This window comes from Melanostigma gelatinosum, assembly GCF_949748355.1.
Source record: "Melanostigma gelatinosum genome assembly, chromosome: 10".
NCBI classification, from domain to species: Eukaryota; Metazoa; Chordata; class Actinopteri; order Perciformes; family Zoarcidae; genus Melanostigma; species Melanostigma gelatinosum.
Window position 1 is genome coordinate 2,270,782 of NC_136643.1, and position 72,089 is coordinate 2,342,870.

The window sequence follows — 72,089 nt, forward strand, 5'->3', positions numbered from 1 at the left end:
AACTTCCTGATGTTAAACTCAGACAAAACTGAAGTTATTCTACTAGGCCCAGAACACCTCCGAAATCAGTTCTCTAATGACATAGTTTCTCTAGATGGCATTGCGCTGGCATCCAGCAGCACCGTCAATAATCTTGGAGTTACCTTTGATCAGGATTTGTCTTTCAACTCTCAGATAAAACTTATTTCTAGGACTGCCTTTTTTCACCTACGTAATATTTCAAAAAATCAGGCACATCCTATCTCAAAGCGATGCAGAGAAATTAGTTCATGCATTTGTTACCTCTAGACTAGATTATTGCAGTTCCTTATTTTCAGGCTGCTCTAATAAGTCTCTTAAATCTCTCCAGCTGATCCAGAATGCTGCAGCTCATGTACTAACAAGAACTAAGAGGAGAGATCATATTACTCCTGTATTAGCTTCTCTGCACTGGCTCCCTGTAAAATCTAGAATAGAATTTAAAATCCTTTTACTTACCTACAAAGCCCGAATTGGTCAGGCTCCATCATATCTTAAAGAGCTTACAGTACCATACTGCCCTACTAGAGAGCTGCGATCCAGTGAGTCAGGGTTACTTGTGCTTCCTAGAGTCTTAAAAAGTAGGACGGGAGCCAGAGCCTTCAGTTATCAAGCTCCTCTTCTGTGGAACCAGCTTCCCGTTTCAGTCCGGGGGGCAGACACACTCACCACATTTAAGAGTAGGCTTAAGACTTTCCTCTTTGATAGTGCTTATAGTTAGGGCTGGCTCTGGCTTGCCTTGGACCGGCCCATGGACAAACTGGTATCGGCAAAAACTACAGGGGGACTTCCTACACTGAGCACCTCTCTCCTCCTCTTCTTCACCTCCGTCTGTATGCATTGATGTCCCATTAATGCTCATTACTAACTTCACTTCTTCCCCGGAGTATTTGTGCTTTCTCGCCTCACAGGATGACCGCAGTTTTATCTGGACACTGGTTCTTCAACCAGCCATGGCCCTGCTGACACCTACTACGATCTTCATGATTAACATTATTAATCCTATTACCGATACCATTAATGCACAGTACTGATTTTGTCTCTTCCCCGGAGTCCTTGTGCTTCCTCTCCTCACAGGTTTCCATGGAGCATGGTTTCATCTGGACCCTGGTCCTTCCTCCTACCATGGCCCTGCTGACTCCAACTGCTAATATCACTTTTATTATTACTCACATTACTATTTCATACTACCGATACCATTAATGCACATTATTGACCTGCTTCTTCACCAGAGTCTGTGCTTTCTCGCCTCACAGGTTCCGGTGTATCCGGGTTAAACCTGGACCAGGTCTTGCCTCCTGTCGTGGTTGTGTCATACATTGAATGTGCTGTAATTACATTGAATGTGTTGTAATTCACTATCCTATTCTACACATGAGATCATTGCACTTCTGTCCATCCGGGGAGAGGGATCCCTCCTCTATTGCTCTCCCACAGGTTTCTTCCTCTTTCCTCCCCGTTAAAGGGGTTTTTTGGGGAGTTTTTCCTGTTCTGATGTGAGGGTCCCGGGACAAGAGGATGTCAAATGTGTACATATTGTAAAGCCCTGTGAGGCAAATTTGTGATTTTGGGCTGTACAAAAATTAATTGAATATCAAGATGTCTGAACCGCAATTTTGTTTCCACATAATTATTCTTTGTGAGATTGTGGATAACACTCGGTAGTGACTGATCTCTGTATCAATCCTGTGAACATCATGTTCAGTTGGCAGAGAGGCTATTGAGTGCTGCAGGAATGAGTCCTAAAACCAGAGTCAGCATCTTTTCACTTCCTTGTCTCAAAGTCTACGTTTTTTATTCATGTGTTTATGGTTTGATGCCTGAAACAAGATCTGTGGTTAACATAAGCTTAAGATATTTCTTCTTTTTTTAATTAACGCCTGCAGCCCTCTGTAGTAGTTGACATTTTTAATGTTAATTGAGTTCATGGAATACTAGTAGTTATTTTCACAATAGGTTATTGTTTTTATGGCTTTGTTAATTTATAGTGATATGTTATGCTCTTTATCTATAACCGTACCTTCAAAGCTTGATTGGCTGCCATCATTTCGTGAGAGACTGTAATGTGCATGCACTATGGCCCCAAGAAGGCAGAAGTATGTGGTACATAATGTTAACCTTAACCCATAATGATATTACTTGCATTCCCAACAGCTTTGTTTTTCTGTTGGCCACGGCCTGGTTGAGATGAGAAGACACACCAACATCTTCTCCTCTGGTGCTGATTTGGCTCCTTTTCTTTCTTCCATTGGGACACACTATTATGACTTTTTCACGTCTAGATAAGTCCGAAACATGTTGATTTTGAACAAAAGAGTGTTTGAGGGCCAGACTCCCTTTAGAAAACCTCTTATTTTACTGCAGCAGGGTCTGGCAGTCTGCACTGCACAGTCCCAGCAATACAACCCGGTCCTCCAGCAGCGTGGCGTCCATGTTGGCTCCCAGCATGGACCGGCGGAGCAGCAAGAAGAAGCTCTGCTCCTGACCGGAGCAGCTGCTGCTGGTCAGTGCAAAGCCAGTCCTGCTTCCTGTGGTGACTGGTCTGTGCTTTATTACAAAAGAAGGCTGACAGACAATGAGTCCAATGGTAGGTAGTTAACAGATAAACAAACACAAAAACAGCACTGACGACGAACCAAACAAGAACAAAGCAACTGAGGTTAACAGTGACTGACTAACAAAGAGATGCAAACAGGTGAGCAGGCGGTGAAGTGAGAAGACTAACGAGGGACAGCTGAACTGATCAGGGCAGACTATCCACATGTCAGGAAAACTCACAGGAAGTTAAACTCAACAAGACATATGAGTTAACATCAAAATATGCATCGCACTATATTTAAAGGACTTGAGTCGACTTAAACTTAAACTACTTTTTTAGTATTATGAAAGGAACACAATCTGTATGCATTATGTAGGGAAACTTATGTGAGCGTGTTCAGGTCTCACATGGGTTCTAGGTTCTATGCAATACCTGCCGTCTTAGCTGAGACTCACTAATATGATGATCTTCACACTTCAGCGTCTTGAAGTCTAATGGATGAACCCATTCTCACCTGGGCCCGATGTTTACTCGGTTAAAATCAGAAGAGAAGTGTTGCTTATGCATACAGTATTCATGCGATGCAGCGTGACTCCGAGGCTTTCAGAGGTGGCATTTTCTCACCTCGGTCGCTAATTAATTCATTGGTTTATTTTAACGGGACAGTGCACATTAATAAAAACATTTCTGCAAATGTGCCAGAGTTAGCCAAAAGGCTATTTTTCATCTGTAGTCCCAAATGCTAATGCACAAGTTGCTGCGGCTCCGATCGGCGCGGCCGCCGTTCGGGGACCAGCGGCGTTTTCTCACAGCCTGTGACTGAGTGTGATTTTAAGGCTTAGTGTCTAGACCCATGACTCCGTCATCCAAGAGAGCTTTTGACAACTGGATGTAAGAGGCTCTGAGAGTCACAGAAGATAGGCTTAACATTCCATTATTTATTGAAACAGGATTTAAATAAGAGATGTTTTAATCAGCACAGACATCCTGATGCCACAGCTTCTTGGGTCCGGAGCATTGTATACAACATAACTGATAGCATCATATCAATGTAAGCTTACTGAAACTGTATACCAAGTAAAGGGTTGCAGTCAGCATCTATATATGTGTGGGGCTGTTATATTTCATAGAGCTCCAGTGTATTAGATAAATCAGCTGATTAATACACTGTACATATTGCTTCCTGGTCTGTAATGAAAAAGTGCCTTTTTAGACAGTTATACACCAAAACGGTTTAACCTTCAAAAACGCCATGTTTAATTGATGAGGTTGAATAGGAGCGGCTCCAAAACGCAATGGAATTAATGGCCAACTTTTTTCCTCAGGTTTCAAAGGCTTCTGCTTTGAAAGATGAACCTGTTGTGCTGAGATCTTGGCAGGGCATGACGATTATTAAATTCATTTAATCTATTAAAGCTGTTCTGCATTACCTAAATTAATCTTTTAATGGGGAGCAGGCTGGCGGGGGTAAAGACACACCAGCGAACATGTACAGCACTAAAGCAAGCGGACATAAACAGAACCAGACAAGGGTATCTGACGGGTTCCTCCCCCCAGGGTATCTGACGGGTTCCTCCCCCGAAGCGGCCCTTCCAATATGTGGTTTTCATATCCTAAAGCTCAGCGCTATGGCAGTACTGCCTCTTATGATACAGCCTGTTCAATAAAGCCGGACACGGTCTTGACGTAAAATGCTGCCAGACTCTGCTGGAAGCAAGACAGGGGTTAGTGGGATGTGAAGAGTAGCGGTAGCAACCTGCTAAACATTGACTGTAGTTTATTTTGTGAATTGGTTCCATAGTTTAAGCTTGTCCTTGAATGCATATATGGTTTTCTTTAAAAACTAAATTGAATCATAATGAGTGTATTGTTTACAATAAGTGATGTTTTTTGCAAGCCCCCAGTTTGGAGAAACAGACAAGAGAACCAGCTCAGGAGCAAAGCGATGTACTGCATCAATATCAGTTCACGTGTACGTTATATTTAGAAGTTCACCTCTTTATCTTGCTGTCAGACAGTCCGTTCTGACAAGTTATCTTTGCTCTTTTGCAAGACACAAAACATTATAGTCAAGTGTCTCTTTCAGTTCTCAGTTGCAAAATGTTCTACAAAATGTTCTTTTCTAAGTTTACCAGCTTTCCTTCCGTGCTTCTCCAAACAGGGAGCGTGCCCACAGCCATCTACCGTAGACTCACTGACTATGCATAATTACCTCATAAAACACTGGACCTGTCCCTTTAAAGCGGCCTTGGGTCCCCTGAAAGGCGCTATATAAATTAAAGTTATTATTATTATTATTAAGTGGAGGTACCTCATGAATTGTACTCGTGTGCAGATCTTGTACTTGATAAATAGAGTGTTACTTTCCACCTCGAGAGCTCACATCGAAGGTGTAAGCACATATTATACCCTTACTGAACAAGTCTAGTTCATGTAACTTGTGTTGTGGTCTGCATCCAACCTGGTTGCAAAATTTCTCCTTTACACTTTTTTTTCCAGATTGTATTTTGCTACACACACACAAACACACACACACACACACACACAATCAAATATGACTTCATGTGGAACCGCAACGGGTTGCACCAGCTGTTCACATGTTTTGACTGAGCCAGGTTCAGTCATAACATAAATAGATATGTTTCCACATATGCATATGGTATCTGCATATTTCATAAAACTATGTAAATAGTTCTCTCATAGCTCATAGCTCGTCCTTCTTGGATGAAGTGTTTTCTTTCCTCTGAGGCGACGGGACCGCTGGAGGAAGGTTGACTCTGAAAGGCCCGGTGAAGGTTGCTCGTTGCTCCAAATGTAAGCTTTACAGAGCTCCTCGCATGAACCTCGCTGATTCCCAGACGAGGACTTCATGTAGAGAGAAGTGCAGCTTGGACGTTAACATTGTGATTATAGATGGAGCTGTTTGCTGAGCTTGCTAGCTAGCTAACATGATGCAATGGACTCACTGCCTCAGATCGTTCTTATCAGTGACGAACAAAACACTTATCTCAACATTTGCTGGTGTAAACCTTGAAACTCCATTTGAGCTTGATTTTGGTAAAATATTATTAATACAATGACACATGTAAGTATATGACCATAAATAATGACACAATGGCAAATTTAACGACTTTTTATGATTTCAAAGCTTTTTTCCTTTTAATGAATAGTAACTTTCTTGGAAAGAGGTCTTCTACCTCACAGCGACGATATGGAAATAACACAAATGAGGATCAGACGTTACAGGGGAACTCCACCACTTGTCCACATCAAAGTCAGTTCCGGGGTGTTGGGAAAGTACTACTGCATATGAACCCAAGTTCCAAAAAGCCTTTCGTGTCTCCAGACATGTGAAAGTGAGTCATTTGAGTCTGCATTAGCTGGATCTCCAACCAAACATGGTGGACTACTGTGTGAAGTGAAAGCTGCTTTTCTACAGTTTACCTCACGACAACCAACAAAAGGTCAAATATTGTCGTTATTGGGACATTGGGCCGTGATGTTTCAGGCCTATTGAGACATAAAATACAATCTAGGAAGTCCACTGGTTACCTTTGGACAGAGCCAGTCCAGATGTTGCCAACGGTCTCCAGTCTTTACACCAGGGGTGTCAAACATACGGCCCGCGGGCCGCATCCGGCCCGCCACGTCATTTTATGTGGCCCGCGAATCCGCCAGGAAAAAAATAAAAAAATATATTTTTATTATTATTATTTTTTTTACAAAAATTAAAAGTTAGATGTGAAAATAAAAATATCCCCATGGTCGAAATTATGAGATAGAAAGTCGAAGTGATGAGATAGCATGTTGTCTGTGTGCCGACATTAAAACTATCACAACAGGTGGACAGGAGATGCAACAACCCATAAAGAGGATTTCCAACAAGTGATCGTGCCTTTCTCAACATGCGTACTTCTCTGCACTTGTAAACGCGTGGACTTGTGAAACGTCATCAGTCTCAGCCCAAGTACTGTTCCAATTCAAAGTTCACATCGAGCGGAGATGTTTGAGTATAAAAAAACTTTGAGTTGAGCCATTCGCGCCGCCGGTCTCACCGAGGGCTATTTGTGTTCATTCGCACTGGACGCGTCGGAGAGGGGGCGGGGCTTATCGCCCTGAAAGCCGTTCAACTGTCCGCCATTAACCATGGAAAAAATAACCTCTATTTCTGCTTAGTACGTGTTGTGGAAGTCACAGATATCCCGGGAAACTAAACTAAATATGTTAGGAGTGGTTACATTTACAACCGGCCCTTTGAGGGCGACCGTGATGCTGATGTGGCCCCAGAGTGAAAATGAGTTTGACACCCCTGCTTTACACTAAGTCAAGCCAACAGTACACTTCACCATACAGACGAGACGGTGGTCTCTGTTGATGAACAGTGTCCGTTCTGATGGAACCTCATCATCATCATCTACTTCTTGTGCATTGCAGTTGCTGTGGCATTGGTTACCTGTTAATATTACGTTGTTATATTGGTTACATTGTTTTTGGTCAAAACATTTTGGGACACGTGTTTCAAGGATGCTCCTCCCTCGATACTGTGCTCATGTACTCATAGTAGTAAAACTACTCCAATCCACTCCTACTTCAGTTGAATGTTAAGCTGTCAGTGACAACATCATGTTGTTTATTTCATTTTTTACAGTCAGTTACATCTGATGAAAATAACACATTGTTAGCACTGTAATGGTATTATTAAGGGAATTTATTGGTCATTGATATTGGCAAATACTCAAGAGTAAGTACTTGGTCTGACAATAAGTTGTATCAGTGGTCCCCTACAGGGGGCCAACGCACGGACCATGAAATAACTGGCCAGTTTCACTGCTTAAACACCACATGTTCTTGGCTTCTGTGGATTTCATTCTTCAACCCAGAGCATAAAATCACAGTATCTGCTTTGTCGTGGCTTGGTACGCACAGCCCTGCAGAGATAATCCATGAAAAGCAACACTCATATGATAGGAAATGTTTCATGGATCTCAGTTACTAATGTTGTCATTTGAGACCGTTTGTCCCCAATGAGATTACCACGCCTGGGAGTGGATGGGAGAAACATTGTAAGGCATCATCAGCCGTTGCTAAGAAAAGGCCTTGAATCCGGTGGTTGATGTGGTGGATAATGCACACGACCTGTGACACAATAATAGCTGGAACTCTAAGACAAAGCCGGCTCAATGCTGACCAGAGTTTTACAACAGTAACAGGAAAGAACATCACGAAGTATATTCGCTTTTCAAATGTCCATTTTAACCTACTTTTCAAGCTCAATGGTCTTTTTTTCAGACACGCTCCTGAGTCCTGTCACATGAATCCATTGTTGATTCCTCTATGTATGCATGTGCTGGCAAGCTTGAATGAATTGATGCATGTAAAATGTGGCTCCCGATGACTCAAGCTGTTGAAAACAGCAGTTCCAGTTATGACACGAACGTCAGTGCAACTGTAGCTGTGAAGAGACTACAATCCCTTCTTCTCTCCGCGTGTCAGTGGTGTGTGATAGAGAAAGTGACTCTTCGAGTTCAGCCGGTGAAGCTGCTCAGCTTCCTCCTGCTGCTGCTGTTTGACCTTACAGTTTGATTAAACACAAGGAGGGAGGAAACACCCACAGACATGACCCGCACATACTGGGACACACACACACGCACACTTTTCTTCCAGCTCACTATAATGACTGTGATCAATAATTGACTTGTGCTCCATTGAGGAGAACAATGGCGCCTCTCTCCTGGACTACATACACAGCACTTCGGAATTTTTTAAGCAGAATGCCAGCCTCTCGTACTGTGGATCACGTTCTCTAAAACAAATGGCTCTAAAAACCACCAAAACCTTTTTATACAGTACAGCACCATTTTCTCATGAAGGACAATTAAAAAAAGAACCAGAGATTTTATCCCACTTATTCTCTTTCTTCGTCAAAATCTGGCGCCTCCATAATCCACGACCCTTCTTAATGACTTTTTATTATTTCAAAGCTTTTTTCCTTTTAGAAAGCTGCAGCTCGAGTACTCACTAAGACCAGGAGGGTGGATCATATCACCCCAGTTCTGATGTCTTTGCACTGGCTTCCTGTCCAACAAAGAATTGACTTTAAAATCCTGCTGTTGGTTTATAAAGCACTGAATGGTTTAGGGCCAAAATACATCTCTGATCTGCTGCTACCTTATGAACCATCCCGACCCCTCAGGTCGTCTGGGACCGGTCTACTTTCTGTTCCCAGGTCTGCTGAGACCCTCAGCTCATTTAAATCACGATTGAAGACTTTTCTGTTTGCTGCTGCCTTTAATTGAACCACATTCAATTCATATGTTAATCAATTTCCTGCATTTCTGCATTTTACTACTGTATTTTATTTCTTACACTGTTCTTAATTGCTGTTAAATCTCCTTTTCTTTTGCCTTATGTTTTGATGCTTTTAATGGTTTTAAAAGGACTGCACAATATATCGCCTTTTCCTCCGGGACCGAGTTCGTGCAAGGCGTACACTATAAAATGCAGATCGGCAGAGATCTTTTCCAGACGTGGTTTGTGTGCGAGTAATTGCAGAATTGCGGCAGTGTATGGTTGATTGCGTGCAGCGCAATGTCTCAGGGAGACATCGATTCAAATTTAGAAAGTGCACAATATGTCGCCATTTCCTCCGGGACCGAGTTCGTGCAAGGCGTACACTATAAAACGCAGATCGGCAGAGCTCTTTTCCAGACGTGGTTTGTGTGCGAGTAATTGCAGAATTGCGGCAGTGTATGGTTGATTGCGTGCAGCGTAATATCTCAGGGAGACATCAATTATTGTTTCAATGTATGTTTTAAATCTCCTTTACTTTTTACGACTGAATTTTATTTCTTACACTGTTTCTTTAATTGTTTTTAAATCTCCTTTTCTTTTGCCTTATGTTTTGATGCTTTTAATGGTTTTATGTGAAGCACTTTGAATTACCTTGTTGTTGAAATGTGCTATACAAATAAACTTGCCTTGCCTTGCCTTAACCGCCAACAGGTCAGCCCGAGGTTCTCGTGTGTCATGCTAGTAGCAGCTAATGTAGCCTTGAGCTGCTAACCTGCAGCAGAAATAACATTCATTAGACTTTACAAAAGGCTTCATATCAACCTTTTTATACACGCCGTTGACCTGAATGAATGAATGAATGAATGAATGAATTTTATTGATATAGTGCTTTTCAGACAGTAGTATCACAAAGTGCTTAACAGAGCAGACATTTAAAAGCATAAAAAAACACAATGTGACCCAAGGGTCAATAAATTATCGACACAGAGAAAATTAAAAAATTAAATAAAAAATAATGAAAAATAAAATAAAAATGTAAAACATATTTTAAGAGCAGGTCTAGGACATGGGTTTACTTTTCCACAAACGCCAGCCTAAACAGGTGAGTTTTGAGCTGTTTTTTAAAAGTATTCACAGTATCTGCGAGGCACAGAGTTGCAGGCAGAGCATTCCAGAGCCTCGGGGCCACTGCCTCAAAGGCTCGGTCACCACGGCTCTTAAATCGTGTGCGTGGGACTGACAGAAGACCTAGAGCGTTTGACCTGAGAGTGCGGGCCGGTGAATAGGGGCGAAGTAGATCAGCTACATAAGCCGGAGCCTGACCGTGAAGTGCTCTGTAAGTGATGGTGAGAATTTTAAAGTGTATCCTTGATGCTACAGGAAGCCAGTGGAGAGATCGGAGTACGGGGGTGATGTGAGACCGTCGATTTGTCCTGGTGAGTAATCTGGCGGCAGCATTTTGGATGACCTGCAGACGGTTAAGAGCAGATAGACTGAGTGATGTGAAAAGTGAGTTGCAGTAGACAATGCGTGAAGACCTGGTCCTGTCCCGTTGGAACTGCAGCAGAATATATACGGAAATGAACATAGTTCCCGTTGTCGCTTTAAGCAGCTGCAGCCATTCCAACACATAACTTATGGTCATTCAATGCTGCTGGAGAGTTTATCTGACCCCTGATCAGTTCAAACCCTGAATGACCTTTGCTGAACATCAGTTGTACACGTGCCTGAATAATCTTGCGTTTCAATTTGCCTTTCATCTCATCCAGCAGCTCAGCCAGATGCTGTGCCTGAAACAGGACACATGCACAGTACATCAGAGGACCCGGGCTCTCTCACGTCAGCTTGCAATAGGCAGGTAATATCTGGAGAATTTAATTGTTTCCACACTGCAGTAAGAATAGCAGGGTTGTAATCCGCAGCGATAACCCAAGTAATTTAAAAGACACACGAAAGTGATTGGAAAGCCCTGTCCTCATACATATGTAAGGCTGTGCATCGTTGTGCGATGGCAGAGATACGGCAAAATCATGGTGATGCCACGCGACAGCCGTAGATATACAAGAGAAGAAGCGCATGCTCACCGCTCTCGCATTAAACGCTGTGTGTGTCAGTGGCTGAGCGCACGAGGCACAACATAAGAGTAAACCAGTGTTAATCAGAGAGCTATTAACCTGTCTGTCTGACTTTCATCTGGATTGCCATATCCTCGCCTGAACTTCAATCAATTCAATTACAAATGGAGAAATACCGTCTTGTGCTTCATGCCTGCAGGGTACCTTTGATCATCTGATTCGTTGTCAGGCCCGTGCAGTCATACAGCCACGTTCACCAAGCCCGGTACCACTCTTGCCAGAGTGTGCATCGCGGGGAGGCTCCGTCGGCTATATACTCTGTTCCATTCAGAGCGTTGAACATTTTGGCGGTCACACAAGTGTCAATTCTTTGGTAATCCCCTCTTGGGGCTGTCATTAAATCCTCTGGTTTCGGCAGTTTTTGTACATACATGTTGGTTGTCCTTGGTCCCAAAAGGCCGTGGCTGGCTCTGGAGTACCCCTGCGTGAAGGCCCCCTTGAAATGCGTTAGCGGGGTTATCCATATCCAGGGCAGGGTGTTGTTGAGCCACTCCTCGTGCTGGGCATTAGGTAGGGGTACATATATGTTCTTATGAGCCTGATACTGTGGTTTGTTAACCAGAGTTATTACGAAGTAATTCTGGCCTTCGCAATAAATAATAATGAATTGTGGCAGCGGCTGCCATTCTTTGTCCTCTTGAGCCGTAGGTAGAACTTCCTCCTCTTCCTCCTTGGTGACATTGTCGGCTCGGCTGGTGATGTTGTGCTGGTGGTTGGTGGTGGTGTTACCTCGTGGCTTCACTTTAAACCGCCGGGGTTTGTGTCGCGGCAGTGTGGCCTCGCAGGTGAGATTGTAGTGTCCCCAGAACATCCTTTCTGCCGGTAAAATCGTCAAACACGTATCATTGCGGTGGCTCGCTGCATATGTCACCTCGGGTTTCCAGTATCCCTCGGCCCCTTGCTCTGCCCATGAGACACATGCCCATGAACAGTACGAGCCTGGGACACCGTTTTCGGGGTAGATCCAATTACACTGTGCCCTTTTTTCTTCTCTTGCTTTCTGCATCATAATCGCAATCTTCATCTCCGCTCCCTGCGTAGATACGTCATCTATTCTCCATGTCTTTAATGAACGACCGAATCACCTGGTTGGGGAAGAACTTGACACTGGCATCGAGGGGACGCTGGCGTGTTTTTCGCCGCTCTTCATGCCGACACTTAATTCTCGTTTCCTACCACTCTCTGCCGTTAATCTATTCAATCCTGAACACAGTCTGAAGATTGTCCTGCCCTGGTTTTTGTGTTTCTACCATTTCCACTGCTCAGCTGATTACCTTTGGCTGGTGTTCGGCTCCTAGCCTCTGCCGACCTACCACTAGCTTACAAGCTATCCGACGCCGCTCTTAGCTCTTAGCAAAACCAGCTATCCGACGTGCTCTGCCATCCGTGGAATCCCCGCTCCGGAACACTCCGACTGGACTCTTCTCCACACTGCCAGGAACTTCCACGAACCCTCCCTCAGTCCTGCCAACGCGACTTCGCTGCTTTCCATCGCCGCTGCTGAAGGTCGAGGTCCGGTGTCTACCAGGCTAATGGTGCCGGCTACTAGCTGGCTCTCTGTTCTCTTCATGGTGCTCCTACAATACTCTCCGCTGGAACTCCTAAACTTTTCCAGCCACACCATCCCTGACTGCCTCGCAGTTATCAAGTCTCTCGGACTACTGCGTCGTGCCCGCTACATACACCGGGCATCCCGACGCAAGTTTTTCTACTCCACAACTCCTATTCCCGCAGTTGTATCCGACAGTCGGGCAGTTGTATCCGACAGTCGGTCCGTCGCACTGCGATGTCGTCATCACAACAATCAACGTCATCCGACCAATCCTCACGTTCGCTCTATCTACCTGAGGTCCCTGGTCTGTGATGACAGTGTGCTGGTTTCTCCCTCCTCGTCCTCCCCAGCATCTACGAACAACACTGCAACGTTTATGCTGCTGAATACTCGCTCCCTCAACAACAAAGCATTACTCATTCATGACATTATCACTGACAGAAGCATTGACATTCTATGCCTAACAGAGACATGGCAAAATCAGCAGGACTTCGTGACACTCAACCAAGCCACACCCCCAGGCTATGTATACATCCAGAAGCCCCGCTTCCTGGGTCGTGGCGGTGGACTGGCTGTTATCCACCGAGCCGGCATCCTGGTCAAAGAGCTCCCAGTACCTACAACCTCCTCATTCGAGTGTGTTGTCTTCAAACTGGCTGGGTCTGCTCCGCTCCTGGTTGCCCTCATCTACCGCCCACCTAAAGCCTCCACTACCTTCCTGTCTGAGCTTTCTGAGTTGCTCACCTCTCTCTTCTCCATGTCTCCATCAATTTTCCTGCTTGGCGATTTCAACATTCATGTGGACTCCAGCAACTGCACGTTTGCTACTGAATTCCTGTCACTCCTGGACTGTTTCAGCATCAAGCAACATGTCAAGGGTCCCACCCACAACAAAGGCCACACACTGGACCTGGTGTGCTCTACCGGCCCACCACCCCCCGACCTACAGCGTCTGGACCTGGCTGTATCTGACCATCACGCCATCCTCTTCACTGTTCCTGTCTCCCTGCCCAGGCAGCATCCTAAACGCACCATCATGTTTAGGAACATCAAGACTGTGAGTGCACCAGCCCTATCCAACCTGATAGCTACCCACATGGCCTCGGCTCCCTCCGACTCCACCGTGGACGGCCTGGTAGCCCACTACAACGCTGCCTTATTCCTCAGACTCAACTCTCTCGCCCCCATCAAAACCCGGACTGTTTCCTTCACCCGCCCTGCCCCCTGGTTCACTTCCGAACTCCGCAGCATGAAGGCCTCTGGTCGCCAGCTGGAGAGGCTTTCTAAAAAAACTGGCCTCACGGTCCACCTCCTGGCCTTTCGTGCCCATGTGTAAACCTACAAGGAAGCTCTCTCTCAGGCCAAAACTGTATACTACTCTCGTTTGATCGGTGCCCAGCAAAGCAACCCTCGATCATTGTTCTCCACCATCAACCGCCTACTCCGCCCCATTGACGCCCCCCATCCCTCTGGTGCTCCCGATCTCTGCTCCAAATTCCTCGACTTCTTCCAGGCGAAAGTCGACTCCATCCACTAGCAGCTTCTGACACCAGCCCCTCCCCCTCCACCCGCACTTCAGCCACCTGGCAACGCCCCCTCAGCGCCACACCTCTCCCTTTGTGACCTCTCCTCCTTCTCCCCTGTGGATGCTCCCCAACTGGCCAAGTTGGTCAGCTCGGCCAAGACGTCCACCTGCTCCCTGGACCCCATGCCTACAGCCCTGGTCAAGGACTGCTTACCCACCCTCTGCCCCTACATGGTGGACATCATCAACGCTTCTTTGGCATCTGGTATTGTCCCTACCAGCTTCAAAACTGCCTCAGTCACCCCCATCCTCAAAAAGCCTGGCCTGGACATTGATGACCTCCACAACCACCGGCCGATCTCCAACCTCCCCTTCCTCAGTAAGACTCTGGAAAGAGTAGTCGCTGGCCAACTCCATCTCCACATGTCCAACCATGAGCTCTATGAGCCCCTCCAATCCGGCTTCAGACTCCAACACAGCACGGAGACCGCCCTCATTAAGATCATCAACGATCTCCTCATTGCTGCTGACTCTGGCCGCCTTAGCATCCTCATCCTCCTGGACCTCTCTGCAGCATTTGACACTGTCTCCCATACCATCCTCCTCAACCGCCTATCTGACCTTCTAGGGGTCACTGGCACCGCCCTCTCCTGGTTTTCATCCTACCTCCATAACAGGGAACAGTTTGTTTCCATCAACGGCTCTATTTCCCCCCTAGCCCCAGTCAATCATGGCGTGCCCCAAGGCTCTGTGCTTGGCCCCCTCCTCTTCACCATCTACATGCTCCCCCTCGGCAAGATCATCCGCCATCATGGACTGAACTTCCACTGCTATGCTGATGACACTCAAATCTATCTCAGTACCACTCCATCCTCCCAGTTTCCCCCTCAGTCCCTTGTCAACTGTCTGCATGAAATAAAAACCTGGATGTCATCAAATCTTCTCAAACTCAACACCAAGAAGACAGAGCTCATGGTTGTGGCACCCAAGGCGCTGCTCCGGAAGGTTGGTGACTTCATCCTCGAGGTTGACGGCTGCTCCATCTCCCCATCTCCTGAAGTCCGCAACCTGGGTGATCCTGGACTCCACCCTTTCCTTCAAGTCCCACATCAAGTCCGTCACCAAAACTGCCTTTTGCCATCTCCGGAACATTGCCAGACTCCGACCGTCACTCTCGGAGTCTGTTGCTGAAACCCTGGTCCATGCATTTGTCACCTCCCGCTTGGACTACTGCAATGGTGTCCTGTTCGGGGTACCCAACAAAACCCTGGACAGGCTCCAGTATGTACAAAACTCTGCCGCCAGGGTTCTCACGCACACAAAGCCCTGGCAGCACATCACCCCCACCCTCATCAACCTCCACTGGCTCCCGGTCAAGTCCCGCATCTCATACAAGATCCTCCTCCTCACCTACAAGTCCCTCCATGCCCATGCCCCCCAGTACCTATCGGACCTCCTCCGCCCACATGCCCCTCCCCGGAACCTGCGGTCTTCAGACTCTGGCCTGCTTGCCACCACCCGCACCAAACTGCGAACCTTCGGGGACAGAGCTTTCAGTGTGGCAGCCCCCACCCTCTGGAACTCTCTCCCTGCGGTGATCCGCAACATCTCCACTCTGGACGCCTTCAAAAGGGCCCTCAAGTCCCATCTGTTCGCCAAGGCTTTCGGCCCCTAGTTTACTTGTTCTGTTTTTCTGACTGTTTGTCTAAACTGTTTTTGTCTAACTGTTACTCTTGTAAAGCGGCCTTGGGTCCCCTGAAAGGCGCTATATAAATTAAAGTTATTATTATTATTATTATTATGTCGAATTCTCTATTACTTTCTGGAATTCACCTGCCCAATCTGCTCCTTCACCCGTCTCGTTGATTTTCTGTTCCCATATAGTCATCCACGCGATGATGGTAGCGGTTCAGTTCGGTGCCGTCCCACCCCCTTCTTGGACTTGACTGGTTACGTTAGACCCAACCTCAAGGTCCAACTGGGGCGAGGTGCTCCGCCATCCAGTGAATTGGGAGAGAATGATCGTTCCAGATTCAACTGTCCAGCATGTCTGGTCGAACCTCTTTGTGGTAGTGTAGGACACCCTTACATGAGTGAGGGCCCATGGGACACTACCGTAGTCCCATCTGTAATAGGTGACTACTAACGAGAAGGGGCGCGAGAGGGGTCCAATGCAATCCCCGTCTTCGTCAGCACTCAACCCAAGCCATGCGTACGCCTCCCTGTCCTTTGGGTAGGCGAGGTTCTGGACTTGAGCGAGAACTGCGTATAATGGCTGGCCGTCCTCAATCTGGAGCTCCGTCACTTTAGCCCACAAATCTGAGCGATTCACCTGCGCGTGCATCCAATTACACGTTTTGGTAGGAGGCAAATACCTCATGCGCAAGCCAGGTTCCGGGTTCGGTGGGCCTAGGCTCGGCAGGTAGTAACTCAATGTACGCAACGGAGAGACGGAGAGATTCTTTTTCTTTTACGTCCGTCTTTATTTGGTTTGTTTGGCAGCGACATGTCGACAATCAAGTTCCGTTTTCTAGCAACGATTTGTCTCATCTCGTCTCTAGAGCATTTCACATTTCACTGCAATACGTGGTTGTGTTTGTGTTCTCTGTTTGCAAACATTAAATTGACTTTTTGAAACTCTGATCATTCATCAATGTTTAACATTGTTTAACAAGTGTTTAACATTTTATGTTAAACACTTTGGATAAAACCAATTTCACTCCTGAACTTTTGAAGGAAATATTCCACAACATATCACCCTGGCTCGCTTTACCCTTCTTCGCTCCAACTCGAGCAGACCTTCCAGTATCGCTGTCACCTCCCCGGTCTGGGCACTGCCGGGGACTTGGCCTCGTTGTCTGGAGCGCTCCTTCTCTTTGTGTTTGAGAATGAAGCCCCAGTAGGCTTTGTCATTTTGTCCTTTTCGTGATCCGTCGGTGTAGAGTCCACTCTAATGGTTCGGACGGTGTCTCGTCCTGTGTCGTCTTTTTCTTACTCACGGGTTGTGCAGGGCCGATGTCGAGGTCTGGGTCCAGCAGGATGTCTTCCCAACACCCCCACCTTGCGTTCGTCGCCTTCGTGCTTTCTACCGTGGCTTTTCTTAGGAATCGATGGACCTGGCTTTGAGTGAGGACCCTGATGCCCTGCCCCTGAGCAAGGTCTTTCAGGGTGCTCCAATACCTTGCCAGAACTGCCAATTCCTTCTCTTCTGCTGGATATTTCTTTTCCACGGAGGACAGGGTGTAGCTCCACAGAGTGACTATTCCCCCTCCTTCGTTGCACACTTTTACCACTGCGTCGTCGTCGTTGCAGCTTTGTTGTTAGACTTCGTGGCTCCAGCCGCAAAGCTTCTTTAATGGCTGTCCGTAGGTTTTCCAAACTGTTTTGATCCGTTGCGGTCCATTCCCACTTCTTGTGGGCGTCTTCTGGCTTTTCTTTTCTTAGTTTTACATACAACGGTCTTGCATACTTCTGGTAGCAAGGGACATGGTCCCTAACGTAGTTGCAGAGTCCCAGCACCTCCTGTAGTTCGTTCAGCGAGGTTGGCGGGTCGATCTGCTCCACTCTTTCCCTGAATCCGTCCGAGAGTCCCAGGTCGTTGGAGACCTGGAACCCCAGGTAGTTCACTTGGAATCGTCCGAATTGGCATTTCTTTAGATTCAATTTCAATCCCGCCGCTGTTAGTCGTTCTGTGACTTTTCTCAATTTTTGTAGATGTTCTTCTTCGGTGTGATCTGCAATGAATACATCATCGATGTATATGGTTGTCTCCAGGCCATCCAGTATGTCCATTACGGCCGACTGGAAAACATTCGGAGAGTTTTTGTTGCCTTGGGGTAGTCATTCCCAGACGTACGCTTTACCTTTGTGGGTGAACGCTGTTTTGCCTTGGGAGGCTTTGGCTAGCCTCAGCGAGAAAAATCCGTTGCCAGATCGATGCAGGATTTGTACCTTTTTAGTCTGTGTTTTCAGCGTCCCTTGGGGGTTGGTCAGACTGGTTCGGTTGGCGACAGTCCTGCGGTTGAGGGCCTTGAAGTTGATAACAGGTCTCCATCCTTCTCCCGATGACTCAGGCTTTTTGACTGCCTGTATTGGGCTGTTGGTGATGGGATTTGGCTCCTCGCGCACCACCCCTAGTTCGCTGAGCTCCGTGACTATCGGGTCCATTTCTGCAACTGCCCCTGGATTCAGGGGGTATTGGCGGACGGGCGAGTGTACACCCCCTTCTATGGTGTGGGTGTACTACGCACCCATGTCTCCACAGTCATTTTTGAATCGAGCCACTCCAGCTTGGGATAGTATGTCTTTTAGCGGTTCTTTTCCCTCCGGGGAAAAGTTGCTTTCTTCGGTCTTTTGCTTGGTCACTTCTGGAATGTCCACTGGTTTGTACCACTCCCGTGATAACGATCCCATTTGGATTAGTTTTGCCCCGAGGATTTCTAGTCGCTGGTTTATTGGGGTTCGAACTTCTGGGCTGCTATGCAGCTCTTTTAGGTCTGTTATTGTCATCAAATTGTAGGGTCCTAGAGCCCACACAACTCCTTTCCAGACGCCAAACGGAATCTTTTTGATGGTTCCGTCGGCTAGTTGAACCGTCAGGTGTCCTTTTGTTTCAAGGCATTCGCGGGTCATCGACACTTCAGCACCAGTATCTACCTGATAGGGGATTCTATCCACGTTGGTGTATATGTCGTCCCCCACCCAATAGGCATGATCCACTGTGACCCGCGCCCGCTTAGCCATTACTTTCTCTGCCCTTCGCTCCCAGCTTCCATGCGGGAGACACGAAGGGCCTGTTTCTGCTCTGTTGTCAGCTTGTTGTAATCTTCGGAGGAGAGAAAACCGCTCTTGTTGGCTGGTGAGGGCTGTGGCCCCTCCTGTTGTTGGTCAGGCGGGGTCCTTTGGTAAACGCCCTGCCTCTGCGGTTTCTACCTCGCCCTCCCTCTCTGGTTCTGGGGACGGTAGTGCCAACTGAGTTGGTTCTGGTGTTCTCTTCGGAGTTCTGGGACTTTCCCGGATCCGGTCTGGACTTATGAACCTTGTGGACCCTTCTCCTCCTCCTTCGTAGTGCATTATCTGCAAGCCGACGGATTCCGCTGGGCTGGTGATCCCATGCTGTGATCTTTTTGACACGGAGGTTTCCACGTCGGTCTGCACCGCTACTTCTCGGGGAGAGGTGATTGGTGTATCTTTTTTCTTTGGACGTCTCTCCTGGCTTGAGCTGGCTTGTGGACGTCACTCTTCTTGCTTCGAGGGTCCGGGTGTCGATTCCTGGTAGCCTTTCTGTTCTGCCGCTTCTTTCTTTAATCCTGCTGATGACGGGAGCCGTGGCAGAACTGCTCTCACAGCTGGGGCTTCTTCTTCCTCGTATTTTGGCTGTCCTGCCCTCCAGTTGTTTGGCCCCTCAGTCTTGTAGAGGGGTCTCAGTATTTTCTCTTTTCGCTCGTGGTATTGGGCCACCGAGGTGACTATCACCAACTCTTGGATATTGCTCCAACCGTGGGTAGCTTTCATCAGGAGGCGCAACATCCTCATGGCCGCCTCGTCCGCTACCTCCCATGGTAGGTTGCCGGACCTGGCCCCGTCGTTACATATGACGACTCTTTTGTAGGACATCTCGCTTGCTCGGGTGACACCTTTTTCTATTGCCTCTTCTATGTCGTCCCGATAGGCATCCTGATTTTCGCCATCCTCGTATTTTTCTGCTGCGGTTCTTCCATCTTGTTGTCTCGAGTCGCCTTCCTCCCAAAGCCTCTCGTCGCGCGTTGAGTAAGGGATGGGATCAGGCTCTGGCCCCTCTACAGGTCGGATGAGTCTGGTCGATGCTTCCCTCAGCTTCCCTCTTCTGGATCCGTGCTCTTGGTAAATGCCAGGTTAGGTTTTAACGGCTAGGATTACTTCTAAAACCGTAAGGGATTGTTAAGTGGATTCGGTCTCTAGGATAACCTTACAGAACTCAGTTGTTAGACATACAATGGATTTAACTTTTTACTGTCATGAGGAACTTTTACTACTTAAGCAAATAAATGCACTTGAGAAATTTACTTTAAATGCAGATTAGATATTTATTGCAGGTTATATTTAGTTAGTTAGCAAGGGTTAAGCTACAGCTCACATAAAATGTTACTACACTTGATTCGTTATCTTCATTTTCTTCTTTAGATTATACTCATTCGTTTATAGATGCCAAGACGGCCCGGTGGGAGCTGGATTTCAATGGTGCGATGAAAAGGTTCTTTTGGAGTTGTTAGGAGCGAAGGTCTGGCCAGACCCTCGGTCCTCCTGCTCCCGCGGCGGAGTCCGTTCAACAGATCATTATTATAATCAGTTTTTACATTTGTTAAATCACTCTATCTGTTTTACACATTCGTTATATAATGATCATAAACCTTATCTTTTGATTACACTTTAACTATTGATTTCTGATTTATATGCTTTGTGCCTTTATATCCTGACTTTCCCCTGATCGTGTAGCATGTATCCAAGGCGGCTTTCTCTGGGTTCTCAACTCTTCTCGACTATATATATATGTATATATATATATGTATGTGTATATATATGTATATATGTATGTATGTATGTATGTATGTATGTATGTATGTATATATATATATATATATATATACACACGTATGTATATATATCCATATACATGTATATATATGTATATATATATACATATCCATATACATCTGTATATATATATGTATATATGTATATATATATACATATATATGTATATGTATATATCCATATATGTATATATATATATGTATATATATGTATATATACATATATATGTATATATATCTGTATATATATGTATATATATGTATATATACATATGTATGTATATATATGTATATATACATATGTATGTATATGTATATATATATACATATATATATATATGTAAATATATATATATATACATATATATATACACATATATATATATATAGATATGTACATATCTATATACGTATATGTGTATATATATATGTATATATCTATATATGTGTATATGTGTGTATATATATATGTGTATATATACATTTGTTTATTTATTAGTGCTGGGCGCGTTAACGCATTAATTAATGCCGACAATTATATTATCGCGCATTAGCGCAGTTTTTTATTTTTTATTATTAAGACATTTTTAATAGAAGAACCGGGCAGCAAGCGCTGAACAGCTGTTTGTGTGGCGTCTCTTCCTCCTGCTGCCGCTCTTCCCTCACCGGGTGACACGCCAGATCCGGAACCGTCGGTCCCGCCTGTCTCTCACACGCGCCATCGTCTCGTTACAGGATCAAACATGACAATATCAAAATACATATTCTTGTGTTTTTAAATAAACATATAAGCACGTGAGAACAAACTGCTCTTAACTCAACTCTTTATTAGCATAACTTCTTCATCATGCAGGTACCTGCCACGGTACAGACTACAGGTTCCATGCTTCACCTACATTCCCCTGGGTCCTAAGTCCCTCCATGTACAGCTTCTTATCACCCTCTATGTACCAACGTACATAACAAATACCACACATATTACGGTAATCAGCGGTGCACATGCGTAACAATTCTTTTTTTTCACATGCACGATAACGATGACTCATAATAACAACCAAAACTTAACTGCAAATGATGATTATTTATATATATATATTAGTGCTGGGCAACAATTACAATGTTATTGCGATTAATCGCGATGAATAAATGGAATGCGTGTTGTGCCTTTTATTTTCAAGAGAAGTGAATTTCTTTTAGCTTCACCTGTCCTAGGCTACTACTCTGTAGTGCTCATCCAGCATCGGGTTGTGTGGACTACTTACTAACAATAAGCCAACAGATAGATGGATCACAAAGTTTCCCAAATTAACGGAACAAGGGGATGGTATGTCAATGTTGTATTTAAAACGTTGTTCTGCTGCCTCCATGAGTCCATACAAATCAGTCATCGCATGTTTAGCTGAAGCTGACCAACTGAAGCTGACCAACAACAAATGATTTCAGGTCCTTTTATCACTATGAGTACTAACTTGTGTTCCTCTCACTTGTTAAAAACTTAAACTTATTAGATTTCCTGAGGGACTGGAAAGGATTCAGATTCAGTTAGTAGATTTGGTATCAGATCTGGAGCCTACCCCACGATGACCGACTCTGTCCTTTTTTCGCAGCAGAGATTGTGACTCGTCACGCTGTAGTAGGGAAAGGCACAGGTGTTCCTAATAACGTTAGCCATCTCTCTGTTCTGTTCAAGAGCCCCAGCAGGCTAAGCCATGACAGCGAGCCAACATAAACCGAAGCAGCTCAATGGAATTCAGCCATCGGTCACTTTTATTATTTACAACTCATCATATCATTTCAATCTACGGATGCCAAAGTGAGTGTTTGTTATTCTTGAAACTTGAGAATGATGGTGTTTCACCAACAGCGGAGCAACTTTGTTTGCTGCAGTGACTGTTTGACCCTGAGGGGACAGGTGAAGCTGCATCCCATTGTACTGTATCACATTACAGATTGCAGTTTAAACCAGGTAGTCTGTGACAAATTGCACTTTTAAAGCAACCTTCTCAACCCCTTGGGCCGGTATAATTGCACCAAGAGTCTCATAGGCTGGCTGCATCGCTCCTCTACTACACTGTAATCCTTTATGACACTGCCCCGTACACCATCCATTTAGAGTCAGCCGCTAGACATATTGAGACCTAACTCTGACCATGTGTGCACGGCTGTGGCAGCTACAGTATTCCAGATGCATGGGTGTGTGTGTGTGTGGGGTGGAGGCTACCTCGATCTTCTCCCAGTTCTCCTTTCTCCCTCTCGTCTCCCTTTCATAAGTTTTTTATCAGAAATGGTTTACTTGGACAGACACCAGTCAACACCCTATCCCACGCCATGCCCAGCAGATGGGACAGTAGTAGACTGGAACAGTAGCCACCATGGTTAGAATCAGAGGGAGACAAAGCGAGGGAGGGTGGAACTGATGGGAGAGCAATGTGTGGGATATGTGGCCATCCGTGAAGGCCTCAAATGGCCTATGAAAGGGAAAACTTGCATATATGTCCCATAGCAAGTAATCTACTTTACACTATAGTTGCTTATTAACAATAAGCATGTTTTTAGACACTGGTGGTATAGCTGCCTATACACCCAGCTTTTCTTTCAGCCATTCTCATCTTGATGCAGACTCATTGCAGGTAGCTGGTTATTAGGAAAGGAATAATACATGTGACACTGTGCGCCACTTTGATGGGACGAATGAAAGAACCATGGAAAGTGAAGAGGTTTGAGAAGAGTTACTTCCCAGTCAGACATCCTGTGTGTCATTGATCAAGGGTACAACTACTCCTAAACAGCCACACAAAACTAAAAAATAAATTAAAGTAGCTGCACTGATCTTCACTGTCTTAAACATTTTATCTTTCCATGGATTTTATGTATTAAAAGTTTGTTGGATTTTAAAATGCAACTCACATTTGTTGGCGGGTATAAAACTGTCCTGAAGTCCCTTTGACATTTTACCAACATCTATATTTAGAAACGTCCTTGAGTCTGCTGGTCCTGGCTTGGTTTCTGTCATTCATTTCTTTCTGCACTCTGGCCATGTCCCTGCAAGAAAAAACAACAGTATCTGAATCTATGTACTGCTTAAAATGAACTGGCTGAGAAGTGTACCACATCACAGCAAAACTGACAAAGCGGCTGTTGTGAATGTAAAGAAACACATCTATGTTTTGATAGATGCACTTCACAGTAAGTGCCACGGTCTCCAATGAAGGTTGTACATCACCATGTATCGCAAGGGGAACACTTCTTGGTACTATTGATGAAACTCAGTCTGGATTTTCACACTGTCATAACTTAAGTGGATATATAAATTGAGAGACTTACGGGAGGAATAACTCTTGTTTTCCTTGTACCTCACAGATCGAACATTTAGGTACCTGTTGGTCATTACATTGTTACATTGAGTTGGCTTCTCTGTCTTGTGGGGTTCCCCATGGTTCAGGTCCGAGTCCTCTTTTGTTCGCCTTGTATTTGCCTATTACACTGCCGCTATGTGAACAATTCAATTATGCTTTTCATTTAAGCCTTATAATGCTTGCACTTCAGTCAAGGACTGATGGCGTCATGTCCTGCAGCTCTATGCAGATTTATCTGAGGTGCTTCACTGCACCCAATATTTTTACCCAAAGGTAGAGTTCTGTAACTGTCTTTATACTAAGCAAGTCATCTCTGTACTGTCCGATAGCTTGCAGAGCTCCAGGCTCGGGCACCTCCAGCGCTGGGACCCATCTGTCACGGGGTGTGGTGGCGGACCCAAATGCAGACACGGGAGTAAAGGAGTGAAAGGGTTTTATTCCAGGAGCACAAAAGGGGAAATGTAGTGGAGCAGCGGGGGACCGAGGACGAGAGGGCGAGGGTGGGGAACCGGGCAGAACAAGGCAGACTGGGGAGCCGGAGGGGCTAATCCAAACTGCACGGCACCGCCTGGCCGTGACACCATCACCAGGACACGTGGTGGACAATCATTTGTGTTATCATGTCTTTATGGTGCTTCCTTGTAATATATTGTATTATATTGCAGTGTATTGTTTTATTACACTTACTGTTTATGAATAAAGTAGCCTATTGAACATATACTTAATGTATTGCGTAACGTCCATACCACGTGACCCCCACCGAGAGGAGTTTGCTAACATAAGCGTAACATTAGCTAGCTAATGTTGCAGGAAAAAATGCAAAAAGCTTTTGTAATCATTTGAGCTGACATTATTAACATTATTAACATGTTGCTAAAGACATTAGCATAGCTAGCGAACGGTCGCAAACTCATACAGTTAGAACAAGTAAATGCTACTTCATGTTACGTTATTAAGTCTATGCACTGTGTCTCCTGCGTCCGTTTGGAGCGCTGCTTTGCGACTACCTAATGGGCGGATGCTAAATTGACAACAGCCCATGTCCTCACATATGCAAACAATCCAGAATGCTAGTGTGAATAGGCATCTAGATTAGCCAGTTAGCTTTCTGGAAGTTGAAGTAGTAGACCCTGTGTACTTAGCTGTGTTTGCTATGTACAGAGTCCAAGACCAGCATTTTAAATCATCATTTCATTTGGAAAGTTTCATTTAAAAAAGAAATGACCAGATTCGATATTTTCCAAAGGTTAGACTAACCCACAGCCAAAATTACTAGAAAAATACACAGCACGAAACAATCCTTCAATACTTTAAATTAACTATAAAGTAGAGAATATTTTGTAGTTATTTTCAGGTTCAATCCAAGCTTGACGCAAATACATTTGATGAACATCTGATTACTGAGATACTATAGGGTGAATTAGATATTATTCTTGCATATTTTAGAAAAGCCAGTCTGTTAAATAGATAGCTTTAGCTATGCACACATAGTCACCAGACACACACTGTTCATGTGTAATATATTCTACTAATTAAGTAATTTATATGCAACAAAGTTAGACATTGCAACGTTAATTCAAATGTAACTCTGGCAGGCTGATGCCCCTGGGAATGTGTGTCTGATTAAAGCTCAGTAATGTGTTCGGAGACAGGTGAGGCGGTCAGGCCTTTCTGTCACTGATGCTGTGTGCAACTTCTCTCTCAGCTGATGAGATCTGGTCACTCAATTCATCCCGACACACACACGAACCAGGCTAATTGAGCATCACCACCCCTGTGCCCTTCCAATTACATGTTCACCTCAGAGATGAAATAAATAAATCTGTGTGTGTGTGTTTGAGGGGAGAAGGATATGTGTTGAACTGTGCCCTTGCAGATGTTGGCATGAAATATACCAGGGTCAGTGGAGATCCAAGGCTTACCCCTGTTATCTTGGAATGAGTCGGTGGTCAGGCTTTGATTAATAAATATTGCAATATCAATAAGTGAAACATAAAAAAACAATTAATAGTAGTAGTAGTTGTACTTCAACACAGTTTAAAAACAGCTTTTGCCTTCTTTAACATACACATAGTGCCAGTTAGTCACACCTATCAAATGCAGTCTAATGCAACAGACCTGCTGTATCCATCATACAGAAGGAGTTCTACTCACGAGGACAAATAAACTGAACTTCATGTGCAAATTCAGTGGAGTGGCCCTTGTTTTCTATTACTGACAATACAATACAAAATACATCACTCTGAAAAGAAATGAATGTTAACAACACGACTCCAGGTTACCAGTTTAAAAGAAAAGTAGATGAGGCACCGAACGCTCTCAAAAGGCATTCTGTCCCAAGGCTTTGGTAAGGATGCGAGACAAACAATATTCAAGAAGGCAGCTGTGTAAGACCATGTAAGCAATGAAAGCCACGCTATCATGATAAACAGGCAGATGCCACTGATCGAGTCCTGCACAGCTGTTCTTAGTGGCACTTGTTGATGGTGCCAAAAAGAGGCTGAACCAGGATACGGGTAATCTGTAAATCTGATGGAAGCAGATCTGTCGGAAGGGAACCTTTCAAAGACTGGTTTTGAGATCTCGGAGCACGATTGGTAGGAAACACTATCCCTCTCAGGGAATGAGTGCACCGTACCTTGGGAACAGTTTGATTGGCTGGCTGAATGTTGTGTGTGTGGGATTGATTTACCGCAGCAGAATGGAACATAAAACCAAAGCATCCTGATTAGGAGGAAAGCTCAGGCTGCACTCATCTCATGCAGACAAACACACACATTGTGTATAGAGAGGGACAAACAGAAAGACTGAAACACGTGCTTTCACCGGGACAAACAGCATATACGCTGTACAGGCACATACTGTCACATGCAGCGGTCATTAGCTGACAGAATTGTAAAGAAACGTTTTGAACTTTTATATTCCGTACAGGCTTCTCCTTGAGGCAAAGCAATATTCTCCCAAACTGAATGGGGCAGTGTGTCAAAAACATCTCCAGCATGCTTTCAGCATGGTGTCCGCCCATTTGTGTCCCCATAGTAAGGAAATGTTGGACGAGCACGGACAGGCCTGTGAAATTGTGTCTGATGGTGAGATGTGTCAATAAATAAATATGAACAGGTTGCTTTCATCTCATGCATTTCCACATGTAAGTGTGCGTTATTCTAGGCTTTGGCCAAATCCCAATGTCCCCCCTCACGGACTCACGGACTTCGCGGGAGCGCGCCTCAAAGTCCGTGAGGGTTTAGGGATGTCCCACTGTCACATCATCAAGTGTTTGAGGCTCTCAGGCAGACATTTTGAGCCCTTTCCGTAAGTCAGCATTGTGCTTACTTAGCCTAAGGGAATTACCCATAAATTATTGCAATGTGACGTTAAACACGGGGTAACCAGTGGACGCATGGAGACATAAAAGAAAGGTAAACAAAGGACGGCTCACGTGTGTTCAGCCTGGAGTATTACATTTACTCAGAAACTTTAATAATTTATTCATCAAATATTTGATTTTGTTATTGAAACTGTTTTGACTAAAACGAGTAAATAGATGATATGAAGTTACCTCTCATCCAGTGAGGAAAGAGCCTGAAGACGTTTAAATCAGGGAGTAGAAAGTACAAAATAAATACACACAATTATACATCATATTTATTGTTGTTTTCATGGTAACGTGATATGTTGCAGCAAAGTGCTGTCCCATTCGTATTTACACCATTTTAAGCCCTCACAGTCTCTCACACTCCCCCACTCACCAGGCGATGTCAGTAAGTCCTTGAGGGTTCAGGATTTAGGGGGGACATTGGGATTTGGCCATGGAGTTTATTTTAGTACTTTTAACATGTATAGGGTCACTATGAGGAACCTCCAACTGGTTTCAAAACATTCTCCATTTAATACCGATGCCTCTATACGACCGACATAAGTAAACAATGCCATCAGCGAGAAAGTTGACTAATTCTGTTCAGTTATTCCTCATGCTTGTCATCTGTGGCATCGGGTCGGATTCCGGTGAAACTCATTTTTTAGGAAACATAATCAAACAGGAGGAGTGGAGGTAAGTGTATTTGTTGGGGACTGTTCAGTGGTGGATAAATACAGATTTGGTGCTCTAGTTAGTATGTTGGGCAGCAGCACAGTGTATGTGGGATTGAGTCAGAATGTATTTTATTTATTGCATTTGAATGAAACTACAAAAAATTATTAGATCATGCAAAACAACAATTAACCCTTACCTAATCTAAACTCCTAACCCAATAGCCTAGCCCCCTGATGAAGTGAGCTTCAGCCAAGATAAGTTAAACATCACACAATGATAGGAAAACACACATCCCACGCTCCAAAATACAGCAACGGAAATCTGGCAGCAACATGTGTAGCAACATACCGTAATATATGTTCATCCAGGGAGAACGAAAGCGAATCCCACATGTACACCAGCACTCTGACGCTGCGAGGGTGTGGAGGTCAGTTTGAGGCAATTTATTAAGAGTAAGCCTTTTTCTCTGTATTTGGTATAAGTATGAGTCATTCACCAGGTCAGCGTATGAGCTTGTGTGCACGTTTTCATTACATTTTATGTGAAAATAGATCCTGCTTCAAAGGTAAGACAACCCACCTACAGCCCACTGTGCCAGGATGGCTTGCCAGGAGTCGAAGGAAGCTTTGATAACCTCTATCTGTTTATCACAGGGAGGCTGAACATGTTTAAGGAAGGCCCAGTAAACATGTCAAAATGTCAGGTATGAGCACATCATCCAGAGCATACCGTTTCGTATTTGCAATAATTGGCCTCCTGACAGGAAACACTTGTGAAATGTGTAACCAAACGCCTACGCTATCATGAACCGCATGCCACGACGCATAAATCATGTTTTGTCAACACGATGTTGGGAGAGGAGGTCAGGGGTTAGGCTAACTAATAGGCAAAGGAAAGGCAAATACAAGGAGAAGATGAACACGCGGAGGGAAGTGAGAATAATTGCAAGGCCATGCTGAAAGTGCTGCGTCGGTTCGTTAAGGCAGATAGATTTGGGTGCTTTTGTGTCTGTTTGCCTTTTGACACTGTCATCTTCAACGGGGATTACCTCCGTTTCTCCGTTTCTCTCGTCAGGCTGTTGATTGTTTGCGCTTGCCTCAGCAGAAATCCAGCCAAAGACGGAAAGACTAAGAGAACTCAAAGTATCTGCTTCTCTTGTCGGTTAAGTGAACTGAGAAGAGCCCTGGTACATACACATCATTTATTACCATCCTCAGATTATGACCATACATTAACAATTGTCAAATTGCATCCAGCATTGTATTAATGTTGGTTTTATTAATTAGTTTTCTGCAGTAGAGTGAAAGTCTTCTTCTGTAACATTTGTTTCGTGCATCATTTTTACTGTTTCCTGGCAACACATTCATGAAGATGAAAAGGGGCTGAAAGCCACATTAGGTCACAAGGTATTTCCAGAATGAGGAACATTGGTTTATATTTGGTGGATGTCTGTGTGAGTGTTTATTATGTGTGTGTCTGGTACCCATGAATGGTAATGTCACCCTCGTCTTTGACGACTTCGAGCATATCGGCGCCTCATTAAAGTGACAAATGTGCAACACAAACAATTGATTATCCCTGCTCTATTGTCTGTGTGTAATGTCCCTGTTGGTGGAGAGAATCGGTGTGTTACGAGAGCTCGTGTCTCCGCACCACAGCTCAAGTAATTGAAGAGGATAAACTGCCGCAGAGCGTGTGCTCTGGAACACAACACAATGATAGGAATAGTGTCCCTGGCTGGAACTGCTACTACACACACACGTACCCAACAGAAGCACGAAGACAGTCGCAAGGCGTTGTGAGTGAGCACCGTGGGAGGCTTTATGAGAGGCAAACTATCTTTGCCATAATCCACAGCTAGTGCTGTTTTCAAAAACCTGCGATGTTCTCTCATAGTGCCTGAGTTGCTCTTACATGATGAGGGATGAAGAGCGAGGTGAGAAAAAAACTAAATTAAGGAAAGAGGACAAAAGCAAGTGGGAGAAGAGAGCTTCACAAATGGAATAAAAGTATCCCCCATTCAGGAAGAGCCACTCATCTCACCATTCAGTCCATTAAGGCAAATAACTGGAGATAACATTATGGCAAAGATTACATGTCGGTGAATCATCTATTACATTGAACACATTCTGGTTTTACTTCTACTCGGTCAAAGTGCGCGAGTGTGTTTTTATAGACAATGGGCCAGACGTTACATCGCTTGTTGTGATTGGCTGAACCTGCAGGCAAAACCAGAAGGAAGTGCAAAAAGGGACAAGTATTGCAAATTCAAAATGCAATATTTCACTTTTTATGTTTCTTGTACCTTGGGATTTATGTGTTTTTTTAATGACACCTTAAAATGGCCCTTGAGGGCCTTAATTTAAGAGTCTTTACTTGACAAACTACAAATGCCACAATGCTGGCAAGCTCACAATACCAATGCTAACATGTAGATTTTTAGCATGGAGACGGTTTAGCCGAGACTTTAAGACGCTAACATTTTCAAATGAACACAGATATTTTGATGTATGGATTGCCATGAAATTTAGGACACATATCTCTGATGCTAAAATGCAAAACTGGAAAAAATGATGCTCAACATCAGCTTGTTAGCATTGTCAATGTTAGCATTAAGCACCTTTAAGCTAAGTGCAGCTTCACAGAGGGCAGAGATGAGCCGCTACAGCTAGCATGGCTTATCACAGCTGATGATCAGAGGAATAACGGTTCCAAAAAAACAATTCTGACTGAATTTAACATCCAATCATAAGTCAAAAGAATATACTTAGATCACCTGAATACATTAGCAAATTGAGAGAATATGATTTTTTGTCAAAACAAAAAAATATGTCTCCAACAACTCTTCTACTAAATAGACTAATTTAAAGTTTTAACCAGCTGGTGGTTCTTGATATAAAATGATGCAATCAACAAAGTCATCAGGATTCATCATCTGGGTACCATGACTATCTGCACAGAATGTTCTGACAATCTATCCAACATTGATGGAGATATAGAACTCTGGACCACAGATGTAGGCCGTCCAACCGACCGACCAGTATCGGCATATCTGGAGTCCAGCCGCTAGCTTGGCTAACAAAAGCAAATGTGAAATGGAAGAAGATGGAAAAAATAAGGGATCAAAAGAGCAGAAGCTTAACATAGGGAAGACAGGAGCGCTGCAAAAAGAGAGGGGTGGAAGTAGAAGTGTTGTCTGTTTCCTTCCCTCATCCCTTCCCCTTCTCTTTCCTCTGTTGTCTCAGGCTCCCTCTGTGTCTGTGTTCACTCTCTCCCCTTTCTTTCACTTCAAAGCGAGGCTGGAATTACAGGCTGGAACAGACGGCCTTACAGCTCATTCATAATGAATGAAGCCCAGTTTAATGACTCTGTCCACTCAGAGACACCCCTCGCCGCCCCGCTCCTCCTCCTCCTCTTCTTCCTTGCCCAGGCTCGGGCCTCTGAACACAGGCTAATGATGTCACCTTTGGCTCCCAGGGGGACACAGATAAGCCCCCTTCCTGTGTTTGCTTCAATTATACATATGATAAATGCCTTCATCCAGCTGATAGATAATTAGGACGGGATGCCATTGGCTGTTTGCTACTTCAGCTCATAAACAAAGGACCAGCAGCGCTGCAGTGAAAGGGAGAGTGAGACAAGGAAGAGGGATGGCTGGCTGTGGAAGACAGTGAGGAAAAGATAAATAGAAAAGGAGAGGGAATCTGTCAGACAGAGCGCAACTGATTGACAGATGACTGCGTACAAAAAGCAGAAAGAGGTGGAGAGAGCAAATCTATCACTTCAATGACCAAGTGAAGCCGTTTTGTTCTGTAGAGGACGATCGGCACAGTAACCTGCCCGTTGTTGGCGTCCCAGTGACAGATGAGCCATCGGGATGAATAGCGCTGACAGCAGTCTAAGCGCTAATTTCACCCCAGCAGACAACATTACAGTATGGTGCTGACTGTGTCCAGAAAACAAAGATGCAGAGCTGCATGAGGGCTTGCCAATAATACATCAATTGTCCGTTTGTACATTTTAATAGTTTATTGGATTAAATCCAAAGTGACAGAAATGCTACCGGGAGACTGCTTTTCCATGAATAGAGCATAGACATACCCCCAGTTAGCGGTTAGCTCAAATGCAGTATTGCCGCTGGTTAGTGATTCAAACAAACAGAAGGCTAATCTCATAGTTTTAGCAGTTTGGTCATTTTTTTACATATATATATATATATACATACATATATATATATATATATATATATATATATATATATGTATATATATATACATACACATATATATATATATGTGTGTATATATTTATATATACATATATATATATATATACATACATATATATGTATATATATATATATGTGGATATATATGTGTATATATATGTGTGTATATGTATATATATATGTGTATGTATATATGTGTATATGTATATATGTGTATATATATGTATATATATATATATATGTGTGTATGTATATGTGTATATATATGTATATATATATGTGTGTATATATATATGTATATATATATGTGTGTATATATATATATATATGTGTATATATATGTGTGTATATATATATGTGTATATATATATGTGTGTATATATATATAGATATATGTGTATATATATATATATATATGTGTGTATATATATATATTGTCGAGAAGAAAGAAAGGGCAGCAGCAACACTGTGTGGACACCATAAGTGTTGTCGAGAAGAGTTGATCTTGGAAATCTAGAACCATGTCGAGAAGAGTTGAGCTCACGAGAGCTGCCTCAAAAACATGCATACACGATCAGGGGAAGGTCAGGATATAAAAAGCAAAAGCATATACTCAGAAATCAATAGTTAAAGTGTAATCGAAAGATAAAGTGTATGATCGTTACATAACAAATGTTTAATACATAGAGTGATTTAACAAATGTAAACCTGGTAATAATAATATGTGTATCTGAGTATAGTGCAGTCTGAGCGTAGAAAGTACGGAGAAAGAGGAAGTAAGCAGCGTGTTGGCTTCAAGGGATGGGGAAATAATGGTGGTTGAGAAGAAAAGACACAAAGCACAATAATGATGAAGGATGAGATCAATAATCATTTTATAAGCAAATGTGTACTAACTAAACTGATTTAACAAATGTAAAAACTGATTAACAAATGTTCTGTGTGACCGGAGCCGAGATGTAGGAAAAGGGTTTTGTCAGGATGAGTTGGCAAAAAGAATAAGGAAAGGAACAGATGTTATTGGGTGGGGTTAGGAAAGGACTGTTGCAAGAGATGAGTCATAGAGGCATAATATAGGATAAAGCCTGGACTTGTCCGGACATGTTCAGGACCCAACGCCCTCTCCAGTGGGTGGGGAGATGAGATCATGTATTGAACAGGGGGGGGCCGACAGAGCCCAAATGATGGATAAAAGGAGACGTTTGCAGGCAACACACTGGGATTTCGACACGGGCGCCGTCCAAGTGCGCCGATGAGGAGATACGGACGATTGCAACTGATGTATTGAGGACTTCGTCTCTGTTCACGGAAAGAAGACCGCTGTTCGTGGACAATAAGATTTAAAGACGGAGGTTTCCTCTTCCCACTGCTCGACTCTTAACATCTGGACAACGGAGAAGACGCGGAAGCCCTAGAAAGACTTTGTACTGAGTTTTGAGGACTGTTGAACGGACTCCGCTGCAGAGCGGGAGGACCGAGGGTCTGGCCAGACCTTCGCTCCTAACAACTCCAAAATAACTTTTCATCGCACCTTTGGACATCCAGCTCCAACCGAGCCGTCTCGGCATCTAAAACTAATTGAGTATAATCGAAGAAGAAAATTAAAGTAACGAATCAAGTATAGTGACATTTTATGTGAGCTGTAGCTTAACCCTTGCAAACTAACTAAATATAACCTGCAATAAATATCTAATCTGCATTTAAAGTAAATTTCTCAAGTGCATTCATTTGCTCAGGTAGTAAAAAGTTCCTCGTGGCAGTAAAAAGTTAAAGCCATTGTATGTCTAACAACTGAGTTCTGTAGGGTTATCCTAGAGACCGAATCCACTTAACAACCCCTTACGCTTTTAGAAAGAAGTAATCCTAGCCGTTAAAACCTAACCTGGCATTTACCAAGAGCACGGATCCAGAAGAGGGAAGCTGCCATAACCGACGCGACTGTTGGGAGCGCCCGGGGCCAGGACTGGTCTCTCGGCCGAGCGCGCTCAGACCGGAGGAAGCAGGGTAGACGTCGGGAGTAACGGCAGTTAGCGGAGCCAGGCGAGTTCCCTCGCAAGAACACCAGCTCGACAATCTTTTAATAGAGAGCTGAGTCAGTAAGTAGCCCCGTATCGGGCCAGAAGTATCCCAGGATCTAACACGTGGCGCCCAACGTGGGGCTCGACGGAAAAGGAGTACGTTGAGTCCGAAAGAAGAACCCCGGCAGAGAGAGGCTGTCGTTCGTGTACGAAAAGACCTGAGGTGAGGCGTTGGGTAGAAAGTAAAGCTGCCCAAGCCTTGAAGAAGTCCGATTGCGAGACATCCACGAATCGAAGCTGTGTGTGGTATTTACAAGCCAGCACAGGAGAAGCCGCAGGCGACGGGGAGCATCGACCAGACTCGCCCGACCTGTAGAGGGACCAGAGCCTGATCCCATCCCTTCCTCAACGCGCGACGAGAGGCTTTGGGAGGAAGGCGACTCGAGACAACAAAGACAAAGACAAAGTCCAAGATGGAAGCACCGCCCGGCGAACCCGATGATGACGGAGGCAGCCCGCAGATGGAGACGGATCAGCAGGACGAGCCAGCGACATCGACCCTGGACCCGGCAGCGGATGGCAGCGAGGACCAGGAGGAGACCGGCGCTGGAGCACGCAGAGCGGCATCTGGAGAACCGACACCGGGTCAAGGAGGCAGAGGCAACATCCCACATCAGATCATCCTGAATGGAAAAGGATGGGCCACATGGGACGATTCTGTCCGACAACACCTAATCGACCTGCATGAAGAAGCAGATAAGGAGAAGGTGGGAGAAAAAGTAGAAGAGTATTGCAAAAGGGAGGGGGGTTATCTTGCTCCCCTCACCCTTGAGTCAGGAATGGTGGCTGCAGTGGTAGGGTGTGAAGGACCCCCGAAAGGCAAGAAGGAAGTGGGAGAGTGGCTGCATTGGTGGCTTGTGGTAATGAAAGTCATTAAAGGAAAAATAGTCACCATTATTAGCCCGTCCAAAGAATACGACTCGGTCGTGAAGATGCTGGCTACAGAAATGGGAGCGGGGGGGCTGACTATAAAGCAGAAAGTCAAAGCCACCTCCTGCTACCAAGAAAATAAAAAAGAGCTGCATAGCAGCCCAGAAAATCGAACCCCAATAAAACAGCGACTCAGAATCCTCGGGGCAAAACTAATCCAAATGGGATCGTTATCACAGGAGTAGTACAAACCAGTGGACGTTCCAGAAGTGACCAAGTAAAAGATCGAAGAAAGCGACTTTTCCCCGGAGGGAAAAGAAACGCTAGAAGACATACTTTTCAAAGCCGGAGTGGCTAGATTCAAAAATGACTGTGGAGACATGGGTGCGAAGTACACCCACACCATAGAAGGGGGTGTACACCCGCCCGTCTGCCAATACCCCCTGAATCCAGGGGCAGTTGCAGAAATGGACCTGATAGTCACGGAGCTCAGCGAACTAGGAGTGGTGCGCGAGGAGCCAAATCCCATCACAAACAGCCCAATACAGGCAGTCAAAAAGCCTGAGTCATCGGGAGGAGGATGGAGACCTGTTATCAACTTCAAGGCCCTCAACCGCAGGACTGTCGCCAACCGAGCCAGCCTGATCAACCCCCAAGGGACACTGAAAACACTGAGACTAAAGAGGTACAAATCCTGCATAGATCTGGCAAACGTATTTTTCTCGCTGAGGCTAGCCAAAGCCTCCCAAGGCAAGACAGCGTTCACCCACAAAGGTAAAGCGTACGTCTGGGAACGGCTACCGCAAGGCTACAAAAACTCTCCGAATGTTTTCCAGTCGGCCGTAATGGACATACTTGATGGCCTAGAGACATAACGTGGGGCATAACGTATATATATATATATATATATATGTGTGTATATATATATATGTGTGTGTATATATATATATATATATATGTGTGTATATATATATGTGTGTGTATATATACACACATATATATGTGTGTATATATATATATATATATGTGTGTATATATATATATATGTGTGTATATATATATATATGTGTGTATATATATATGTGTATACATATATATATGTGTATATATGTATATATGTGTATATATATATATATATGTATATATATGTAAACCCTGCTGATACAGTAGTTGGCTTTTCTTAAATAAGTGATGCTGTGAATTAAATCGATTATACGCACCAGTAGTAGAGGTGAAATGCTACCCCCTATTTCTTTGGCTCGGCATTACACATAGCACCTTCGAGCATACACACATAGCTCTTCTCATGTCTTAACTGTCTAAATGAAGTTGATATTTGAGATGTGTGTGTGCTTTGGAGAGAATCAGGACTGACTGTGAATGAATACGTTTGAATAATTTTTCCTTTTTCCACCAGGAATGTATCTTCTATAAATGTATAGCTTTCCATGTGTTTAAAGAAGCATGTTAAGTTGATGGAGCTTTGAATCAGAAATGTTCAACTTTGACCCACATAGCATTTCCCATGACACAAGCATAGAAAAGTACTTATGGATATCAATCTCATGGCAAAACAAATCAACAGCCATGCAAGCAATGACACACAGCTGCACAACACAACCAAACAATCAGTCTCTATTTTGGTGTGCGGCTTCAGTGGACTCAGAGATTGATTTGGAACATCTGAGATGGTTATATACGACCTCTCACTCCACGTCAGGTAGGCCCCTCTGACCCGCCAAGAGCCCATATCCTTTTGAACACAGAGCCTGATTACCCTCGAGAACGCAAACACACACACACACACACACTCACACATTGTGGCCTTGGGGGAAATGAGGGTGAGAGGCAGATCACTCTGTCTTGTCCTCTGGCCTGGGACAGGTGGGCTCTTACGCCAAATCCCACCTGGGACATTCACCGTGGCTGATCAGGGCCAACGTGTGTGTGTGTGTGTGTGCCAGGATGAAGCTCAATGTGATACTTCCCTAAATGACTTTGAAACACTGTTCTCTTATCTCTGGGGAAATAGATGGTGGATTTATAAACCTGATGGTATATATGACCCTCATATGATGTTGGCACTCTCTGACATTAGTGGTGTGCTGTTGACGATGACAGTTTCAATGGAACAAAAGTTGGCCAGTTATGGTTTTGTACCCTTTAATTTTTCAATGATATTTCAGTCATAAATTGACTTTACATTGACATATTTCCCCACTTCCTGTCAACAAATGTCTTAGAGAGGCTTATTAATGGCCCAGTTAAACAAATTAATTAAAATGTCACTGAAGAATTGTGTTTTCAAAAAAGGGCAAGTGATGGCTCCAGAAACCATTGCTTTCCTATTGTACATCATTTACATGGCGTGTGTTTCTAGTGTGCCGTGTATTAACCTCAGTTACAGGTTACAATGTGGATTTCATGGTTCTTCAAAGCCGGTTTCAAATTAATCTGGAACTGAAAGCAGCAGCGGTTTGTCTTATATACAGCACTTAACTGGTTTGAATCTGACTTGAAGGGCCGAGAATACTTTGTGTCTGTAGCTGATTACACATCAGAGCTGACTAAACTGACATGTGGTGTTCCCCAAGGTTCAATACTGGGGCCTGTTCTGTTCAACATCTACATGCTTCCACTAGCTCAGATTATGGAAAACAACAAAGTGTGTTATCATAATTATGCAGACGACACACAAATCTACATAACTATGTCACCAGGGGACTATAATCCCATACAAGCGCTGGGTAACTGCATTGAACAAATCAACAACTGGATGTGCCAGAATTGTCTTCAATTAAACAAAGATAAAGCAGAAGTAATTGTTTTTGGTACCAAGGACGAACAATTGAAAATCACCGCTCAGCTTCAGTCACTGATGTTAAAACCCACAAACCAAGGCAGAAATCTAGGTGTAGTTATGGATTCAGACCTCAACCTGAACAGCCATATCAAGACAATTACAAAATCAGCCTATTATCACCTGAAGAATATATCAAGGATTAGAGGATTTATGTCTCAACAGGATTTGGAAAAACTTGTCCACGCATTTATCTTCAGCAGACTGGACTACTGTAACGGTGTGTTTACAGGTCTCTGTAAAAAGTCCGTCAGAAAGCTGCAGCTGATTCAGAACGCTGCAGCTCGAGTCCTCACTAAGATCAGGAGGGTGGATCATATCACCCCAGTTCTGATGTCTTTGCACTGGCTTCCTGTCCAACAAAGAATTGACTTTAAAATCCTGCTGTTGGTTTACAAAGCACTGAATGGTTTAGGGCCAAAATACATCTCTGATCTGCTACTACCTTATGAACCATCCCGACCCCTCAGGTCGTCTGGGACCGGTCTACTTTCTGTTCCCAGAGTCAGAACTAAACATGGAGAAGCAGCGTTCAGTTTTTCTGCTCCACATATCTGGAACAAAGTCCCAGAAAGCTGCAGGTCTGCTGAGACCCTCAGCTCATTTAAATCAAGATTAAAGACCTTTCTGTTTGCTGCTGCCTTTAATTAAACCACATTCAATTCATATATTAATCAATTTCCTGCATTTCTGCATTTTACTACTGAATTTTATTTCTTACACTGTTTCTTTAATTGTTTTTAAATCTCCTTTCTTTTGCCTTATGTTTTGATGCTTTTAATGGTTTTATGTGAAGCACTTTGAATTACCTTGTTGTTGAAATGTGCTGTACAAATAAACTTGCCTTGCCTTGCCTTATTGATCATGATCAATATGTTGTAGGGTGAGCCCCATACATAGGAACATTTCCACATACCAATGGCCTACTTTCTCTGATTTATAATGGTTAGTGATGAAACCAGGGTCACACGAGCGCTGACTGAACGAAGTAGAAAGCTACATTTAGGTATAAACACGACTCTGTGAAGGCTTCAAAACAAAAGTGTGAAAACTATTCGGTTAAGTGTCGGGACAGATTTAATAAACATGCTGTTGTTTTTCACAAGAGGAAAGTTTCTCTTTAGGATATAAATTACAGTCTACATGCACAAGACAACCCAAATAGTTACAGAAAATGTTAAAGCCTGATAGTTTGTATCTTTTGTATCCTTGAAGCCAAGTGCAACTCTCACACATGCAACTGTGCAACTCTGAGGCACATGTGGATAAAGAACAGCATGAACACATTTCCTGTGAAAACCCATCTATGATCCCACTCAAGGAGAAAGTCTTAACGAGGACGTACTCTGACATGTGTGGATCCCGTACAGAAGTAAGGCAGTACAGTATATGTACAGTAATGAATGTGTAGCCTTGTAAATAACAGCCCATCGATGTGTGACTCCTCTGTCTGCGTCTGCTGGGGGTGTGAAGGCGAGGACATATTTAACCCTGAGGTGGTAAATGTTGGCATCGTGTCAAGCGGAAGTAAAGAGAAGAGGCTGCCTGTTGAATTATTGAAAGCACGGGGGACATTTCAAGAACAAAAGAGTCCCCTTAGATAAATGTCACCTCGACCTGCTTCCCCTGAGAGGATGTTTATCAGCCAGCCTTCCCACAATGCACCTGGATGCACACAGACTATGGAGCACAGAAATATTCATGCGCGCTGCTTGCTGTAGATGAAAGCAACTTTGGTAATGGATGGTGATGATGGCTGCCATGTGTTCAAAAGGATGGAGATGGAGAGTAAGTTAATTTGTCCAAGGAATAGAGCAATAACTCAACATCCTCTAATGCTGCAAAGCTAGCATGGTGGGACTCTGTGGATCATCCTCTGCTAAAAAAGGATAAAATGCTCATTCATTTCAAAGTATATGCAACATCATTGGTTGTAACTCAAGGGTTTGGGAACAAACCGGTTGCCAGAATCAAAGGACAACATATAAATCCAACCACCTCGAGTCTTTCTGCACTCGCTTTCAATGATCCTGTTCCACAGTTTGTTTGTGTTTTTTTCTAAACGTATCCTATTTGTTGTGGAATTTAGACCAAGACCATTAGAAGTTCATAGTCCAAAGTCTTGGTTCTTAGCAGTTGTGGTGAAGGAAGGCAGAAAGTCAATACGTTGAATCACTTGTGTCGTCAGCATCGTGCATTGCCACTCAAGGACTTTGCATGTCGGGGCACTGACCTAAGTCATGGACAAGTCAAGGAACTGTCAACACCTTTCCTCAGTTGTACTTCGGCACAATGGTGCTCTGAGTTGTATTTGAATGAGAACTCTCACAGATACGCACATCGTTGGTATGCTGATGTTCAGCAGGTAGCTTATGTTTCACTACATTTCACTGGCGGCTGGAGAGAACTTTTAAAACTCCAGAAGGTTTTCCCCTGATGTTGTCACATGGTGCTCTGATTATTTCATAAATATGTTAACATTTACAAATTGGTACAAACAAATCTTTCTTCTGCTTTAATCAAAGCAAATTGTACAGAGATTACATCAAAATGTTGAATGAATCCAGTCTTCTTTTCATTTAGTCTGTACAAATACTAGTTAGCTGTCCTGTTCCTGCTAAAATGCTATTCGAAAGGTTAATGCTGATTTTAACAAATAAAACAAAGATGAGACCTCTAGAAAGAGAAACAGACAGAAATATGATGGCTTTGTTTGCTGAAACACTGGAGTAAAGTGCGCAGGAGGAGGGAAGGACAGAGGGTAAACAGAGAGAAGGGCCAGAGTTGCTTCTCATTTTCTCCTTCTTTCATCCTTCTTTCTCTTAATCCCAAACCGCCTTCAAGTCCTGTTTTGGCTAATCTTCACATGCCATGGTGGTGACGAGAAACTGGAGGGGGTTCCATGAAGAGGCCCCAGAAGGGCCCCGTGGCCAGAGTGCACCCCCTGTAGTCTAAAGTGCTTCTCTTTCCTTGAAGGATGGCTCCGCCACTCGCTTCCTGGCTGCTCCCAAAATGCGTCCCCCTGCGAGCTTCCTGTGCATAATTGTCCCCAGCTGTAACACTGGGGATAAATAGAGCCGTGGAGACAACAGATTTGTAATTTTGGGGTAAGAGTGAAAAGGAGGAAAATTGGTAGCAGGCCACAGAAATTAGCATTATTTTGGCTTTAAAGGGCATTAAACATTAAATAGCTGCAAAGTCCCCTCAGTATTGGAGTCTTGGGAGTGAGGGTGCCTTGTTGATGAGCACGGGAGGGGGTCGAGATCAGAGCTTCAGAGGGGTTTTGTTCAGGCCACAGATGGTTGGTTTCACTAGACTACGTACCTCCTGCAGAGTTTAGCCCAGGAGATACTGCCACTGTCTGTTGATGATGCTTGTTTAGAAGGCGCTGCTGTGCTTCATTGGCTTTCACATATGAGCTTTCATGTGTCTATTACACAGCAACTCGGCGGTGAAAGGCTTCCACACAATGGTGAACACAGAAAAAGCACACACCAATATACACACATAAGGATCCCTCAAAAGCAACAGCTTCAGGTATTTCAGACGTAGGTGAGATTAGTAGATGTTCTGGAATAGCTCTATTTGAACGCAAAAGGATACATAAGAAATAATGATTAGCTCCTGCTTTGCATGAACAGTGGTGAGCTGGAAAATAACAAAGGAAAGAGTGTTTTTTATGTGTCGTGTGTAGTTCAGTAAGTACAATCATTTCTTGGGTGTAATGTAAGTTAAGAGAGTTTATTATGTTTCCTATGTGTTTATGAGGAGGAAGTGTTGTAGTTAAAATGTAGGTTACAGCGTTATTTATCACCAGCTCCATTTGTAGTAGATCCAGTGGATTGGCAGCAGGGTTGCGACATGAGCAGTGTCTGTGACGTCGAGCCACATGAAGTCTCGCGTGAATACGCGAGAGGATGAGAATCTCTGCATACAGGACAGAAGCAGAAAACGCTGTGGAGCGACTGTATATCTTAACGTATATTTTTGTATTTTGCAGGTAAGCCGGTGATGTTATTTAGATACCCCGGGCTAGTACAATGTTCTACTGTACGGTGGTGGTACTGTGTTAGGTCCTGTAAATGTTCATCTGTAACAGGATTAACTGTGTAGGTTTAGCTAGCTAGCAGCTAATGCAAGATTCCAGACCGCCATTGTAGTAGGAGCGTGCCGTGGTAATGAGCCTGTGTGAGGGTCCCCCCGTCACTCATATCATTTCATTACAACTGTTAGTATTAAATATGGTGTTATGCTGAGCAACATTTAGGTTTATGCAAATGTACAAGACAAATGTAAGGCATATTACCCTCGAAATAGTTTTGGAGGAGGTGTTTGGGCATTTGTGAAATTTTTAAACTGTAAATGGTGAATAGGAGACAATGAGAATCTGTGTTAAATACCTATTACAAAATACTCAAAGGTAATTTATTTCAAATACAAGTAACGGCAATACTGCCCATCTCTGAATTAAACCCATCAAATATGGCATTTTGGCAAATATGCCTTTAGGGGTACAATACAAGTAAAATAGCTTTTGTTGCACTTTGTGTGAGGTCAAGTTATCCATCCAAAAAACCCAATGACTTCGAGACAGCGTGCCAGAAGTGCAAAAATGCTGACTAATGTCTGGGTTTGAATACTCATTCCTACAGCAGACTTATTAAGACTTGAGCCATCATGACAGTGTTGCAGAAATTATACAAGGTCCAACAAAGTAAGACTGCAACTTTTACAGAACAGTGACTCAGGTTCGTATGTATACATGAGACTAACATCCAGTGGCGGCTGGTGGAACATGTTCTAGGTAGGGCCATCCTATCAATTTCAGCAAACATCCCAGTATGATTTAATGCAAAAAAAATGTAAGTATCAAACACGCATTATTACTTGGCAGTTAAATATTTAACATGTATTCCAACACGAAAACAATCAGTAAATAACACTTATATAATATAATATAACATGTTTATTGATTGAGATGTCCCTATGGACCTTGTTATAGGAGGTAAAGATCAGAAGTAAACATGAAGTGTAATTATGAATACTGATGTTAAATTAAGCTATGATGTGTTTTCACTGTTAATTTAACATCTATATTACATGTTGATGCCTCCATGACCAAGTTAAGCAGATGAGACTGAGGACAGCTATGTAGAAGAGAAGATGTTCACTTTGTCTAATATGTAGCTTGACAGAGTTCTCATGTGTGTCCTGGTGTTCTCATGTTTCCTTACCTCCTCATCCCTCACTCCCTACCCTGGTGTTCTCATGTTTCCTTACCTCCTCATCCCTCACTCCTGTAACTGTCCGTGCTGGATCTGTCCCCGTTGTTTGAAAAAGCTAAATAAATGATTAACATGACGTCATGCAGCTAGCCAAACCTGTCTGGTGTACAGCTAGTACAGAAGCTTCGCATGTGCTGCTTCCCTTTCCCGCGAGTCTGCTGTCTGATTGTGAGGTCAGGCTGATCTGATATCAGCTCTTTGGCTGCAGAATCTCCGCCAAAGTTCTCCTCTCAAACGGGTCTTGGAGGAGGAGTGCTCGCGCTGGCACGGGCGCCTGTAGAGACTTCTCCTGACGAGAACGCGCAGCGAGGGGGGCCTGATCGTTCTGGCCCCAAGCTGAATCTATTTGAGGGCGCTGATTGGCTAAATTGTATGTCACTCATTTATATCTTGAATCAGCAATTGGCTAAACTGCTTCATAGACCCGCCTCTTTTGGGCCAAAACGATTAGGCCCCCCTAGCTGCGCGTTCTCAGTGTCTTGCACACAGACGAAGAGCATGAGCAGACGAGCACGCAGGCGGAGAGGACGAGCAGGAAAAGCATATATTTTGCACACATTGGGTACATTCCATAGTTCAAAAACACAAATATTGACAATTTGTATAATTTATGATTATTATAATTTAATTTTTTTGTGTTGCTCATGGTGGGGCCATGCCCCATTGCCCTCTATTGACCAGCCGCCACTGCTAACATCTCTTGCCTTGTCATGTGCCAGGAGACAACCACACGTGTGGGTGCTCAGCAAACACTCATGATACATTTACAGTTGTCTACATTAATGGAACCACGTGGAGGTTTTGACCACTGTCCTATCGAGCAAATGAAAAGAGGGAACATGGCATGTCCATCCTGGTCTCACAGAAATACATAAAATGGCCACGAGGTCTTGACAGCATGTTAAAGTTATGAGTGAGAATCACAAAAACAAAGCCAATGGAAAGTCTGTGGCTCAGCAGTAGAGTGGTTGGATCTACGGCTCGGCGAGTCCATGTTGATGTGTTCTTGGGCAAGACACTGAACCCCAACTTTCTCCAATAGGCTGTGCTGGCAGTGTATGAATGGGCATGATGGGAGAGTGGCACCTTCCATGGTGGCCCCTGTCATCAGATTAGAAAAGCGGCATACAAGTACATGTCCATTTACCATTACCATTCAATTAGGATCCTTTTGTTGTGGTGGACACCCTAATTCAGGATTCACAAATCTGTCTCGGGGCAAATTAAACGCATCCACGCAACTATGCAACAGGTAGAGCTAATGACGTAGTATTAACCAGCTAAAAGGACACATGGTGAGTGGGAGGTGTATGGGTCAAACAATTAGGATCTTCAACCGCAGGACTGGTATTAAAGGCCGGTGTTTGTGTTGAGTTATTGTGAAGTTAGGCTTGTGACGTTTTCACAAAACCTAACGTTGCCTAAACCTCATGTTACATTGCCATTAGTTGCTCTTGAGCTCCTCCAGATGAGCTACAGATTACATTTTATTTGAGCAGACAGTTGAAACATTGCAGAGATGTCAAAGCTGCAATAAACAGAGTTCAACAATAAAGAGTAGGGATGTAAATGTTATTATTACTGTTTTATGAGTATGAGCATGAACTTGAAGGAATTGACAAAAACTGTGCAGGCCCTGCTTTACAGTGTTTATATGACATTGTGTGATTGGACATTAGAAAGATCCAAACCTGCCAAGTCATAAGTAAAGAAGCAGAATGTGGCTGTCGGAGTCACGCAACGTAAAAAGTTGATTCCTATTCATGCAGACTGACATTTGCCTGTGACAGACTCAAATAAATTAAAGTTCCTTCCTGGAAATTTAAATAACATTTTTACAGTCGGTATGGCTCGTTCTCTGCATGTCTCTTGTGGTGAAAGTGAAAAATGAAACCTGGCTCGTGTTTCTGCAACCTGCTCAGGGTGGTCCCACCTTTCAGCTGCCGCTCCTCAGCATCGCGCGAGGCTGCAAATGAAAACAGGACAAGATAGACTGCCTGTCATCTTTGCGCTGGCTTGATGCTCTTTCATTAATTACACTGTGCAAAGTGAAGTCGGAGAAAAGAACCCCAAAGAAACAAACTTTCTGTTGGTCGCTTGCTGGCTCTTATCATTGTGTCTCCCCTTTGAAGTGGCAGCTGATTTGAAAGCAGATGACCCCGGGTTTTCCTCCCACTTTCATCCCCTGCCTCCATCCGAGTGCTGACTTACTCATTAAGGAGCGCTGGAATCGAATTAGCAGCCTCTTAGTCAATCACATGTGGATCTTTCGCTCATTACAGTGCTCCCACTGCTTACCTTCAGCAAACTCCTCGCAGAGATCTTATTGCACCTTGCTTTTATTTCATACTGTCAGCAAATGAGCACTGAGTGCATCCTAACTTGATTTGCCTCTCTGTATTTACACTTCCCATCACAAAGTGCTCTGACCTAGAAGTCCCCCGCTTTCTCGTGAGCGTTTCTAATGTAATAAGTCTTTTGTTTAGAACAAAAGAAATAAAAACTTGCTGTGGTGGGACTTGTTTTCATAAAACTATGTCAAAGAAGTTGTTGTGATGTGTTGCCAAATGGCCCGGTAAAAAGGATTGCTTGTCATACATAATTGAAATTTGCTGGTTTTAAAGAAGTTAAAGAATTGTTTGCCATTCCAAATTGTAGTTGCTGAGGAAATACAGTAATAGCCTATAATATGGCAAAGCTAGGCATGTTAGAGTATCATTTGTCATCACAGCTGTCCTTACAAAATGGTATCATTAGCTGTTTGTTTAAATTTACGAGACCTGCACCTGTCTGTGTGAATTCTGACTTTTCGGACAGCAGCAAAGGCCCGAAGTAGCATGATATTGTTGAAGCACCACAAAGTTGTGAAAACCCACTTCATGCTCCCTGTCTGATACAGATCAGCAGACAGATCAAGTCAGCGACTAACTGGTGAATAGACCACAACATTTAGCAGCTACAGACCCAGATACTGTTGTCAGGGGTTGGTGGAGCTGAAAACAAAGCTCAAAGTAATATTCTGCGGAAGTTCGCCAGAAATAGGACTCCAAATAAATGCTAATGCTACTCTGTGTAGGCGAAAAATTAGCTAACACGTTAGCGTATCAACTTTACCAAACTTGAAAAGGTCAAATGTGGATTTTATCTGCTCCCAAATGATCACAAAAGTGACTGGTGACCAAATGTTTTGTGCTAGCACCTATAACCAAATCGTAGCTATAGCATTAGCCTTATTAGCATTTTTGTAGCCATATTACAATTTTGGTAATTGTCAAACAACACTGATGTGGAAAGTACTGACAAAGGAGGTTTTCCTTCCGATAGGGGCATCAAATTACAAAACAGAAGGAGATTTTCTGAGAACTCACTTATCGTGTGTTATAGTTTCATGACATTTTGTTATTTAGAAATTGTTTCTTGTGCTTCTTCTTCCACATCCCCTGTGTCTCCTGTCTCCCCCCGTCTGTGTGTGTGTACACCTCCTGCTTCATGGCATTCATCCTGAAAGTCTGGCCCACACCTTTTAGGATCTCTAGACTCTGGGGGTTTGAGGGGGTGGAATGGTTTCAATGACATCATCAGACAGGTACCAGAGGATCATCCCGAGTCAGACATTTTGACTGTTGACAGTTGAAAACATCTGAAAAGGACCAAGAAAAAAAGGTCTTCCGTAAGCTTATTTTTATTTCCTTCTGCTTGTATGTAATAACAGTCATGTGGTGTCTGATCATATTCTATACTTTTAATACATTCTTTACTTAAGTAAATCAAACTTGTAATTTCACACTGTGATGATGTTGGCCTCCCATGTTAGTTTTCTTAAATGGTCCCACAAAGATAATAAAGGGGCGTTCTAAGCCAGTTCAGGATTCAGCATGATGAATTGTAAGGCAAGGCAAGGCAAGTTTTTGTATAGCACATTTCAACGACAAGGTAATTCAAAGTGCTTCACATGAAACCATTAAAAGCATGAAGGCAAAAGTAAAGGAGATTTAAAACATCCATTGAAACAATAATCGATGTCTTCCTGAGACATTACGCTGCACGCAATCAACCATACACTGCCGCAATTCTGCAATTACTCGCACACAAACCACATCTGGAAAAGATCTCTGCCGATCTGCGTTTTATAGTGTACGCCTTGCACGAACTCGGTCCCGGAGGAAATGGCGATATATTGTGCAGTCCTTTTAAAACCATTAAAAGCATCAAAACATAAGGCAAAATAAAAGGAGATTTAACAGCAATTAAGAACAGTGTAAGAAATAAAATACAGTAGTAAAATGCAGAAATGCAGGAAATTGATTAATATATTAATTGAATGAGGTTCAATTAAAGGCAGCAGCAAACAGAAAAGTCTTCAATCTTGATTTAAATGAGCTGAGGGTCTCAGCAGACCTGCAGCTTTCTGGGACTTTGTTCCAGATATGTGGAGCAGAAAAACTGAACGCTGCTTCTCCATGTTTAGTTCTGACTCTGGGAACAGAAAGTAGACCGGTCCCAGACGACCTGAGGGGTCGGGATGGTTCATAAGGTAGCAGCAGATCAGAGATGTATTTTGGCCCTAAACCATTCAGTGCTTTGTAAACCAACAGCAGGATTTTAAAGTCAATTCTTTGTTGGACAGGAAGCCAGTGCAAAGACATCAGAACTGGGGTGATATGATCCACCCTCCTGGTCTTAGTGAGGACTCGAGCTGCAGCGTTCTGAATCAGCTGCAGCTTTCTGACGGACTTTTTACAGAGACCTGTAAACACACCATTACAGTAGTCCAGTCTGCTGAAGATAAATGCCTGGACAAGTTTTTCCAAATCCTGTTGAGACATAAATCCTCTAATCCTTGATATATTCTTCAGGTGATAGTAGGCTGATTTTGTAATTGTCTTGATATGGCTGTTCAGGTTGAGGTCTGAATCCATAACTACACCTAGATTTCTGGCTTGGTTTGTGGGTTTTAACATCAGTGATTGAAGCTGAGCGGTGATTTTCAATTGTTCGTCATTGGTACCAAAAACAATTACTTCTGTTTTATCTTTGTTTAATTGAAGAAAATTCTGGCACATCCAGTTGTTGATTTGTTCAATGCAGTTACCCAGCCCTTGTATGGGATTATAGTCCCCTGGTGACATAGTTATGTAGATTTGTGTGTCGTCTGCATAATTATGATAACACACTTTGTTGTTTTCCATAATCTGAGCTAGTGGAAGCATGTAGATGTTGAACAGAAGAGGCCCTAGTATTGAACCTTGGGGAACACCACATGTCATTTTAGTCAGCTCTGATGTGTAATCAGCTACAGACACAAAGTATTGTCGGTCCTTCAAGTAGGATTCAAACCAGTTAAGTGCTGTGCCAGAGAGTCCCACCCAGATGTTTGGTCTTTCTAGGAGTATGGCATGGTCGACCGTGTCGAATGCAGCACTGAGATCCAGTAACACTAAGACTGAACTTCTGCCATTGTCTATGTTTAAGTGGATGTCGTTGAAAACCTTAACAAGAGCAGTTTCAATACTGTGGTGCTGTCGAAAGCCTGACTGGAAAACATCAAAGCAGTTATTTACGGCCAGAAGCTGAAAAAGCTCTTTGATTTGTTGCTTTACCGTCAGTAGGAGCTTGTGAATTTTCCCCTTGGGAACGATTAAGTCTTATCTTAACAGATAATGATACATTATAATTACTTGTAATTACCAGTAACTAAATGCTTTACTTACAGTAGTTGAGTAAAACGTACAATATTTCCCTCTGAATTGTAGTGTATTGTAGTATAAAGGAGCAGAAAATAGAACACACAGTAAAGTACCTCAAACGTGTACCTGAGTACAATACTTGCCAGCAGCAGTTTTAGTATGGCCGCCTTCTCTGTGGGTTGTAATTTGGTCCATGAATCAGTTTCTGCCGGGAACCGATAAAATCAGATAACATTACTAACAGAGACAGAACGTTACGGAATGCCAGATACTTCTGGCAGTATATATAGTGAAAAATAAATATGCATATTGAACACTATATTAGTAAACCAATTCTAACAATTTGTTATAGTTTGTATACATGTACCCAAATTACTCTTTTGTTTCTATAACTGCTATTTGAATATAATAAATAACCTGATTTCACATGATGACAGGATCAGCCTGGGGGGGGGGGCAGGCTTGGGTCACATGCAATTTTAGGGATACCAAAAAACATTTTGCATAAACTATTACATATCTCAGGAGTGAGAGCGTTCATCCACTAATCAGAAGGTCGGTGGTCGATGTCTGGCCCCTTCAGTCTGTTGAAGTGTCCTTCGGAAAGAAACCAAACTCCAAACTGCTGTGATTGTGTGTGTGAATGTGCATCACTCCGGAGGAATAGGGAGCACGTTGTAAGGTAGCCTCTGCCACAAGTCTCAGTTGTCTGTTGTGTTTGGGAATGCTCTCTGTCTTACAATATGTTTTGTGCTTCAGATTTGAATGCCACCTCTGACTTTCCCATTTCTCTGGGTAGCTCATCATAATCACGAGGTACCATTGGTGGGTTTGTCGGTTGTGAGAACCAGGTGATGCAAGGTAAACATCTTTTACTTACTCAGGTTATGTGCTGTGTTAATTAGAGACATATGACTTCAATTTGTACTGGTCATTTTGGTCCAGACAGTTCTGCTGATGGACTTCCTGTATTTGTCTTCCTCCTCAAAATACCCAGAACCAACTCGCTGCTGCACAGCTGGACGTAGAAGATTGATTATAATTGCAGATTCATTCAAATGTATATTAGTTTAATGTTGAAGATAAAAAAAGGTCGGGTATCTACAAAACAAATGAGTCACTTTTTGTTATTGTACTTTTTGATTTCACGTATTTGAGTTTTGAGTGCAATATTAGTTTAAAGCAGAAATACAGGGTGGCCTTTGCTCTTGGAAGTTATAAGTGTTTGCAACCACTGGTCCTTTTGGTAATGACAAAGATATACATAGTTAACTGCTTTTTATTGTGTTAGGAAGACACCATATTTGGTGTCAATTGAGCAATAAATGTGGGAGGAAATTAATTTTACACTTTTTGAGAAAAACAGACTGATAAACTAAATAGTTCCTGTCAGCTTGAAGAAGAAGTAATTCAGTTACAGCATTTCTGCTCCGGCCCCAATAAACTACTTTCAGTCAGCTGTCGCTGGTGTTTCTATCAGAAGGGAAGAATACGTTCCAGGATTAATGTCGACAGTCAAACAAATCTTCCTCTCGATGTTTGCTCAAGAAATATTACTATGACAATTGTTACCTTCTGAGTGACTCTGACTCAAACTTCTATACATTTTCATCAAAAGACTAAATCAAAAGCCGACATGAACACAGCTGTGGTGGAGGGTGTCTCGCTCCTTCAGCCCCGTACTGTCATCAGTGCAAACAGCACATGCTGGCATTCATTAATGCCTTGTGTTGTGAGTCGCAGCATATCAGAAGAGCCACTCAGGCGCCTCACAGCCAAAGGTTAATAGGATATGTGATTAATTGTCAACTCATATTCTGATGTCTGTCTTTTTCTGACTTTTGTTTTTGGCTCAAAAATACAAACTAATGAGAAAACAAGTACTGTTGCTGATAAATTGCCTGTTAGTGGAAGGTCAGATGAGCCATCTGATAGACTAGATAGAACCTGTTCTAGTGGTGGTGGTGTGTGTGTGTGTGTGTGTGTGTGTGTGTGTGTGTGTGTGTGTGTGTGTGTGTGTGTGTGTGTGTGTGTGTGTGTGTGTGGCATAATACAGCTGATGATAATAAGGAGACCTAGCAACCCTCTTGGCACCCTGAGAAACAGTGTGAAACAGTGCAGGAATAAAGTTCAAGAAGTGTAAGTAATTGAAGTGTCCATGTTCGTAGTAATGACTGTAAAACTGTCCATTACATGAAGCTACTGTCCACGCTATTATCATTATATTTCAATTACATTTATTTAGTCCAGCCCAAAATCACAAATTAGCTTCAGACAATGCACATCGTAATTCGAAACATTTCTGTGCGTACTGTGGCATCACAAAAGGCCAGGTGGTAGATGGGTGATCAGCAGCCACATCACAAAATGGCTGCCGAGGCACGAACTACAGCTCCCAGAAGGCCTCACCACTCACCCAGGTGTGGGTGTTTAAGTCACCTGATTAAGACTTAAGCGCTGCAGCAGGAGAGGGGAGCACACGGCTGGAGGGAGCCTGTAGAAGTAACCTGGAGAACTGCGTAGAGTAAAGTACCGAACCAGACGGAGGAAGAAAAGCCGAGGACACTCGAGTCGAATACTGTTCTGATGAACGAACCAGTATCTCCGCTCGGATGCTTTTCGTTTGTTTTGGACTTTTTTATGATGGAGAGACATACCTGAGTTGACGAGCAAAATAAGAATAAAACGTGACCTTTTTCTGGGAACCTTTTGTTTTTTGCCTGTTTTTGTTAATTAACTTGCCCCACCCCGCCTGCCCGAGTGACTTCTCATGACGTTACAGTACTTATCATTTTTCTGATGGTGCAATTGCACTAAATGAGCATGACTTTCCAGTGTCGGAGTCTTGGGCACGACCGATCACCTGACAGAACACTTAAGTCGATGGGAAAACAGTGGAATCATTCCACTGATGAAGGTGATCTTGTACCCAAGTATGTCTTGAGGTGAGACATTGTCCATGATGCGTTGTGTGTAGTTTGTGTAACATAGTCCTCTATCCTCCTCCTGAGTCAGCTAGTTTCAGCCTGCAGCTCCACCCCTTCCATTAAAAGCAGAAACAATGGCATGGCAGACAGTAAGTGCTTTCCATTTGGCCAACATGTCTCCTCACTGGTGTCTTCTCCGCTCATTGTACCTCCTCCCGATGTAGATGCTAAAAGGGAGACGGAGGGATGTCATTTATGAGATGACAACTTATGATGCACAGCATTTTTGTCCAAGTATTTTTCAAGCATTTCTGTTCTGATCTTTATAGTATAGAGGTGAGAGTAAATTAGGGGAGAGATGCCATGCAACAAAGGTTTCCAGCTGACAACATCCTACAATCTGTGGATCCTGATCGAGTATATCTGCTGATCATGTACCTGAATGGTGAACAGAAATAACACCCATAGGCAACTAGAATGTAAAGCTGAAAGAACTGAACAGACATGTGGCATCTAATATAATTGCTAAAAATTGATTAAAGGATAACTGGAAATAAGTAAGTCTGATCTAATTGGATATTATAGGACTAATAATAGTGTAGGCAACTATTTGGATCTTATTACCTTCCCTGAATAATTGAAGATGAACTTGTGAAGTACATGGAAGAGGACATGTGTCATGTTCTGGACAGAGGGGTCAGGACAGAAAGCTTCCTCTAAGAACATGATGCATACAGACAAGTAAAACGACAGCATGTGTGGCATCTTTCAAGTCCGTCTTAAAACAATGCTCCATATTTACATTGAAAGAGGTTTTACTTGATGTACTCTTCCCTCCTGTTAATGCTGGAGATGAAACATCCCTCCCAGATGCCCTTTAGGTGATGGAGAGGGGAGATAACATTGAATATTGTCCCCTGATTGTTGTTTTGAGACAGACTATAAAAATGGTGTCAGATGGCTGAGATGACTACTTTGTTTGTCTTTCATGCGTTTAGGTTGCAGAAAGTCCTCTATCAATGTTATTTTGCGTAAAGGGTTTGCAATAAAATCATGTTTTGTACTTTGAGAACAAAACGCTGTACAACGGTTCAACCAGACTGACAATTGAAATGGCAAAAAGAGACAAAGATTCCTCTGAGCAACAGCGGAATGAGAATAAAATAAATCCCCATTGTCATCCGTCATTGGCAAAATAAAATGGAAGCTTGGCATCAAAATGTGTGCAGATTTAAATAGGAACAGCTTCCTGTTCAGTGTCAGGTGCACAATAAATATTAAGCTGGAATATTAACAGGTGTGTTAAGCAAAAACCTTCTTAAGATGTCACAATAGCAATGGGTTAGTTTACGTTAATGTCTCTCGGCACTATTGGAATATCAGCTGAACAGATGAGGCCCTGAGTGAGCTGCTGAGGGCGCATAAAGAAAGGCCGTTTAAATCATTTTGATCCCAAATGCACCGTTGTGGTTCAATAACGATCGAGGGTCACTTCTGCTTTTCTTTACTGGAAAACATGAAATCAAAGGGTATTTGGGAGTAAAAACGGTTTTCTCCACTAGTATGTAAAACTATGGCGACATCAATTAAACAAACTTAAATTATTTAATTCTTCTTTTGGGGCAAAAAAATAATACATTTGGTTCTTTTTCATTAAAATATCCTTTATGGAAGAAATTAAAAACATCAGCATAACAAGTGACTCCAAACTTTTAAATGGTGTTGTGTATATATTTTAAATACTTAACTGAATTAACATAAGCAGACCACCTTTAGTGACTTACTGTAACCTCTTTGGAGTGAAGTTTGGGCCGGACAGTTGCAGAAATGACCATGACCTGTCAACAGTGCAATGCGTGGTGACGATGGCACAATTTGAACACAATCTGTAGCACCAACATGTAAAGCGCTGTAAGAGGTCATGGTCATCTGTGAGATTGTTGAGCTAGTTCCTTCTCAAAAAGTCACTTTTCTTGTAACCATGACAGAAGTCATCCCCAAGCATCAACCAGGTACTTTTGTTATTGCTACATCTAATCAAACCTTAACCATAAAAGTGGTCATATGAATCGTTTATGTAATAGCATTACATAATTCTACTGGTGAACAAAGCCTGTCCTGCTGATGGCGGCATTCAGTCAGGAAACATTTGATTTGTCATGTTGGAAGACAATGACTTGTATTTAGTTATTTACTTACAAGGACTTGTTGACGATTCTTCACTGTTGCACAACCTGTGGTCGACAAAAACAGCAGGAGCCCCCACGTTCAATGACGCTGTCTCATCGACTGAACACAATTGCTTAACAAAGCCAGTAAAACTCCAATGAGGATGTGAGTAACATAACGGGCGAGGGACGAAATATTCACTGAGTTGTAATTTTAACTCATCGTTCCAGACAGCATCTTAACTATCACAACGTTAAGAGATATGATCTGGAATAGACACTGATGGATTAATTTTTTTCTCTCGTGATGTTGGTTCCAAAATTGGAAAATATTTTGAAAAGCAACAAATGTTTTGACTAACTCCATTTTCACACTGTTTCTCACTGAAAAAAGAAACCAAATCGGATATCCGCCTTCTAAAATACTCGCTCCACTCAGGATTTAAACGGCACCAGCTTGTTGGCCAGAAACAGTGGGTAATAGTGGTTGTAATTATTAATGAGGTGGGGTGAAAAATCAATCGCATACTGTATGTGCTCTGGATGGGATTATAAATGGTGCCATGCCATTGTTCAGCCATACAACATACTCGTATTGCCCCCAAGGCCCATTGCCCCATAAATACAGAATGACATCATCTGACCTTCCCAGTTTTCCTTCCAACTGGCGAAGGCATGTCCCACAACTCGGCCTCTTATTACTCATTGGGTTGGTTGGGTTGGTACGGTTCCGGCATGAGGGAGATACGGGTCAGTCAAGCAGAGGCAAAGTAGTGCGGGTCATGCCTTCTCCATGGTAGAAAAAACAATATTGAGACTGGGAAGGTCCAATGACGTCATTTAAATGAATAGTTAGCCATGTGCTTTTGTTCATTGCATTGCATATTGTGTAGTTTTGGAGCAATGGGCGATTGCTTTCGGGGTAACAGGCCGCCAGAAAAATGGGCTTTTCAGTTCAGTGGGACATTTTTCCAGACTATTGGGGTCGTAACAATGGGACGTCTCCTTATCAATCACTGACCTGCTCAGGGGATTAAAATCATCCCACCTCCCCTGGAGAAAAAAAATCGTACCCGAATGGGGTTCAAATGGACTTTTGAGTTTAAATATTGTTATTCCACAAACTGTTCCCAGATGTCAATAATGCTTTTGGCTTCTCAAAGCTTTAATTATTTTGAGTTTGATGGCTGTTGAACGATGTTGCAGCAGGATGCAACATCACTTATGTAGTCGCTGGGTGTTCCTGTTGTAGTTTATGAACTCTTAATTGTGTGTAATTGTGGTCCTGGTGAGTACAAGGCAAGGCAAGTTTATTTGTATAGCACATTTCAACAACAAGGTAATTCAAAGTGCTTCACATGAAACCATTAAAAGCATAAAGGCAAAAGTAAAGGAGATTTAAAACATACATTGAAACAATAATCGATGTCTCCCTGAGACATTACGCTGCACGCAATCAACCATACACTGCCGCAATTCTGCAATTACTCGCACACAAACCATGTCTGGAAAAGATCTCTGCCGATCTGCGTCTGCGTTTTATAGTGTACGCCTTGCACGAACTCGGTCTCGGAGGAAATGGCGATATATTGTGTGTAAATAAAATATATTCATTCACTGTTAAATAATATGCGCTATACTTGTAAAGCTTATATTGCGGAGTTGTGAGGTCACTGTAAGTAGGTCAAAAACGCAGAATGGGGCATTCCGTCACCCGTTCGTACGATAGGAACAGATACAGTGGCCCTGAAAGTAACGCTTGCTTAAACCATCAGATTAGGGCAGAAACTGCCATCTTAGAGTAGGAGAAGAGCTCTTTTTATCTATTCACACAGAGACTTCGAAATAGTTTAGAACGGCACCCTTTTCTTTTCTGCACCTTAAGTGTTAACAATATGCTGTACATCAACATTTCACACACACTGACGTTCCAGAGAAGGCGGGTTCCGGACGTGAGCCATTGTGGGTGACGTTGCCCAGTGCTCCATCAGGCCATTTGAATGCTAAAAAACAAATCCGCCTCTGCTTTGATTTTGACCAATGGCTCCACAAGGAGAACCAGATGGACACGCCTGCTTACTCTGTATAAGCGCTTTTAGGTTTCACTTTTGCGCTCTTTGCCTTTGCTAGGGTCCGTGCATGTTTAACTGCTGGACATAATACTTCTGTCACAAATAAATGTTATTGCTTGAATTGAACTAAACGCCTCGATCTCAGTCTGTTCACTCGATCTTCATTCATAACATGTGCAGTCCTTTTAAAACCATTAAAAGCATCAAAACATAAGGCAAAAGAAAAGCAGATTTAACAGCAATTAAGAACAGTATAAGAAATAAAATACAGTAGTAAAATGCAGAAATGCAGGAAATTCATTAATATATTAATTGAATGTGGTTCAATTAAAGGTAGCAGCAAACAGAAAGGTCTTCAATCTTGATTTAAATGAGCTGAGGGTCTCAGCAGACCTGCAGCTTTCTGGGACTTTGGTCCAGATATGTGGAGCAGAAAAACTGAACGCTGCTTCTCCATGTTTAGTTCTGACTCAGGGAACAGAAAGTAGACCGGTCCCAGACGACCTGAGGGGTCGGGATGGTTCATAAGGTAGCAGCAGATCAGAGATGTATTTTGGCCCTAAACCATTTAGTGCTTTGTAAACCAACAGTAGGATTTTAAAGTCAATTATTTGTTGGACAGGAAGCCAGTGCAAAGACATCAGAACTGGGGTGATATGATAGTACACCACTATTCCTAATATTATGTAAGATCATGATTATAGTTAAAGCGCTGCCTCGATACATTGTACCCTGTCAGTGTTGATAGAAGGAAGTCATTGATGTTCTGGTAGAAAATGCCTTCCACAATTCCCCAATCCCCACTCAAGTGGTTATGAATTCAGAGTCAAGAAAACAATAATCACAATTGCATCTGATTGTTTGTCTGAGTTGCTTATTTGTATGACTTTGACCAAATGTCATTATCTGCTGCCATGCATATTCACCGAGGGCATACTCCAGAAGAACAAAATGTATCTGTGCAAAAACAATTATCTACTCACCTCAGGAGATGAGGTCATAATAACTGTCAACACCCCAACGATTTCATCTGATGGTGAACATGGCGATGCCTCACTGTCCTCTACGTCTATTAGCATAAATCAGGCTGTAATTGAAGGTATAAATCTAGCACAAAACAACTCCATTCATATTTCTGGCCCTGGTTCGGTGATGTATTTTCTTCCATTAAGCAGACGAATAGAGGTTAAAAACACTTAAACCTGTCTGAAACCGGACACGTTTTAGTCTCAGTACTTTGGAATACTGTTGCAAATAGTTTATTCCTTGACTTATTATTCCATTCAGAGGGAAATTGTTAGAAAGCCAAATGCATGCGCCGGCCACACTGCCTAATTGAGGAGTCCGAGACGGCTATATTGCTGGACACTGTTAGATCCTGGGGTACTTCTGGCCCGATACGGGGCTACTTACTGACTCAGCTCTCGATTAAAAGATTGTCGAGCTGGTGTTCTTGCGAGGGAACTTGCCTGGCTCCGCTAACTGCCGTTACTCCCGACGTCTACCCTGCTTCCTCCGGTCTGAGCGCGCTCGGCCGAGAGACCAGTCCTGGCCCCGGGCGCTCCTACCAGTCGCGTCGGTTATGGCAGCTTCCCTCTTCTGGATCCGTGCTCTTGGTAAATGCCAGGTTAGGTTTTAACGGCTAGGATTACTTCTAAAACCGTAAGGGATTGTTAAGTGGATTCGGTCTCTAGGATAACCTTACAGAACTCAGTTGTTAGACATACAATGGATTTAACTTTTTACTGCCACGAGGAACTTTTTACTACTTGAGCAAATAAATGCACTTGAGACATTTACTTTAAATGCAGATTAGGTATTTATTGCAGGTTATATTTAGTTAGTTAGCAAGGGTTAAGCTACATCTCACATAAAATGTCACTACACTTGATTCGTTACTTTAATTTTCTTCTTCGATTATACTCATTCGTTTTAGATGCCGAGACGGCTCGGTTGGAGCTGGATCTTCAATGGTGCGATGAAAAGGTTCTTTTGGAGTTGTTAGGAGCGAAGGTCTGGCCAGACCCTCGGTCCTCCTGCTCTGCAGCGGAGTCCGTTCAGCGATCTTTGATCTTGTTAAAGTTGAGCAGGGAGGATAGGTGGTTCTTCGTCTTTCAATCTCTGCTCATAGAAGGGCCGTCTTCTGCTTTCATCTTTTCCTCTTTCTTCATTCTTCTTTTCTTCTCTCTTCTTTCTCGCTTCTCCATTCTTTTCTTCTTTCTTTTCTTCATTCTTGAGCAAAGACGAAGTCCACCACTGCGTCTGTAGAGCGAAGTCCAGGGTCCTCTCAGGTGGAGCACTAGGATGGCTCTTACGACGTTATCCTCTCGTCTGTTCGTGTGTTACTTCTTTTATAACACTTTTGGGCTGCGTCTCGCGTCTCTCCCCCCTCTTCCTCAACACGGGGTCCCTCAGCCCGTGATTAACATGACATCATTGATCTGGTGCAGTGCTTCGAAAAGTACCTAACTTTTGTGTGTGTGTGCGCATGAGGAAATCACCCCAACTTCCCTATCTGGGCGCTTACTCAATCAAGCTCTGCGCGTGTCTGGGTGTTCAACATCTGTTGCACTTCCCCTTTTCCTACACTCACACATTTCTAACACAGAAGTTATAATCAGTTACAGTTGTTATAATCAGTTTACTTAGTACACATTTGCTTATAAAATGATTATTGATCTCATCCTTCATCATTATTGTGCTTTGTCTTTTCTTCTCAACCATCATTATTTCCCCATCCCTTGAAGCCAACACCCTGCTTACTTCCTCTTTCTCCGTACTTTCTACACTCAGACTGCACTATACTCAGATACACTTATTATTATTGTTATCAGGTTTACATTTGTTAAATCACTCTATGTATTAAACATTTGTTATGTAACGATCATACACTTTATCTTTCGATTACACTTTAACTATTGATTTCTGAGTATATGCTTTATGCTTTTTATATCCTGACCTTCCCCTGATCGTGTATGCATGTTTTCGATGCAGCTCTCGTGAGCTCAACTCTTCTCGACATGGTTCTGGATTTCCAAGATCAACTCTTCTCGACAACACTTATGGTGTCCACAAAGTGTTGCTGCTGCCGCCAGCCCTTTCTTTCTACATTGAGTTTGTTTTTATAATGGCTGTATATTTCATTTTATTTCCTTAACGTGTCATTTACATTTATTTTAGACAGGAGAACCAGGAAGACCACACCACCTCCTCTCCATATAAACGGTGAGGAGGTGGAGAGTGTAAGTGAAATCAAATTCCTGGGAGTCCACATCACAAAGGATCCGACATGGTCCCTTAACACCGCCCACCTGGTGAAGGAAGCCCAACAGAGGCTCTTCTTCTTGAGGAAACTCAAAAAAGCCAAACGCCCCTCTCAGCTCCTAGTCAACTTCTAAAGGAGCACCATAGAGACAATCCTCTGCCACTGCGCCACCATGTGGTGCGAGGAATTTAAGTATAAAAGCATTTTTTGTATGATTAATAGCACCCCTAGTGGTGAATATAAAATGTCACAATATATTTACTTGTGGAATGTATTATGTTTACAATAGGTTTACTTATAAAGGGTATTATGTTACAGTATATTTACTTATAGAAGTGTTGAACCATAAAAGCATAATCATTGAATGTATTAAGGGCGTACTATCGTGTTCGAAGCCAGGAGGGGACTATTGGACTTCAGTCAATCACTGAGCTGGTACTGGACTTTGGAAACAGACAAAAAGACACTGGAGACCCTTCAGAGCTCACTAGCTTGGCTGGACTATTCGGTGGACCTCGTGTGTTCTCTGCTTCATGAAACATATTTCTATCGATAGAGTAATTCAGTTTGTAACAGTTTTAGCTTCTGTTAACCATTAAATACCTTTTTTGAGCATAACCTAAACCCAGCTCATTTTTTAGTACGACTGTGCTGCCGAAGGTTAGCAGCAGCGGACGTCCTGGGGCCTTGCATTCATCTGGGAAGTTTCAGCCTCAACAGTGGTGTACCAGCTGCACAGCAGAGAACCGGAGAGACCTGGCCCGGGTAGTTAAAACAGCACAGAGGGTCGTAGGAACCAAGCTCCCGACTCTGGACACGGTGTTTGCTAGCCGTCTACACAAGAAGGCGAACAACATCAGCAAGGACCCGACCCACCCAGGTCACGGTCTGTTTGTCCCCCTGCTATCGGGGCGAAGCTTCATAACTATACAAACAGAGGAACAGCTTCTTCCCCAGAGCTGTAGCCTCCATCGACAATAAAAACCTATCTTCTACTGGTCATATGTTGTTTTGTTAGATGTTGTTTTGTTGGATGTTGTATTCAAGGCTCCAAGCTAACCTTTTCCACCACCGTCCTGGAATGGTCCCGAAGAATAATTTCAACTGTCCCAAAGTCAGTCAATCGTACAAAAAACGAATCTTCTAAACCTTTTTACTTTCTCATTTATAGTGGTTATTTGCATGAACACACAATTCAAATTATTAGGAAATATATGAATACATTTTTATTTTAACGTTTGCCTTCATAAAAATCAAATGTTGGCGTTTTAATTATGTATTATAAGCAGGGGTTAAAGTGGGCTGGATCAGTGTTCTGGCACCTTCTATTCAGTAAATTAATCAGAATTTGGAGTTTCATACATAATGTCACGCAAGTAGACTTATCTTCGCTTTACTTGTAGATGGAGCCAAATTGTCATGACGTGGGATCTGAGCCTCTCACCACACGCACTGAATAGCAGATCGTTTATCTGTACAACAGGTTGTGGTTGAAGGAGCTCTAGCGCCCTGGAGAGTGCGCACCACTGCAGGGGGCAGCCCTAACCTTTTTATCTCCAGGAGCACCTCCTGCTGTGGCATCTCTGCACCATGGAAGCTACCATGGGTTCCCTGCCAGCAGCTTCATTGTGCTCGAGGAACCACGATGCGCTTGTGTGTTGTGGCGCCAGATTCTCCTCCTTAACGAATACTAAAACACGAGGAATCAGAGGAACTGGGGAAAACGTGTTAAGGAGAGCTCTGGGTCACAGTCGGTGAGAGAAGGCATCTATTCCTAGTGGAGTGTGGTCTTGTGTGTTTATGGAGAACAAGAGTGGGCATTGACCAATGCGCTCGTCAGTGGAGCGTCTCTTGACATGGTTTGCAATTAGCGTGTAGCCTTCTCCACGGCTGTGTGAAACGAGTGTTTCCTCTGGTGAAGAGCTTGTATTAAGCTCTTCACTCGTATTAAGCTCGTATTATTTCACTCATTTTTCAAGGATTGGAAAAAGCCAGATCGGTGAAGGGCCAGAACTTTAGGAAGCAAGGTCACTGATGTCTGGTAGATGTCGAACAGGGGCAAGTTGTCATCCGGTATGTTGTAGGTGGAGATGTTCGGCTCTTCTGTCGCAATTAAGGCCTACGCTCATCTTCACACCTCTGTAGTCAAGCGAGTGCAAAACTTGCACGCAGAAAGAACGGTAAGCAGCAGCTTTCACAGCTGGGATAAAGGTCTAATGGGAGGATGTAGCCAATCCAACAGCAGGTACACAGACAGACACCGCTAGACATCTTCATCTTTACTTCTTCATTGGCTGACTGCTTGATGCTGAAGAAGAATTGTGGTTGCACAGTTGTATATCGCAAGTGAGGACGTAAAGGAGGCTGACACAGGGCACAAGGGCACAAGAAACACATGTCACAACTGCTCTTGGACGGTGAAGCCATATGATACAGAACTACAGCTTACTGCAGGTGAAAGGCTATCTGAGTCCTCTAAAGGGTATGTTAGATCCTGGGATACTTCTGGCCCGATACGGGGCTACTTACTGATTCAGCTCTCGATTAAAAGATTGTCGAGCTGGTGTTCTTGCGAGGGAACTCGCCTGGCTCTGCTAACTGCCGTTACTCCCGACGTCTACCCTGCTTCCTCCGGTCTGAGTGCGCTCGGCCGAGAGACCAGTCCTGGCCCCGGGCGCTCCTACCAGTCGCGTCGGTTATGGCAGCTTCCCTGTTATGGATCCGTGCTCTTGGTAAATGCCAGGTTAGGTTTTAACGGCTAGGATTACTTCTTTCTAAAACCGTAAGGGGTTGTTCAGTGGATTCGGTCTCTAGGATAACCTTTCAGAACTCAGTTGTTAGACATACAATGGCTTTAACTTTTTACTGCCACGAGGAACTTTTTACTACTTGAGCAAATGAATGCACTTGAGACATTTACTTTAAATGCAGATTAGGTATTTATTGCAGGTTATATTTAGTTAGTTAGCAAGGGTTAAGCTACAGCTCACATAAAATGTCACTACACTTGATTCGTTACTTTAATTTTCTTCTTCGATTATACTCAATTAGTTTTAGATGCCGAGACGGCTCGGTTGGAGCTGGATGTCCAAAGGTGCGATGAAAAGTTATTTTGGAGTTGTTAGGAGCGAAGGTCTGGCCAGACCCTCGGTCCTCCCGCTCTGCAGCGGAGTCCGTTCAACAGTCCTCAAAACTCAGTACAAAGTCTTTTTAGGGCTGCCGCGTCTTCTCCGTTGTCCAGATGTTAAGAGTCGAGCAGTGGGGAGAGGAAAACCTCCGTCTTTAAATCTTATTGTCCACGAACAGCGGTCTTTCCGTGAACAGAGACGAAGTCCTCAATACATCAGTTACGATCATCCGTATCTCCTCATTGGCGCACTTGGACGGCGCCCGTGTCGAAATCCCAGTGTGTTTCCTGCAAACGTCTCCTTTTATCCATCATTTGGGCTTTGTCGGCCCTCTCCTGTTCAATACATGATCTCATCTCCCCACCCACTTGAGTGGGCGTTGGGTCCTGAACATGTCCGGACAAGTCCAGGCTGTATCCTATATTATGCCTCTATGACTCATCTCTTGCAACAGTCTTTTCCTAACCCCACCCAATAACATCTGTTCCTATCTTCACTCTTTTTGCCAACTCATCCTGACAAAACACTTTTCTTACATCGCAGCTCCGGTCACACAGAACATTTGTTAATCAGTTTTTACATTTGTTAAATCACTCTATGCATTAAACATTTGTTACATATTGATTAAACATTTTGTTATATAATGATCATACACTTTATTCTGAGTATATACTTTGTGCTTTTATATCCTGACTCTCCCTTGAATGTGCAAGCATGTTACCGAGGCAGCTCTGTGGGCTCAACTCTTATTGACAGGTGTAGCAAAGATATCTTGGCTAGTTCAGGAAAACACTACCTGACATGAAAGGCAACCAAAGTGAGTTACCACACTTAGTCTAAAAACATCTTAGTGAAAGCACTGAACACAGAATGAAGATGTATCACTGCGTAAGAGCATCGGAGTGTGGAATCTTCCTTTAAGGGAGACATAAATATAGTTGTCAGATCTGGACCTCTACAAGCATCTTCCTTATTCCCTGCAAAGCCCGAGGAAACCTCCTCACAGGCCTGTAGAAGGTGCACTGACTTGTTAACTCAGCTGGGGAGGAGAGCAGAAGATTCCCAGAAACAGGCCTTTATGAGACTCACCCACTCAGACACAATAACAATGCTTCAACCCCAAATAAACTAACCATCAAGTCCGATGTCATCTCGTGTTAGAATGTGTACATTTGTGGCTGTACTACGTGTTTTTTATGATGCAATTGTGGTGTGGTGCTTTTCCAGCTAAAGCAGATTAGATGGAAAGTGACATTTTTAAACCAACAACTAAGGTGAGGTTGCTGTTTGAGGGGCCTGCAGGCATTCCCTACATAGAAACCCTGAGTGTGTGTATTAAGCAGTGTATATATATATATTGGCATTTTCATTACGATAGTCTCCTATGCGGGGCTCATGTGTTCACAACATGGGTCTGTAGTACAATGCCTATTCACAATAGTAATAACATATAAAACTTGCTTCACTTTAAAGAAATTACTGATTTTTCTAACCGCGCCTGCTGCCGGTTGGCATCATGGCCAGCCAATCAGCTTCTTTCCATCTTCAAACTTTATTTCAGACTAATTTGTCTTCTATTATAAAGTACTGCTGCTGCTTATTATTGCCGCTTCCTTGTTAAATAGCATTACATTGATTCAGTGTAGGCCACACAGAGACACTGCAGACATGATATACATTGATAAAATAATTAAATAACACATTTCCTGGCTCAGTGTTATACAACTGGGTGAGAATGCAGAACATTTTACAGCAATGTTTGTTTGCTTTGTGTCCTTTTACTTGCCAGCAATTATCCATGTATGTGCTCCCATTTCATTTAGTTTTTAGTCGATCGCATTTTTCCTTTTAGTCACAGTTGTGTTTATCTGAATGAAATCTCCCAAGGATTGGTTTGGAGTATACACATGCCACTTGAGCACGGTCCTTGAACATACATAATCTAATATAAAGGAAGAGAAATGCACAGGGATTGAGTTATGCATATAGGTTTTGGTGTATGCATTGATATGTGTGCAGCATGTGTGTATGTGTATGCATTTACACTCTTTCTACCACATGGGACTCTTCAATATGTTGCTTTCTAAAGAAATCCACAATGAGTGAACTTGCTTTCTGGTGCCTAAAGTGAAATATGAGTTAAAAACAACAACAACTCCTCATGCTCCTTTACCTCCAAACACATGCCACATGAATAGATATCTTGCCTTCACCCCTGAAGTATTTAAAGTATTGCAGTATTCACATTCATGTCCAAGCTATAAAATGATGTATTTCTTTTTGTCTCAGAGCAGTCAGTGCTAGACAAACCTCTGGATGAAACAGCTCAAAGCACATATCTCATTACAGGCTTTTGTTTATAGCTTTGACTCTGCTCGACACTGCAAATGGATTCTCTTTTTTTATACTCATTACAATTCTTCCTTGTCATTGTGTAATTCCTCTGATCATTTTTTTTGAGCTAGACAAATTCTGTGATTATTTGGATTTCACGGGAGTTGCTTAAATAGCTACTTAACGGGAAAGTCTGAAATAGAACTACAGTGGCGCCTTAGGTGTCAGGACAGGGCCAACAGCAGCGTTGTTAATGCTTACAAATGAGTTAACCTATTCTAATGAAGCAAGATAAAACAGCAAGTTCTACGTTCTATTTCATTTTATTTGTAGACTAAATATGGAATGAGAGTCAAGGAAAAAGATTGTTTTCCATTCGCAATAAACTGAACTCGGTTGGTAGTTGTTTTTTTACATATCTGAAGAATTGTTCTTATAATGCTGATTTGATGGCAGAGTTCTCATTTAACTTGCAAACAATGTCAATCCTCTAATATGTTCATTACTGAATCATATCATATAAATGACCTCATCAGTGAATTGAATTATTCAGTGATTGTGTTTCGCTTGCTGTACAGTACGGTGAGTACTGCCGGGACTACTTTTTGATGAAAGTAATCTTGTTAATGTTTGTAATATAAGTTCCTGGTATTCATTCATGAACTATCAACTGATTCTTTGTTTTTTTAAATAGTTATGGAAGGTTTTTGTATGTTTGAGTAGGTTGATAAGTCAAATTATTCCTTAATTGGAAGCAAATTACATCAGCACCACCTCAGAAACGGCATGCAAAGCCAAGCATCCACAAAGGTATGAATTCAAAGAGATGGACAATGAAGATGGAAATTGTTACAGTGCAACTTGACCCCTAGGCTCTAAGTCTGGGGGTGAAGTCAACTCTTTGCATTATTTAGAAAAATGCAAAAAGGTGGGCAGGGGGCTGAGAGATGAAACCACATCTACTTCAGCATGAGGAAAACCTCAAAGCAGCATCAACAAATAGGATAGCCTGAGCTAATGCTATCTAGCTACAGTAGCTTGGAATATAGTGATATTACATGTGACACTTGACGTTTAATTTATTTTGTATAGCCCAAAATCACAAATTTACACTCTGCACACATACAACATCCTCTGTCCATCTGACCATCAAAACAGAAAAAACCCTTTAACGGGGAGAAAGGTTGATGCATTTTTATCAGATCACAAATGAGACAAGAATTATACCCTTGTGTTCCTCCGTCATTTACTGTAACCAGTTAGAATCATAACATGGTGAGATCAGCAAACAGTCGATCTCAGAATCGGCCTTGCAAGATTAAAACATTGGCTGACATTTTAAGCTAAGATGTTTAAGATAAAAAAATATCAATAGTAACACCAGCATTGATTCCTTTCATCAAGTAGAGTGATAATTTACTTCTAGTTGTAACTAACCTCTGCAGTTCTCCAGCTGTGATCCTTGGAGATTATTTTGCCAGTCGAACCGTCCTCACGGTGCGTGGGGTCAATGTGCACACATGTCCTCTTCCAGGCTGATTCTTAACATCTCCTGTCGCATTATACTTATTAATTATTGCCCTGATAGTGGAAATGGGCAACTGTTTAGATATTGTCTTATATCCTTTTTCCTGATTTGTGCAGCTCAACAACTTTTCGTCGCACATCGTCACTGTGTTCTCGGGTCTTTCCCATAGTGATGAATGACTAAGGAAATTTGGCCTGTGTCACCTCATATTTTACCCCAGTGAAACAGGAAATCATGGTTGACCACTTAAGAGTTCCGAATCAAACAGGTGAACTTGAAAATGTAAAATATGACTGGAATTATACTTCCGTAATTGGGGCAAACATGTGTTGGAGAAAAATATTTATTTAATGTCAACATTTTTTTTTTCCAATAATTTTACTTCAATGAAAAGGTAACATTTTTGTGAATATTTTGAGTGAAAGACCAAGAGGATAAACAGCAAAGAATTTTTTTCACAGCCTGTTTTGCTCAAATTCACTAAGGGTGCCAAAGATTCTGGAGGGCACTGTATGTGTGTGTATATATATGTGTATATATATGTGTATATATATATATATATATATATATATAATATATATATGAATTTGTGTTTAGTCCATCTCAGATCCTGCAAGCAGAACACTTGCATGATGAGGAACCTGACCGCTGATCCAGAGCGTGGGGTCACTGTAGCAGAGATGCCATGCCCCTTGTCAGCTGACGGTTTTGCTGCAATGTCGCAAGTAAACCCCACTGTCGAGTCCTCTTCTTTTGGACAGGACATCTATATGCATGTCCTTCAACTGGCCTCATTTTTCGGTGAAGTTTCCCATTGATATACATCTCATTGTTATGATGTGGGGTGTTTCACGGACCCAAATGCAGACTCAGACAGCAATGTTCTATTTCAAAACCAAGGTTCGTTTATTTCTCTCAGTCAAGGGAAAAAACAGGAAATGGACAAAGTCAATAGGAGGCGTCTTCACGCCTCCGGCCGGTTCCAAGCCGGAAAGTGGCTAATCCTGCGGAGCGGCAGACAAAGCCGACAGGAAAACTGTCAACGTCAGTACGGAGGCGCGTCCTCGCGCTCCGCTCGGATCTTAGCCGGGAAGTGGCCGGTCTGCGTCCGCGGCTGGCAGACAGGCTGGATCGTCTGTGTGACACCCGAGGCTCGACACAGGAACGCCAAGACTAAACAGTTTGCGGCGGAGATCAGCCAGACGCTTGTTTTGTTCGGAAGAACGGAGTAGGGCGGCACGAGTCTCTCTCCAGACTCTTCTGCATCGGCGCTGGTTGATTTAGACAGACGGGACGGAAATCTCGACCTCTTGGCTGGGAAGAAGGGGAGGTTGGTAGCCAATGGAGGCCTCAAAGGGGGAGAGACCTGATGCCGTGGAGGTATGGCTGTTGTGTGCGTACTCTATCCAGGCCAAGTGACGACTCCAGGAAGATGGATTTGCCATGGCTTCTAGCTCTTGGTTCAGCCTCTCGGTCTCGGGGTGAAAGCCGGAGGAGAGGCTAGCAGTGGCACCGAGGCTGCGGCAGCTGAGGCTGAGTCTTCCAAACTTGGGAGGAGAACTGAGGACCCCGATCAGAAACAATATCCATAGGGATGCCGTGGAGTCTAAAGACATGTTGAACCAACAAGTCTGCGGTCTCGCGGGACGACGGGAGCTTGGGAAGGGGAATAAAGTGAGCTGCCTTGGAAAACCGGTCCACGATTGTCAGGATGACCGTGTTGCTCTCGGAGGGGGGAAATCCGGTGACAAAGTCCAATGCCATATGCGACCAAGGCCTGTGGGGAACCGGCAGAGGTCGTAATAGTCCGACAGGGGGTCTGTGCGAGGCCTTGTTGCGCGCACAGGTGGTACAGGCTAAGATGTAAGCTCGGGTGTCATTGTCCAAAGATGGCCACCAGAAGGAGCGCCGGAGCCAGTTGATCGTACGTCTTATCCCAGGGTGGCCGGAGAGACGGGAGTCATGAGCCCATTGTAGGACCCGGGAACGGACGGAAAGGGGAACGAACAGGCGCCCTGGAGGACCACCTCCTGGGTCTGGCTGGGTCTGCTGAGCCTCCCGCACTGCAGACTCTATCGCCCAGGTGAGGACCCCCAGGACACAGGCGGGTGGAACAATTGTGTCTAGCGCTGGGGCAGCCCCGTCTGGGGAAAACTGACGAGAGAGGGCGTCGGGCTTGATGTTCTTACTCCCTGGGCGGAAGGTGATGGTGAAGTGGAAACGGGCAAAGAACAGAGCCCAGCGGGCTTGGCGGGAGTTCAGTCGCCGGGCAGAATGGCTGTACTCCAGATTTCGGTGGTCGGTCCATACAATGAACGGGTGGACTGACCCTTCCAACCAATGTCTCCACTCCTCCAGAGCCACCTTGACTGCCATTAACTCCCGGTTGCCCACGTCATAGTTACGCTCGGCCGGGGAAAGGCGGCGAGAGAAAAAAGCACACGGGCGGAGCTTAGAGTCAGTGGTTGAGCGCTGAGACAATACTGCGCCTACTCCGGTGTCGGAGGCGTCCACCTCGACCACGAACTGGCGGCTCTCATCAGGCTGCACTAGGATGGGGGCTGAGGTGAATCGTTCCTTGAGGATGTTAAATGCTGTTGGCCTCGGGGGACCAGGAAAAATCCACCTTAGAGGAGGTGAGTTTGGTTAGGGGTGACGCCGTCTGACTGTAGTTCCGAATGAACCGGCGGTAGAAGTTTGCAAACCCCAGGAACTGTTGGAGCTTCTTCCGGTTAGAGGGGACCGGCCACTCTGTGACCGCCTTAACCTTCTCCGGGTCCTTGCGAATCTGACCCTCCTCAATGATGAACCCAAGAAACTGTACGGAGGTGACATGGAATTCACACTTCTCGGCCTTGATGAAGAGTTGGTTCTCCAGTAAGCGCTGAAGGACCTGACGGACATGGTGGCAATGTTCTTGTAGGTTCGAGGAGTAAATCAGAATGTCGTCGATGTAAACAAACACAAACCGGTTGAGAAAATCCCTGAGGAGGCGTGTCCTCGCGCTCCGCTCGGATCTTAGCCGGGAAGTGGCCGGTCTGCGTCCGCGGCATGAGTTTAGTCTTCACATGAAGTCAAATCACCCTGCATATAGAAAAAATAATTTTAAGGAAAGGGAAATAATCTCCAAATCAAGCTGTCCAGGTGTAGTAGTTCAGACTTTAGGGCAGCAGGCTCAGGGAAATGTTCTTTAACAAGGTTTTGCTACTACATGTAGACAATATATATTTCCTTTTAACCCTATATGGACAGGTCATTAAAATAAATACATTTTGAGCATTTTAATTGGAGTGCCTTGGCCTGTCAATAATCATACCAAAAAGATTAAATTGTACTTTAATGCATTCACAACACATCATACCATTTCCCAGGACACCACAGTCCATGGTTTACAGCTGAACAGACAAACATTAAATTGTTGCATCATTCCTCCTGTAAAGTGCCTTTGTTACACACTGAATGATGATATATGCCCATTCAGTTTTTTCCAGATGAGTTTATTCTGTGAATACAACCAGACAGTATCAGATGAATGTCAGCAACTACTATATCAACTGTCAGTTGCTGGTCTAGCTCGCTTGTCTTTTTATAGTTGTCACAGTACACATCATTTATCTTACATATGAACAATACAACCATCAGGCCAGGCCACTGGCGCTACAATGGTGCGAAACCGCTAGCGTGCGCGAATAGCCTCGTTTAGGTAATGATGCTATTAGCCTTCCCTACGTTTCAGCACAAAACACAGCTTCGCAACAGCGAGCAAACCCAATATAAATGTATATGGCGCTTATGTACTTATCTCACCTGTGAATATAACCAGACAGTATCAGATGAATGTCAGCATCTGCGACCTCAACTGTCAGTTGCAGTCCATACTTTGGACTGCAAAGTATGGACTTCCTAGACGAGGAGTCTTTACCTCCCTCCCCAGCACCTACTTCTATTTCGGGTCCATACTTTGGATCGCAATCCTCTCTCACACTCTCCCCATCCTCCCCCCACCTGGAGTTCACTGACCACATGGAAAAGCTGGTCATTGCTGGAACCAAACACTCCTCTCCCCACTCCTCGACGGTTCCACAACCATCCTCTGTCTCCCCTACATGATAACGGAAATAATTGATATCTTCTGGGTCCAGGCTACAAGGCTAATGACACCAATGACTCTATGCTCAATGATTTTATTGTTAGGCACAAACTGGACATTTTGTTTTTAACTGAAACTTGGTTAAATCAAGATAACAGTGCAGGTACCAAGGACGAACAATTGAAAATCACCGCTCAGCTTCAGTCACTGATGTTAAAACCCACAAACCAAGCCAGAAATCTAGGTGTAGTTATGGATTCAGACCTCAACCTGAACAGCCATATCAAGACAATTACAAAATCAGCCTACTATCACCTGAAGAATATATCAAGGATTAGAGGACTTATGTCTCAACAGGATTTGGAAAAACTTGTCCATGCATTTATCTTTAGCAGACTGGACTACTGTAACGGTGTGTTTACAGGTCTCTGTAAAAAGTCCGTCAGAAAGCTGCAGCTGATTCAGAACGCTGCAGCTCGAGTCCTCACGAAGACCAGGAGGGTGGATCACATCACTCCAGTTCTGAGGTCTTTGCACTGGCTTCCTGTCCAACAAAGAATTGACTTTAAAATCCTGCTGTTGGTTTACAAAGCACTGAATGGTTTAGGGCCAAAATACATCTCTGATCTTCTGCTACCTTATGAACCATCCCGCCCCTCAGGTCGTCTGGGACCGGTCTACTTTCTGTTCCCAGAGTCAGAACTAAACATGGAGAAGCAGCGTTCAGTTTTTCTGCTCCACATATCTGGAACAAAGTCCCAGAAAGCTGCAGGTCTGCTGAGACCCTCAGCTCATTTAAATCAAGATTGAAGACTTTTCTGTTTGCTGCTGCCTTTAATTGAACCACATTCAATTCATATATTAATCAATTTCCTGCATTTCTGCATTTTATTTCTTGCACTGTTTTTTAATGTTTTAATGAATGTTCTTAATTGTTTTTAAATCTCATTTTCTTTTGCCTTGTGTTTTGATGCTTTTAATGGTTTTATGTGAAGCACTTTGAATTACCTTGTTGTTGAAATGTGCTATACAAATAAACTTGCCTTGCCTTGACAAGAATTACAGCGCCAGTCAGTAGGTGAGTTTAAAAGTCACACAAAGCGTTTTAAATTATAATAACCAGAAAATAATAGTAAGGGGGCAAGGTAATGACAAACTAATACAATAATTCAGCAAATAATTGTAGCCATTAAAATGTCCAGGGTGCCACACCTTAATTCAATATTAACTGTTTTAAGCATTATATAAACAAGTAATTAAAACGTGTTGTGATAAAATTAATCCATGTCTATATTTCGCCAAAAAATTCAACTGAGCATTGTTATTAATGCCGATAAAGTAGAGTCATGGACACCCTTAGATGAAAGGTTCTCAGAGAAAAGGTAGTCATAGCACCATTCTTGCATAAAACGTGGCGCTGGTCCTCCTTGAGCTCCCGTACTTTTCGGGCGATAAGCCGCTACTTTTTACCCCACGCATTGAGGCGTCGGCTTATAGTCCGGTGCGATTTATATACGGATTTTTCCGTCGCTTTTCTCCGCCACCGCA